General features: G+C 38.4%; 2 protein-coding genes across 2 annotated transcripts; both read left to right on the top strand.

Moving 5' to 3' along the window:
- The first annotated feature begins 22,736 nt into the window (after positions 1-22,736).
- Positions 22,737-24,896, top strand: LOC132639554 (uncharacterized). The gene is made up of 2 exons (XM_060355993.1): positions 22,737-23,661; positions 23,902-24,896. The coding sequence occupies exons 1-2, from the start codon at positions 22,737-22,739 to the stop codon at positions 24,894-24,896; spliced, it is 1,920 nt and encodes a 639-aa protein (XP_060211976.1).
- An 81-nt stretch (positions 24,897-24,977) lies between these two features.
- LOC132639553 (uncharacterized) lies at positions 24,978-31,634 on the top strand. The gene is made up of 3 exons (XM_060355992.1): positions 24,978-25,118; positions 30,596-30,736; positions 30,810-31,634. The coding sequence occupies exons 1-3, from the start codon at positions 24,978-24,980 to the stop codon at positions 31,632-31,634; spliced, it is 1,107 nt and encodes a 368-aa protein (XP_060211975.1).
- Positions 31,635-72,089: the final 40,455 nt, after the last annotated feature.

Below are 72,089 nucleotides of genomic sequence, written 5' to 3'. Positions count from 1 at the left end.
ACTATTTATGGATATTTGAGACTTATATTGCCTAGACATTATGTAGTGGCTCTTGTACTATTCAGACCAGATTTTTGGATTTGATGTATCTTCCGTACTTATTGTATTTATCTATTTATCTTAGACGTATTATGTAATTCTTGTGATTGGATTTATATTTATTATTTTTTGGTCGTGAATAAGGAACGGGTTCTCCTACCGAGGTAGGAAATGGTTGGTGCCCGCACATTTTCCCTAGTTGGGGCATGACATCTATAGAGATTAGTGAGATAGGGATTAGAGGTTAGTTCCTAGGTTACTGGGATTGTAACTATAATTTGCAGAGGCTCATTGTTGTAGTGGAGTTCTGGGGAAAATCCTACAGAGGAATAGGTCGTGGTTTTTATCACCTTTATGAGCCGAGTAGTTTCCACGTAAAAATCATTATTCTTTACTTACCTGCAATTTAAATTCTACAAGACGCTAGCATAGAACAGGTAGAGTAACATGTTACATCCTATAGACGTAAATTGGATATTGCATAGGATAGGAAGTAGGTCACGCAACCCAACAGAAGAAGTTTCTGGTATGAAAAAATGGATGGTCTTTTTAGCTAAGTTAAAGGAAGTTTTGACTGATAAAGTGAACATGTTGTGCTATAGACATAATTCTTTCTTTGGAGGCTTGCATGAGGTTTATAATGGAGATTCTTTTGTTTCTCTTTAGCTTTCATACTTTTCTTTATCATTCGAGGACGAACATATGTTTAACCAGTTGGTCATTTTGAGCTTTTAGACTTGTTTTTATCCAAAATAGCCTTCCTATAATTATATCCTGGTATTTATGACTTGCGGGGATGGTGGCGCCCTATCCGAGGCAATCGGGTGAGTTTTGAATCAGTTTTAGCAAAATTGGAAGTACTTAAGTTAAGGAAATGAGAAAGTTTGACCAAAGTCAATAGCAGGGGATAAATGTGTCTTTTTTTAATGTTACGTCGATTCCATTAGGTTCGGAACATGATTTATGACTTAGTCTAGTTGGTTCGGGCCCCAAGGGGGCTCGGGTGTGTTTGGGTCATTGGTTAAGACACTACTAATCTGAAGATTTGGAATCGACCTTGGTCAACATCACGTCAAAACAATCCTATTTTGATGTATTGAGAGTTTGATCAAGTTCGTATGATGATTTTAACTTGTCTGCAAGTTTTAGTGAGATTCCGATGAATTTTTTATGGTTTCGGGTAGTGTAGCGCTCGTGTTTGATATTTCGACGTCGTTTCTTTGGGCATAGAGAGTGTCATTCAGAAAATTAGCTCTTAATCGTTTTTCAATTGAACCATTAGACCGGTATTCTGATTACGGAACCATAGCAAAAAGAATCATCGAATTTGGATGTCGTATGAGGTTGTTATTGTCATTCTAGTGTCGGAGAAAATGTATATAATGAGTGTTGATGAGTGTTGATGTATATAATGGTTAGGTGTGAATGTATATAATGAGTGTTGATGTGACATATTAGCTATAGGAATCCTTTCCGAATGAATTTGGGTTAAAGATAGTCATTTTGAAGTCCAACCAAATAGTGAAGTTCATAAGAGTTCTTAAAATCATTTAAGTCTGTGGTAGTCCTGACTTATACCCAGTTTTCAGGTAGTTACACTACAAATTTCAGCAGACTCAAAATATGAAAGTTGTATATCTTTGAAATACCTTTCCATCCATATAAGTTGGCGCTCAAACGGAGCTCTGTGCTGAGAGTTATGGCCATCTTACTGAACGCTATCAACAAAGATGAAAAAATGTGAAATTTTGACTAAGTGTGAAAACGGACCTAGGAGCTCAGCGAGCTATGCTCAAAGCGAGATAGGTTCATGCTATAGACCTTGCTCACGTTATGTAGGGTCCCAAAATGAAAAATTTCAGAAAAAATTTGCTAAGTATAAAATGGACCTAGGAGCTCGTTATGCTAAGCTCAAAGGGAGATAAGGTCATGCTATCGACCTCGCTTAGCGAGGTGTAGGGTCCAAAATGCCCCATCTTATAAATTCAACACTTAACTCGAAATTTCATTTATTAATTATTCCAAATTCATAGAAAACCCTTGAAGGACGACTGTTTGAGAGCAAACAACCCTAAGGCTTCCCCAACACATCTAAGGTATGTTCTTGATCAAATCTTATCAATTTTTACCTTAATCTAACAATGATTAACTGTCATGACCCAAACCACCAGTCGTGCGGGCACCTACCCTTTCCCACATTGGTAGGCGAACCCGTCCCTCAACTATTAACTCAACCCATAATAAAGTAAATAAAGATAGAAGAAGTAGGAGTCTAAAACATAAATAAACATAAGTGCAGAATACTCGTGCAAGAGGAACTACGTAAATGTCTAAATATACAAGTCTGTAAGTCAAAAACAACTGTCTGAATGGAAGAATATAAAGGCAGGATAGATGTGTCTCCGGGCAGCAGCTCATCAGATGCTCACCCTAGATGCTCGAAAGCAGGGCCTCGAGAATCAGTCATAAGGAGTAGAAGTAGAGCCTGTCACGTACTCTGCACACAGAAAAAAATACAGCAAGGTTCTATCAATACAAACACTATATACTGGTACATATCATAGGCCAACAATAGTTAGTTAACATATATAACGAAAGAAAATGAAGAATAGACATGCTCTCAATCAAGTACAAACACAACACAGCCCAAGAACAATAAATCAAGTATAGTAGTATCAAGTCAGAATCCAAGAAATATGTGAATATAGTAATCAATTCATATGCAATGCAATGAAATGCACTGTCCAAATGTAATTTTCGTATACAAATGCTACAGAAGGAATACCTCCACGCCTCGATAGTTATGACCCATGGGGACCTGCGAAGTCCATGTACCACTCTCACGATCCCGGAAAAGACCTCAGGCATTGGACACTCATCTCTCTCATCATCACCAATACCAAGTCACAACTCATGCCAATATATCATGTAAAATGAGGATGAGTTCCATGCACAATATCAATGCCAAGTGAAGTCATATCAACACCAATCGTGCCATACATGGACACATATCACAATATCCAGATTAAGTCAAGTTCTTTCCTCTATTCGTGATAATGCCAAGACAAGTAAGAGACAACAGTATCATAATCACAATATGGCAACTAAGTACAAATCCAGTATCACACACTTGGAAACAAGCTAATAAATCACAAGGAGGCACCAAGCCCACAATTCAGTCAACACTACCAAACTGAAGTAATCAATCCCAACTTCATACCCGAAGGCGTGATATGCTTTCTTCAACAGTAGATAACTCTACATATGCTTCACTAACCGAAGTTTAACCAGAAGGTAAGCCGTAACCTACCTGACTACCGAGCTGGAGCCACGAATAATCAAATTTGCGCCTTGCCTTTCCGGAGAGCCTCCAAGTACTCAAATTCTATCCATTATAAAATTCTAAGTTAGAAATAAGAAACAACAATACCCATATTGCTATACTATCGTTCGAATCGAAAACATCAAAGAAAAAAGGGGAAAATGGGCCCACAAGGGTAAAACTGGTATTTCAAAGATGGAATAGGTAATCCAACATTCTAGAAGTTCAATTCTACTCTCCGATTGCTAAATAAACTCAATAATTGATCAATTTCACCATTCAAGTCAAAACCCCCAATTTGGGTATAAACCCTAACTTTCAATGTTTCAATTCATCAACTATAATGGATGATTCAAGCCTATTGGTCACCAATTCATCAAATTCCATGCTTATATTAGTCAAATCTATCAACAAATCTCATATTAGAAGACTAAATATCAAAGGATAGAGTAAACATCAAAACCCATCTTCTTCCTTAAGTTCTATAGATTTTCTACCATGGATTCATGCTTAAGAAAGGTAAATAAATTAAATCAAGGTTAGAGGACTTACCCCCAAGAAGAATCTACTTAGAACCTCTTCAATTCTCCTTAAAGACACTTAGGAATAATAAATGTAGGAATTGGAAATGAAGGGTTTTACTTAGCATTAAAAAGGATTCGCATTTGCGTTTCCTGTCACGGCGGTAATGGAACCACTACAGCGGGACCGCTCCCGCGAGACCCTGACATCCACAGTGTGTCCGCTCCAGCGGAGCTCCATCCACTAGATCCGATTCCCACGAATCCCCTCAGCTCACGCCAGCGGCCAGGCCGCGCCGCAGTGAGGTAACAGACACCAGCGGATTGCTAGTTCTTCACTATCTCATTCCCAAAACCCGACAATCACCCAAGATCTCCCAAATGTTAACTAGATATAAAAACATACATAATCACATGCTGCGGACTCACTCGTGGTCTCGAAATTCCCAATGGAGGTCTATTTTACCGGCTCAACACCCAATGGCCTGTTACACCCCGTACTTTCAAAGAAGCACTTAGTAAATTTGAAACATAAGTACGTTGAGTTATGGCTAAGTAAAACCACTTTGGAATATAAGGAGCAAGAAGTATTAAGTATATTTAAGGAGTGAAGGATGTATATAAATTATATCGAAAGGTTTTATAAGGAAATGAGTGGAAGAAATGGAGTATTACGACTTTGGAGAAAGGATGGGTAATGTTTTGGGTGAACATTTTGGTCCAACTTGAGGGACAAATATCTCTTAGCATATGAAGTATTTTGAAGTGAAACAAAATCCTAAAAGGAACCTCTTCGAGTCTAGTTTCCGACGCAACAAACTGCTTATCGATAGGACATCGGAGTAGAGAATTATGGACGTTACAAGTTCAGCTGACAGAGCATTCAGCTGACAGAGCAGAAACGCATGCTACAGTACTGCTACTGTCACACCCCAATCCCGATAGGGCGTGACGGGCACCCGACCCTTACTTAGAGCCGAGCGAACCCGCTGGATCTCACTGTACTCATAATCCTTAAGTCATGAACTGAAATGCATAGGGACAACTTTTAACAAAAACATTCTTTTTATCTTTCTCGAATCAAATAAAATTTGTAATCATACAAATCTGTAAAGTGATGCATAATGAATACATCGGCTTATATAGCCACATACAAGACTGTCAGGCTAAATACGTGACTCTGTCTGCAAAGTCTCTAACATAAATCATTATACCATGACATGGATACTCTGACTCGGCAACACTCCGGAAAGAAATGGAGCTCGCCAATCCCGCTGGAACATCTTCTAGCAATGTCTTCTACTCATCTGTATGCACCTGCGCGGCATGAAACTCAGCGCCCACAAGAAGGGGCGTCAGTACGAATAATGTACTGAGTATGTAAGGCATGAGTAACAATACAACATAGATATGAAAAGTAACAAGGAATAAGAGATAACCTGTACATTTGAGTGCCTCGTAGGGCGGATGTCATGCATTCTTAGCCTTTAAAAAAAACATTTTTATACATATACATAGTAACATGCCCGGCCATTAAGGCTCGGTGTTATCATCATTAGCCTGCGTCCAGGCCTCCCGCGTCAGGGGCAATATCATAACATGCCCACTGCAGTGGTGTGCACATCTACGTGCCTGCCCGGCCGACTATAGCGCGGCGCGGTGTGAGAAAATACATACATGTATATAAAGCATGCATAAGATCCCAATCAAAAGCCACAACTATATCGGAGTGACGTAAGGTCGGTAGCCTCCGATTGTATTATGGAATAATCATCGTCGCTTTGTCTCACCTTGAAGGAACAATTATTTTAAGGTGAGACTATCGATGAAGAATAGAATTAAGAGAAAACATAGAATAGGATCGTAAATCTCATAAGGCATCAATTCATATACTTTGGAAGATTTAGAAATAAAGTCACCATTCATGAATAGATTGAGAAATCAATAAATAGCTCGACATTCTCATATCGTCATTGAAATCATAAACTTGAAACCTTTAAACATAAGATCATTCTCATCATAGTCATCAAAATGATATTCTCACTTTTGACATCATCGTTGTCATTGAAAAACATAGCCTTTGCCGTTATCATAAGATCTCACATAATCACAAACTTTGGTTTGGAAAATACGAATATTTTGGAAAACACTTCTGGAATATCAAGAAGGAAATTATGCCTTGGAATCTGGGACATTTAACTATTGATGTCGAGGAAAATACGGAAACATTTATGAAACCATAAACTAAAGATCATGCCTTCTAACTTACTTCCCATCTTGCACCTCTCTTAAGAATTATTCGTAACCTCGTAATCTACATATATAACCATTCATAATATCATTAGAATCATCATCATACGCTCGACTCGAAACTTTAATTAAAATCCTTTTAAGGTTTTGTCGAAATTCGGGCAGCATTTCCCCTGTTTATATGTCTCGCCCGAAATTCCAATTCAATAACCAACAACATCAACAACAATACCAATAGTCATAATATCATTTCCAACACCAACATAAGCCATAAAACAACCCACACGCTATTTTCCAAATTTCTCAACCAACCCACTTGTGATACGATTATTTAATAACCTTTACTTTCGTAAGGAAATTGAAATTAATACTAACACATCAATAACAACATCCTCAACATCCTACAAGATGATTATATACATATTTTATCCAAAATTTTCTTCAAACCTTAATCCATAATTCAACAACATCAAAACACCAACCTACAACGCTATTCTTGCAATTATTCCTTAATCAAACTTGATAAAGAGAGAGATTTGAAGATTCATACCTTATTTTTACCAAAGTAACAAGATATTCAAAAAAAAATTCACTTGCTCCCAAGCTCCTCCAACTCCAAAATGAAATCATATTTGTGACTATGCGTTGCCCGGACTTCGATTAGTACTTGTAGCTTCAAAATTCACTCAAAATCCTCACTTTTATGTGGGTTTTAAGGGCCCTTTTTCTTGCTGATTTTTCTGGAGTGTTCTGGAACATTTTGGATGAATAAAATGGGGTTTTACCCCTTTTATAGTAAGTTGGGTCGGTACTGTAGCTACAGTAATGTTGCAGTACTGTAGCGTCCTGTTTCTGCGCGACAGATCAGTTTGTAACGTCTATAATTCTCTACTCCGATGTCCTATCAACAAGAGGTTTGTTGCAGTATAATAGACTCGACGAACTTCATTTTATGATTTTAAAACACCTTAAAACTCCAAATATACATGGAGATATACCCCTCCAAAGTTGACTAAAAATCCTTCCAGCATTTCTCAAATTTTTGTCGAACTTATTTTCTTCAATTTGCTCGATCTCAAAATATTCTGAAACTCTACATACATGATATTTTTCACTTATTATACTAATAATGGCCATGTTCTCGTGTTTCAAAATACTCCTTCCCGATTACGGCTTACGAGATAGTAATCATCCTTTATTTAAACAATATACTTAATAATGTCTCGTTCCTCATACTCCAAAGTTATTTTGCCCAGTCGTAACTCGATATACTTACATTCAAATTTAACTAGTGCTTCTCCGAGGTACGGGGTGTAACAGCTACAGTAACCGATTTGCTACAGTAAAATGCTAAAGTGAACCCGACCCGAATTTGACCCCTATATAAAGGGTAATAACCCCCTTTTTTCATCAGATTTTCCTGGAAAATTCCAGAAATTGAAGAGAGAGAGAGAGAGAGAGAGAGAGAGAAACAAAAAAGTGAGCAATTTTTAAGTCGCGGAGTAGTGGTTTATGTCCGGGTAACATATGGTTGTGATTCTAGAATTGTTTTGCGGTGGATCTTAGCGTGGATATTGAAGATACTGTTGTCTTAACAGGAAAAATGTATGAATCTTTCTCTTTTGGTATTATTTAAGGCTTATTTAAGGACACAAAGTCGTTAAATAATTGTGTAGTAAGTTGGTTAGTTATGGAAGTTGGAAAACAGCGTGTGGGCTGTTTTATGGTACATATTGGTGTTGGAAATGATGTTATTGATGTTGGTACTGTTGTTGTTATTGTTGTTGTTGGTTGCTGAATTACAATTTTGGGCTAGGCATATAAACAGGGGAGATGCTGCCCGAATTTCGGCAGATTCAAAAAGGGGTTTCATTTAAATGCTTGAGACAAGTGTGTGGCAACGAGTCTAATGATAGTATAAATGATTTATATGTATACATACGAGCTTGGGAGAATAAACGTTGGGTGACTAAGAAGACTGAAAGGTATGTTAAGGCTAAACCTTTCTTTCTTAAGGCATGATTCCTTTGTTGTGAACCTATATGTGACATCTTAAATAAACTCGTTTCTGAAAGTACCAAAGTTTACAGTTCCCGATGTTCTTGTGATATCCTTGAGCTTGTTTCATGGCTATTGTTGTTATTCATTCATGTTGATCTCATCTTATGACTTTGTTCCTTCAAGATGAGACGTGTTCATGATGACGGTTCCATAATAATAATCCAATGAATTTAGGAACAGGTTCTTAAGGGATGTTTTATAGGACATGAATAGAGTGCTAGTAGAGGATCCCTAATGAGTTATTTAGTGTTCGAAGAGAGATTTATGTTGTATCTTAGGACTTAATTAATGTTTACTCAAGCGGGAAGAAATACTAATGGCTTGAGCTGTGCTTATAAGGCTTATGTGATTATGTAGACCCTACGGGTTAAGTGATGACCACGGGAAGTGCATAGAGATTACTTGTAGAAGTTTAGTTATGATGTTGATTATAATTACCACTGGTCTACGACCAGTTAGACAGATGTATATATTTACCACTTGACTGCAGCCAGTCGGGCAGTTACCGCTGATCATTCGGGTAGTTGCGCTCTACCGTCGGGCGATAATCAGACGGACAGTTATTACCACCGGACTGCAGTCGGTCGGGCAGTTACCACTGATCAGTTGGGCAGTTAGTATAGGATGATTAGTAAGATAAAGGCACAGTGTTGTACATAGATATGGTTAAGCATGCGAGAGTATAGAGAGACATGTATCATATATGGATCGGGTTGCACGCCGCAACACATGTTCAGATAACGTTTGATGATAAGGTAACCAGGACTACGGTAGGGTATACAGACCAAGTAAAGATCGCAAGAAGATGAAGAGGTATGTCTACATATGCTAGATTTCCATCGGTAGTTCAGAAATGCCAGGTTGATTCTTATTCTTCTCATCTTTAGTATATGGCTATTTTGTTGCACTTTCCACCTTGCATACTCAGTACATTGCTTGTACTGACGTCCCTTTGTTAGGGGTGCTGCGTTTCATGCCCGCAGGTCTTGAGATACAGCTTGACGGATCTTTCAGTAAGGATACCAGCTCAGCAGGCAGAGTCGTGGCCCTCCACTTGCTTCGGAGTTTCCCTGTGAGTCAGCATGGCTGCATACATATTTGTATGGGTATGGCGAGGCCCTATTCCATCCACTTTATGTCATGTACTCTTATAGAGGCTCGTAGACAGATATGCACAGTTAGATATCTTATAATTATCTCGACTTATACTATGTTGTATCATTATTATAGATAGCCTTACCGGCACATGCACTCGAGATTAGTTTGAAGACGTAAGTATGTTATCTTTTGGGATTGTGATCCTATGTCTTATAGTACCTTGGTCCTATGTTGCCTTTCGAGATACAGAAAACGTGAGTTACAGTTTGGTTCACTCGATTCCCGTAGGGTTCCGAGTGTCAGTCACGCCTTACTAAGGTTGGGATGTGACAAATTGGTATCAGAGCTGTTCGTCCTAGGGTTGGTCTACGAGTCATGTCCAGTAGATTCTTGTTTATGGGTGTGAAGCACGCCACACTTATAAACAGGAGGCTGCAGGGCATTCAGGATGGTTACCCTTCTTTGTATCTTAAATCGTGCTATAGAGCTGAGTCATAGGGTGTAAATCCTCAATCCCAACATCTGTTATTTTATAGGTTGACGATGACTCCTTCAAAAGGGATATGATTTGTTAGATAAGGTAAAAGAGCGATGCACATCACTCAATAAGCTAGATATTGACGAGGTCTTCCTTATTGTATAGACTATATTGGCAAGGATAGTATACAGAGATATGAGGTTCATATAGCTGCATTTGTTTCTATTACCAAATGAGGTTCAAATAGAGACGCCATGGCCTTCAGGTATGCATATATATTTCCAGTTACTATTATTGGGGTCGTGTTATTACTGATTGTTGTAGCCCTGTGTGGCATTGTGCTGTTGGTTTACCGCAAGACAGGTTGAAAGTATTGCAGTTACAGAGAAAGCTCTGCCAAAATTTTCATAAGATCCCTGAGAGTTTAACATTCGAGGACGAATGTTTATAAAGGGTGGAGAATGTCACACCCCGTACTTTCAAAGAAACACTTAGTAAATTTGAAACATAAGTACGTTGAGTTATGGTTAAGTAAAACCACTTTGGAATATAAGGAGCAAGCAGTATTAAGTATATTAATGAGTGAAGGATGTATATAAGGTATACCATAAGGTTTTATAAGGAAATGGGTGGAAGAAATGGAGTAGTACGACTTTGGAAAAAAGGATGGGTAATGTTTTGTGTGAAAATTTTGTTCCAACTTGAGGGACGAATATCTCTTAGCATATGAAGTGTTTTTGTTATGTCCCGTATTTTATGCATTGGGACAATCCGGATTAACTATGATAAGTTAGGGCCAAGACCATTCCGGGACTTGAAGCCGGGACTTTTGACCTTTGATTTCATTTTGAGACATAGGTTGTACATGAAATTGTTGGCATGGAACACTTAGGAAAAGTTGGGACCAAAAGTCATATATTTGGAAGTTAAAAATCTTGCAAAAGTAGGCTCTTTGGCCGTGTGGCTTGAAATTGGTCCCACACATTTTGTGGCCAATTTTAAGTGGTCCAACACATGTGTGGGTCATGGACACACGGAGAGTTCATTTAGGAGCTTAAAAGATGACCTCTAAGTCATCTTCTAGCATTATACACTTAGAAAAAAAATCAAGAATTTGAAGAACAACAACTCCAACCTCTCGGCCAAACCAAGAAAAAACCAAGTCCAATTTTAGCCGTTCCAAAAATATTTCTTTGGAGTAAATCCACTAATTGGAGGTCCCTAAGTAGCGTGGAAGTGTTGTTGGAGCGATCAAGCCATCCGTCTAGTAGATCGCAAACCCTAGCCTATTTGTGGAGTTGAAGAAGAAAGGTAAGATTTGATCTTGTTTTATGCGTTGTGAATGTTTTATGCATGTTGTAGTATGTTAATATGGATGAAATTTGTGAAATATAGTAAGTTTGAGGTGAGCCGTGTATGGTGTGTATGGTTGTGATTGGGTTGATGAATTGATTCTATGTAGCATATTTAGTTGGGTAGTGTGGAGAAAAGAATAAAAATCATCAATATATGTATATGTGTAGTGTGACCGAATGTAGGTCATATTTCATGACAAGAATAGGTTATGGTTGTGTTCTCGAGTTTGGGATTGTTTTTCAGGAAAATTGAAGCAATTGTTGGATTGTTGGAAATATTGTGTAAATTGTTTAAAATGTCCTTAAATATTGTTGGTATGGGTTCGGGTTGGTAATTGAATGTATGAGCGGTAATGTGGCTTGAATGTAAGCCGTCGAATTAAATATTATGAATGTTGTTGAATGATGTAAAAGAGAGTTATCAACGTTATATTGCCTTTTGGATTGGTTATTGGGGTTGTTAGGTTGGTTATTGTTGTTATGATTGTTGATTTGGCCGTGTTAAATTCTCGGGGTTGGCCTATTTACTGGGGAAATGCTGCCCAAATTTCTGTAGAATTGAGTGTTAGTTTGGAATAAATCGCCTAAGTGCCTATGTCTAATGTTTGATATTCGTTGACGTATTTGTAGAACTTGGGTAGCCCGAGGCGTAGGTTGGGATTAGCTTGAGTTGGGCTAACTTGGAGTGCGTACGAGGTATGTAAAGCTCAAACCTTCCTTCTTTTGGCATGCCTTAGTTATAAATAGATTATGTCATGAGCCTCGAGGAAATTCTAAATTCGCAATCCGAGCACGTTATGACTCTTATATATATTTCTTGGCATTCGTATGTTTGATGTGATGAAATATGAACCCTTATGTCTTCAAAATAATTGATTTCCAAATGTTGCACAAAAAGTTTTGTTTTAAAGAATTCTGTAACTATGGGCGCCGTATCTTTCACATAAAGGCTCGGATTGCACCGATATTTTCGTAAGAGTTTGCATGGCGTATGATGAGTATGTTCTCCATAGGCGGGCCCGGCTCGGGTCGACACCCGTCCGTGGGTCTCGCGACTTTCCTTTATGTAATTCGGATGACGTTTGAAAGAATTTGGTATGACTATTATTTCGATTCTCAAGTATGGTCATTTTACTTATATTTGAGTCCATGATAATGATTTTATGCATATGGTTACTCACGACTCTTCTCGTGCGTTCTGTTATATCTTTCGCCGAGTCCCGAGCCGGTTCTGTTGTCGTGCGCACTTTGATATACTCCGGTGTTATGCTGTGTTATGGTTCACCGAGCCACTCGCTAGAGGGTCAGGTTCCACTTATATTTGGCGTTATGCTGTGTATGGCGTCATGCTGTGCTATGATGTGTGACGGGGATACGGAGATTTGAAACCTTCTGGTGTTATGCTGTGTTGTGGCGCCATCGACGGGCGGGCGACCATATTTCCTGTGCCCTATGCATGACTTATATTTTGCAAGTAAACATTTTGATATTTTGGGCTTGCACTTATTTTCTGTACTTCTATTTCGTTTATGCCTCAAATTTGTTTTCTGTATCTTCTGTTTTGCATACTCAGTACATATTTCGTACTGACCCCCCCTTTCTTCGGGGGGCTGCGTTTCATGCCCGCAGGTACAGACGCACAGTTTGGCGATCCACCAGTTTAGGACACCCTCTTCTGCTGTTTGGAGTGCTCCTCTTATTCCGGAGCCTACATTTTGGTATATATACTTGTTCGTTGCATATGTATATATTTGTTCAGGGGTACGGCGGGGCCCTGTCCCGCCATATGATTCAGTTGGTCTGTTTAGAGGTCTGTAGACGTATATGTGGGTTGTGCCTACTTCTGTACAGGTGTGTTTGTATGATCCCACTCGTCATGGCAGCCTTGTCGGCGTGCACTTGTATATGTTTTGGGCCGTTGCGCCATTTGATATCCTTGTCGGCTTCTGATATATATATATATATATATATGGTTGTGTTGAAATGTGTCTGAGACAGTTGATATAATTTGAGGCAGTGTGTGATATTTGTGCCTGTATACGCTATCTGTATGTTAGTCGGATTGGATGAGTGTGTTCGGGTGCCCAGTTCGGGCACTAGTCACGGCCTACGGGGTTGGGTCGTGACAGAAGTGGTATCAGAGTGGTTTGTCCTCGGAATGTCTACAGGCCGTGTCTCGTAGAGTCTTGTTTATCGGTGTGTTGTGCACCACATCTATAAATAGGAGGCTACAGGACATTTAGGGTGTTACTTTTCTTTGAATCTTAGATCGTGCGATAGAGCTGTGCTATTAGGATGACTCTTTTCCTGACCGGTTGTTGTGTTTTTCAGTGATGCCTCCAAAGAAGGCAACGGCTGCCCAGAAGGGCAAGGCGGTGGTAGGAGAGACTAGTCAGGTGCAGAGAGTTACCCGGGCTCGTGCTAAGGATTTGCCCGATGTTGTGCCCCAGTCGGAGGGTTCTGCTACACCACCGGAGGAGCCTGGAGCAGATCCATCATTAGCTCCAGACGCTCCAGCGCCCGAGCCTCCAGCACCTCAGCTAGGGGCGGAGGATAGGACGTTGAGAGAGGTCGTACAGTTACTGACGACTTTGGTAGCGGGACAGACTCGCAGATACGGGCTGAGAGGTGATGATGATGATGACAGGCGTGATAGCCTGAGGGTTCGTGATTTTCTGACATGTTGTCCCCCAGAGTTTTTCTGGTCGAAGCCCGAGGATGACCCCCACGACTTCATTCAGGGGATGAGGCGCTCATTGGGACTGGTCAGGGCTTCAGAGACCGAGTCCGTTGAGTTAGCCTCGCACAGATTACGAGATGTTGCGGCTAATTGGTATGAGTCCTGGGAGCTGTCCAGAGGTGAGGGTGCTCCCCCAGCTACTTGGGATGAGTTTGTGGCCGCTTTTCTCCGCCACTTTTTGCCCCCGGAGTTACGACGGGCGCGGGTTGATAGATTTTTCAGCTGCAGCAGAGAGGTCGGAGTGTTCGTGAGTATAATTTGGAGTTTGATTCTTTGGCTCGATATGCACCTGCTATAGTGGCTGACATGGCTGACCGGATGCACCGGTACGTGATAGGGCTGGATCGTTACTTAGTTGACAGCTGCATGGCGATGGCATCGCAGACTGATATGGACATCGCCCGGTTACAGGCCTACGTGCAGGGTATGGAGGACAGGCACAAAGAGGACCGGTCGGGCAGAGATCGTGACAGGAGGCCGCCCAAGAGGGCCAGATCCGCGGGATATTCTGGAGACTTTCGAGGCGGGCAGCCTCAGTCGCAGCAGTCAGGTAGATATCCTCCTCCATCAGGCCGGGGTACACAGTCCGCCGGTAGACGATTTGACAGTACAGGACCATCTGGGGCCGGTCAGAGTTCCAGGGCATCAGGTTCGCAGACAGCCAGGGGTCCCAGCCAGTCCAGACCACCCAGGCCCCGTTGTTCTTGTTGCGGGAGATCGCACCCAGGGGAGTGCTATCGAGCTACCGGAGCCTGCTTTTCTTGCGGCCGTCAAGGGCATGTTATGCGTAATTGTCCAATGGCGAGTGGTTCTAGTAGTACAGTTCAGCCGACGGGATCAGCCGCGGGTTCATCTTCTACTCCCTCAGCTATACGCCCTGTGGGGCGAGGTTTACCGGCACCAGCGCGCCACGGTCGAGTCCGTGGCAGTGTTTCAGGTTCTAGCGGTCCATCGAACCGCATATATGCATTGGCTACCCGTCAGGATCAGGAGGCTTCACCAAATGTTGTTACAGGTACCTTACTGGTTTTCTCCCGATCTGTATACGCACTGATTGATCGTGGTTCTACTTTATCGTATATCGCTCCACTTGTTGCTAATAAAATTGGGATAGAATCTGAGCCGATAGAGCCTTTTGAGGTAGCTACACCAGTAGGGGATTCTGTTATAGCCAGACAGATTTATCGAGGTTGTTCGGTGGTTATTTGTGGCCGCTGCACTAAGGCAGGTTTGGTAGAGCTTGATATAATTGAGTTCGACGTTATTATGGGTATGGATTGGCTAGCTTCTTGTTATGCTAATGTTGACTGTCAAAAGAAGGTAGTCCGTTTCTAGTTTCCAGGTGAACCAGTTGTAGAGTGGGCAGGTAATACAGCATCGCCGAGGGGTAAGTTTATTTCATACCTCAAGGCAAGAAAAATGATCAGAAAGGGCTATATTTATCATCTGGTCCGCGTACATGATTTAGAGGCAGAGGCACCGACTCTTCAGTCAGTCCCAGTGGTTAATGAATTCCTAGATGTATTCCCAGACGAGCTTCCAGGTCTTCCCCCCGAGCGGGAGATAGAGTTTGCTATTGATCTGTTGCCAGATACTCAGCCTATATCTATTCCTCCGTACAGAATGGCACCTGCTGAATTAAATGAAATAAAGGAGCAGCTGAGAGATTTATTAGAGAAGGGCTTTATTCGGCCCAGTACATCTCCCTGGGGAGCTCCGGTATTATTTGTGAGAAAGAAAGACGGCTCGCTGCGGATGTGTATTGATTACAGACAGCTGAATAAGGTAACCATCAAGAATAAATACCCCCTCCCCAGGATTGATGATTTGTTTGATCAGTTGCAGGGTGCCAGGTGTTTTTCGAAGATAGACCTGCAATCAGGCTATCATCAGGTGCGGGTACGAGAGGCTGATATTCCTAAGACAGCATTCAGGACCCGTTACGGGCATTATGAATTCAGAGTGATGTCTTTTGGGCTGACTAATGCTCCAGCGGTATTCTTGGATTTGATGAATCGGGTATTCCGGCCGTTTCTTGATATGTTCGTGATTGTATTTATTGATGACATTTTGGTCTATTCACGATCAGAAGCAGAGCATGCAGATCATTTGAGGATGGTACTTGGCACACTCCGGCACCAGAATTTATATGCTAAATTTTCTAAATGTGAATTCTGGTTGTCTTCAGTGGCATTCCTGGGGCATATTATTGGAGCGGATGGCATCCGGGTGGATACCCAGAAGATCGAGGCCGTAAAGAGTTGGCCTAGACCTACGACGCCTACGGAGGTGCGTAGCTTCCTGGGGTTGGCCGGTTATTACCGGAGATTTGTAGAGGGATTTGCTTCAATTTCAGCGCCTTTGACAAGGCTGACTCAGAAGGGAGCTAAGTTTCAGTGGTCTGATGCTTGCGACAGAGGCGGTGGTTAGAGTTGCTGAAAGATGATGATGTTGATATTCTATACCATCCAGGGAAAGCTAATGTCGTGGAAAATGCACTCAGCCGTAAGTCCATGGGCAGTTTAGCGGACACGCCTTCAAAAAAGAAAGAAATGGTTCGCGATAACCATCAGCTGGCTAGTCTTGGAGTCCGCTTGGCCGCTTTTGGAGATGCTGGGATTTCTGTTCGAGGAATGGCCGAATCCTCTATTCTGGGTGAGATAAAGCGGCGTCAGTATGAGGATCCTGTTCTGATACAGTACAGAGACGCAGCCCGTGAAAAGGAGAAGACCCCGTTTGAGATTTCATCCGATGGAGTATTGTTATACAGGGGCAGATTATGTGTACCTGACGTTGCGGGGCTGCGGCGACAGATTATGGGCGAGGCACATTATGCCAGATATTCTGTTCATCCAGGGTCGACGAAGATGTATCATGATCTTAGATGCCTGTATTGGTGGGACGGTATGAAAAAGGATATAGCAGAGTTCGTTGCCCAGTGCCCAAATTGTCAGCAGGTAAAGATTGAGCATCAGAAGCCCAATGGATTATTGCAGGAGATGGAGATTCCGACGTGGAAGTGGGAGATAATTAACATGGATTTTATTGTAGGCTTGCCTCGCACTCCACGGAGGTACGACTCCATATGGGTTATCGTTGATCGGCTGACAAAATCAGCCCATTTTCTTCCAGTTCGGACTACATACTCAGCTGAAGATTATGCCAGGCTATATATTAAGGAGATTGTGAGACTTCACGGAGTTCCAGTGTCTGTTATCTTCGACAGAGGTGCCCAGTTTACAGCTAATTTCTGGAGATCATTTCAGGAGGGATTGGGGACCCAGGTGAGTCTGAGTACAACATTTCATCCTCAGTCCGACGGACAGGCCGAGCGCACTATTCAGACGCTGGAAGATATGTTGCGTGCCTGTGTTATTGATTTCAGGGGTAGCTGGGATGATCATTTGCCGCTTGTTGAATTTGCTTATAACAACAGTTACCACTCCAGTATTCAGATGGCACCATATGAGGCTTTGTATGGCAGGAAATGCAGATCTCCGATCGGTTGGTTTGACGTGGGTGAAATTCAATTAATCGGTCCAGATGTGGTCCAGCAGGCAGTCGATAAAGTGAAACTGATTCGAGAGCGACTATTAGCGGCCTAGAGTCGACAGAAATCTTACGCTGATAAACGACGTCGACCGTTAGAGTTCCAGATTGGCGATTGGGTGTTCCTGAAAGTGTCACCTATGAAAGGTGTTATGAGATTTGGCAAGAAAGGAAAGCTCAGTCCGAGATATATTGGGCCTTATCAGATTATTCGTAAAATAGGCAAGGTGGCCTATGAATTGGATCTGCCAGCTGATTTGGGAGCGGTGCACCCGGTATTCCATGTTTCTATGCTTCGTAAATGTATTGGTGACCCTTCGAGAACCTTTCCTACAGGTGATATACAGGTCACAGAGGAGCTATCTTATGAAGAGCAGCCTATAGCCATATTGGATCGTCAGGTAAGAAAATTGCGGAATAAAGATGTGGCTTCTGTTAAAGTGCTGTGGCGGAATAATAACCGAGAAGAAATGACTTGGGAAGCTGAGGAGCAGATGAAGAAAAAGTATCCTCACCTATTTCCAGTACCTACAGGTAATCCAAATCCTTTATCTAACTATGTTGATTTGTGAATGACTTGTATGTGATGGCTATAAAAGAAACTCCCCCGAATTTTTAGTAAGACCCGTACATTAGTCCAACATTCGAGGGCGAATGTTCAAAAGGGGGGGAGGATGTTATGTCCCGTATTTTATGCATTGGGACAATCCGGATTAACTATGATAAGTTAGGGCCAAGACCATTCCGGGACTTGAAGCCGGGACTTTTGACCTTTGATTTCATTTTGAGACATAGGTTGTACATGAAATTGTTGGCATGAAACACTTAGGAAAAGTTGGGACCAAAAGTCATATATTTGGAAGTTAAAAATCTTGCAAAAGTAGGCCCTTTGGCCGTGTGGCTTGAAATTGGTCCCACACATTTTGTGGCCAATTTTAAGTGGTCCAACACATGTGTGGGCCATGGACACATGGAGAGTTCATTTAGGAGCTTAAAAGATGACCTCTAAGTCATCTTCTAGCATTATACACTTAGAAAAAAAAATCAAGAAGTTGAAGAACAACAAATCCAACCTCTCGGCCAAACCAAGAAAAAACCATGTCCAATTTTAGCCATTCCAAAAATATTTCTTTGGAGTAAATCCACTAATTGGAGGTCCCTAAGTAGCGTGGAAGTGTTGTTGGAGCGATCAAGCCATCCGTCTAGTAGATCGCAAACCCAAGCCTATTTGTGGAGTTGAAGAAGAAAGGTAAGATTTGATCTTGTTTTATGCGTTGTGAATGTTTTATGCATGTTGTAGTATGCTAATATAGATGAAATTTGTGAAATATAGTAAGTTGGAGGTGAGTCGTGTAGGGTGTGTATGGTCGTGTAGATGTGTGTGTTGTGATTGGGTTGATGAATTGATTCTATGTAGCATATTTAGTTGGGTAATGTGGAGAAAAGAATACAAATCATCAATATATGTATATGTGTAGTGTGGCCGAATGTAGGTCATATTTCATGACAAGAATGGGTTATGGTTGTGTTCTCGGGTTTGGGATTGTTTTTCGGGAAAATTGGAGCGATTGTTGGATTGTTGGAAATATTGTGTAAATTGTTTAAAATGTCCTTGAATATTGTTGGTATGGGTTCGGGTTGGTAATTGAATGTATGAGCGGTAATGTGGCTTGAATGTAAGCCGTCGAATTAAATATTATGAATGTTGTTGAATGATGTAAACGAGAGTTATTAACGTTATATTGCCTTTTGGATTGGTCATTGGGGTTGTTAGGCTGGTTATTGTTGTTGTGATTGTTGATTTGGCCGAGTTAAATTCTCGGGGTTGGCCTATTTACTGGGGAAATGCTGCCCAAATTTCTGTAGAATTGAGTGTTAGTTTGGAATAAATCGCCTAAGTGCCTATGTCTAATGTTTGATATTCGTTGACGTATTTGTAGACCTTGGGGAGCCCGAGGCGTAGGTTGGGATTAGCTTGAGTTGGGCTAGCTTGGAGTGCGTACGAGGTATGTAAAGCTCAAACCTTCCTTCTTTTGGCATGCCTTAGTTATAAATAGATTATGTCACGAGCCTCGAGGAAATTCTAAATTCGAAATCCGAGCACGTTATGACTCTTATATATATTTCTTGGCATTCGTATGTTTGATGTGATGAAATATGAACCCTTATGTCTTCGAAATAATTGATTTCCAAATGTTGCACAAAAAGTTTTGTTTTAAAGAATTTCGTAACTATGGGCGCCGTATCTTTCACATAAAGGCTCGGATTGCGCCGATATTTTCGTAAGAGTTTGCATGGCGTATGATGAGTATGTTCTCCATAGGCGGGCCCGGCTCGGGTCAACACCCGTCCGTGGGTCCCGCGACTTTCCTTTATGTAATTCGGAAGACGTTTGAACGAATTTGGTATGACTATTATTTCGATTCTCAAGTATGGTCATTTTACTTATATTTGAGTCCATGATAATGATTTTATGCATATGGTTACTCACGACTCTGCTCGTGCATTCTGTTATATCTTTCGCCGAGTCCCGGGCCGGTTTTGTTGTCGTGCGCACTTTGATATACTCCGGTGTTATGCTGTGTTATGGTTCACCGAGCCACTCGCTAGAGGGTCGGGTTCCACTTATATTTGGCGTTATGCTGTGTATGGCGTCATGCTGTGCTATGATGTGTGACGGGGATACGGAGATTTGAAACCTTCTGGTGTTATGCAGTGTTATGGCGCCATCGACGGGCGGGCGACCATATTTCCTGTGCCCTACGCATGACTTATATTTCGCAAGTAAACATTTTGATATTTTGGGCTTGCACTTATTTTCTGTACTTCTATTTCGTTTATGCCTCAGATTTGTTTTCTGTATCTTCTGCTTTGCATACTCAGTACATATTTCGTACTGACCCCCCTTTCTTCGGGGGGTTGTGTTTTATGCCCGCAGGTACAGACGCACAGTTTGGCGATCCACTAGTTTAGGACACCCTCTTCTGCTGTTTGGAGTGCTCCTCTTATTCCGGAGCCTACATTTTGGTATATATACTCGTTCGTTGCATATTTATATATTTGTTCAGGGGTACGGCGGGGCCCTGTCCCGCCATATGGTTCGGTTGGTCTTTTTAGAGGTCTGTAGACGTATATGTGGGTTGTGCCTACTTCTGTACAGGTGTGTTTGTAAGATCCCACTCGCCATGGCAGCCTTGTCGGCGTGCACTTGTATATGTTTTGGTCCGTTGCGCCATTTGATATCCCTGTCGGCTTCTGATATATATATATATATATATATATATATATATATATATATATATATATATATATATATATATATATATATATATATATATATATATGGTTGTGTTGAAATGTGTCTGAGACAGTTGATATAATTTGAGGCAGTGTGTGATATTTGTGCCTGTATACGCTATCTGTATGTGAGTCGGATTGGATGAGTGTGTTCGGGTGCCCAGTTCGGGCAGTAGTCACGGCCTACGGGGTTAGGTCGTGACAGTTTTTTAGTGAAACAAAAGCATAAAAGGAAGATCGTCGATTCTAGTTTCCGACGCAACAAACCGCTCTTCGATAGGACATCGGAGTAGAGAATTATGGACGTTATAAGTTCAGCTGACAAAGTAGAAACGCGTGCTACAACGCTGCTACAGTAGCTACAGTAAATTGCTACAGTGAACCCGACCCGAATTTGACCCCTATATAAAGGGTAATAACACCCTTTTTTCATCAGATTTTCCTGGAAAATTCAAAAAATTAAAGAGAGAGAGAGAGAGAGAAACAAAAAGTGAGCAATTTTTAAGTCACGGAGTAGTGGTTTATGTCCGGGTAATGCATGGTTGTGATTCTAGTATTGTTTTGCGGTGATCATAGCGTGGATATTGCTGTCTTAACAATAAAAATGTATGAATATTTCTCTTTTGGTATTATTTAAGGCTTATTTACGGAGACAAAGTCATTAAATAATTGTGTGGTAAGTTGGTTAGTTATGGAAGTTGGAAAACAGCGTGTGGGCTGTTTTATGGTACATATTGGTGTTGGAAATGATGTTATTGATGTTGGTATTGTTGTTGTTGTTGTTGGTTGCTGAATTACGATTTTGGGCTAGGCATATAAACAGGGGAGATGCTGCCCGAATTTCGGCAGATTCAAAAAGGGGTTTCATTTAAATGCTTGAGACAAGTGTGTGGCAACGAGTCTAATGATAGTATAAATGATTTATATGTAGACATACGAGCTTGGGAGAATAAACGTTGGGTGACTAAGAAGATCGAAAGGTATATTAAGGCTAAACCTTTCTTTCTTAAGGCATGATTCCTTTGTTGTGAACCTATATGTGACATCTTCAATAAACCCGTTTTCTGAAAGTACCAAATCTTACAGTTCCCGATGTTCTTGTGATATCCTTGAGCTTGTTTCATGGCTATTGTTGTTATTCATTGATGTTGACTTCGTCTTATGACTTTGTTCCTTCAAGGTGAGATGTGTCCATGATGACGGTTCAATAATAATAATCCAATGAATTTAGGAACAGGTTCTTAAGGGATAAAAATTCCCTCTCTAAGACGAAACCCTAAACCTAGCCGAAACCCTAATTACTTCCAACCTTTTAACGGCGACAATGGCCTCTCCGGCAACTGGACAACCGCCTATTATGGCTGTCCAGACTAACACAATAGTACCTACACAACCTACTCACCTCTTACCGAACCAAACTTATGCAACAGCCCTTAACCCTAATAATTCTACTACTACGTACCGCCCTACTTTACCCATGAAGACTATTACATATTTGCATGGAGAGCCCATGGTAGTATGGGATGAAGAGGAGATTGAGAAGATGATTATTAAGGAAAAACTACAATATGCTGTCGTGGGGAAATTCTCATATAGCTGGCCTGACGTGAAATATTTGAGAACATTAATTCCAAAGCAATGTGGTTTGAAAGGAGAGTCTATTATCGGCTTGTTGAGCAATAGATATGTACTAATACGTGCTTCTTCTTTAGAAGATTACGTGACCTTATTGTCCAAACCTGCATATTACATTATGCATAAGAACTGGTCCTATCCCATGCTTACTTTCAAATGGGATCCATGGTTTGATCCATAGGAGGAAACGAAGATTGCAATTACATGGATATCATTCCCGTCACTACCTCCTAACTATTTTGTGAAAGAAGCAGTTTTTTCACTTGCCTCTGCTGGTGGAAAGCCCCTACAAGTTGATATGGCCACAACTAATAAAACCAGGCCAAGTTGTCCGAGAGTGAAGGTAGAAGTAGACTTGCTTGGATAATTCCCAAAGAGAATCAATATAGGAATGAAGAAGAAGAGTACTGGGGAGATTGTGGATAAATGGATAAAGATCAATTATGATTATGTTCCTAAGTACTACAAAAACTGCAAACTTCAAGGACATAATGAGCAAGATTGTTATGTCATTCATCCAGAATTGTATCCCAAGGATGAAGAACAAAGCTTAGACAAAGAACAGGAGGAAAATAGTAAGGCAGATCAAAGGAAGAATAAGGAGCAAAAGAATGCAAAAAATAGCAGATCTGATATTAAGGAGTACAAAGGGACAAATGGTAACATAATGAAAGGGAAGGAAATAGCAGACAAGGTACAGCCTGCAGAGGGCAATAATGATGATGGATTCAAGGAGAAGAAAGGAAAACAACGGAATAACAAGCACTTTCATAGAGGTAAATATGATGAAAATGCTTGGAAACCAAAGGAGAATCAAACTCTGCAAAATAATCAATATGCAGCATTGCAGAATACAGATGAGGATATAGTAGATGTGACTGATGTGCAGAAATCCTCAGGTGTTGTAGTAAAGATGTCTGATGCTCTAAATCAGATTGTTACAGTACAGCAAAACAGGTTAGGTGATGTATTGCAGGAGGATGATGATCATGATAGGACTCCAATATCAGAGGAGGAAGTGGAGGATAATCAAGGAAAAGAAGGACAAGAAGGTACAAGGCCACCAGAGAGTAATATTTCTGGCATCTTTCCTGTGGAACAAGTAGAGATTTCACAACATGGAAAGCAAGAGGAGATACAGGCCCAAGCTGATTTCAATAGCCAAGATGAGGAAGATTTAGCTCAGAACATTGAGAATATAGCAAAAGAGGCAGATTTATCCCCTAGAAGTGTGCAGAAATTGAAACAGGCAACAAATAAACAAAAACCTGTCAGAAGTACCAGTATTCTAGTGGCAGGAGTTTCAACAAGGAGGAGTAAAAACAAAACTAACAATTCTCAATGATAGACAAAGCTTTATTTTGGAATATTAGGTCAGTTAACACTCAAAAATCTTTTGAGAGGTTAATTGAACTAAAGAGGAGATTTCATTATTCTATCATAGGCCTAATGGAACCTTTTTAAGATCCTATTGATATTGAAGAGTATAGAAGGAAGTTAGTCTTTCAAAATTGCAAGGTGAATTGTTCAGGAAAAAATCTGGATTTTTTGGATAGATGAATGGCTTGGTGTAGTTATATCTGAATCAGAACAGCAGGTTACTTTGCAACTAATTCACTCATCCTTAAATCAATCAGTGTTGGTGTTAGTAGTCTATGCTAAATGTGATAGATTGGAGAGGGAGGAGTTGTGGGATGATATGGTAGACTTGGTAAATCAACAAGACCTTCCTTGGATAATAGGAGGGGATTTTAATGTCATAGTGTCTGATGAGGAGAAGCAAGGTGGCCTTCTAGTCTCATCCAATGAGACTTTGGATTTTTCTACCTGTATACAAAGTTATGGTTTGATTGATGTAGGATTCAGTGGAAGTAAATTCACATGGTGGAATGGGAGGACTGAAGAAGATTACATATTCAAATGGTTAGATAGAATACTAGTGAATCAGCAAGTGTTAGATATCATGCCATCCACAGCAGTGACTCATATGATTAGACATGGTTCTGATCAGGCACCACTACATCTTGAGTGTAACAGCAATGCACATCCTATTGTCAAATCTTTTAAGTTTCTTAACTTCTGGACAAAGCATCATACATTTATGGAGGTGGTAAGGGAGAATTGGACTGCTGATTTCTGTGGAAATCCATTCAATGTATTTCATCACAAGTTGAAGAAACTTAAAAGAGAACTGATTCAGTGGAGCAGGAGCACATATGGGAATATATTTCAGCAGATTGCCACTATTAAAGATACTATAAAGGTGAAGGAGTTGCAATTTGAAAATAATGCTTCAAGGGAGAATAGAATGTTGTTACATCAAGCACAGGCTGAACTAACCAGATTTTTACACTTGGAGGAAGAGTATTGGAAGCAGAAAGCTGGTATGAAATGGTTCAATGATGGAGACAAAAATACAAAATTCTTCCATTCATATGTGAAGGGCAGGAGGAATAAACTAACTCTGAAAAGAATACAATATCCTTCTGTTACATGGTTGGAAAATGAAGTAGATATTGCTTCTGAGGAAATCAGGTTCTTTGAGTCATAGTTTAGTGAAGAAAATTTAGGAGCGGATTATGCATTGTTGAAAAATATTCCTAAATTGATAACTGAAGAAAAGCAAAAGAATATGGAAGAGTTGCCATCTGAAAGTGAAGTAAAGGAGGCTGTGTTTTCACTCAATGGGGACAGTGCTAGTGGGCCTGATGGATTCACAGGACAGTTTTATCAGAAGTGTTGGGAGGTTATCAAGCTGGATGTGATTCAAATGGTTAGAGCCTTCTTTTGTGGATATGAGATACCACAATTCATCACACATACTTGTTACACCTCAGAAATTTCTCCGTACTTGTATGATGAGTGGAATGGTGAAAAGTTGAGTGAATGATGTTTTATTAAGTCGACAATGGCTAATTAAGAATTTTTGGAAATAAGAAAGTCGCGAAAATTTTTTCAGCCCAGTGGTCGTATATGGCACTATACGGCCCGTAAAGTAGTTTACGGACCGTATAGTGCAATCTTCCCCTAGCTTGTCAAAAATTCCAACTTTCTGTAAATGTTGAATATGGTTAAATACGACCCAGTCTACGGCCCGTAAACTGGTTTACGGACCGTAAACCAGGTCGTAAACTACCATGTCCATCAGCCAAAACTTTCTGTCCTTGAAATGGTTAATTACGACCACAGTGGACGGATCGTAAATCAAAATACGGTCCGTATATGGTGGTTTACGACCACTGTTCATCCTGACAAGAATTCATTAAAGACCAGATTTTGTGATTTTAAAAAGGGACTTAGACTTCATATTATTTCATTATTCATCCAACAACTCAAGAGACCTCTAGAACATTCCAAATAATTCCTCCACAAGAATTCAAGAGAATTAAAGGGAATATCAAGAACAACAACACTAATTTCATGGAATCAAGTGTAAGAACGCATCAAAGGATCTTCTAAGTCAAGAAATTCCCAAGAAGGTGGAACTAGGGTTTGGCTAAGTGAAGTATTTCAACTTAAGGATTGTTCAACCATCCTCCAAGGTACGTTTCATGATTATTCCATATTTTTTGAAGTATTGGAAAGCTTAGACACTTGAAATGTAGAAGAACATAGAAATGGGTCATTATTGAGTGAATAGTGACATAAATGAATGATAGTGGAATTGAACTATGAATATTGAAGTGTTGTGACTACAAATACGTTATAAATGATGTTTATATCATGAAACAAGAATTAAATGCATGAAAACGCAAGGATGAGCTAGAAGTAGAAATATGAGGGAAAATTGTAGGAAAATGGTGGATTTTGCCAAATGTACGTAAATGACAATTGTCGATTATGATATTGCGAATAATATTATGAATATTGGGAGTTGATATAGAACGTGAGAAAAGTAGTATGAGCCAAGGAGACGTTGTCTGACTTCTCCTAGAATTAGCGACGCGTTCTTATAGTCAGTTACTAATGTTGATACGGATTCTCTTATGAAGGTAACGACGTGATATCGACGGAGAACAAGTGAGAGATATCTTAGCTAAACGACCAAGGTATGTGAGGCTAGTCCTTCTTTCTAATGGCATGAATCTTTTAACTTGAATCCCTATTCCTTTTAGGAGTTCTTACATTCTAAGAAGTTAAAAGCTCATACTTATGAATGTCTATATGAGATAAGTTATACGAGATGATGACACTAGAATGATGATAATGTTATTCCTTGCCTACACTCACCTTATGTACTAGTCCTTTCAAGGTGAGGCAGAATGTCCATGATGGTTCCATAATGTAATCGGGGGATCACGACATTACGTCACCCCGATAGAGTAAAGTTGATCATGAGCCTTATATACGCATTATGATAAGATAAGTATTTTATGATAAGCATATTACTATGAGTATTTACGTTAAGCATGTCATGATTGCATTCACACCGGGCCTATTTGGCCGGGCAGACACCGCTTCGGCGGGCGGCGATACGGATACACCACGACCTACGGGCGTGGGCAGACACCACTAGTGGGCGGCATGAGATGGTACCCCGGACGCGGGAGGCCTGGACGCGGGCTAATATTATTGATTATCACACCGTTCCGACATGGACGGGCAGCTTGCATATGATGCATACATGTTATGATGATGAGTAAGATAGCATGCATTACTTCATTTATGATTATCAGTCAGATCCAGATGTCTCATGTTGATATTATCCTCATATTATTGATGTTTCCTTTCATTATGTATGCCTCTCATACTCGGTACAATATTCGTATTGACGTCCTTTCTTCGGACGCTGTGTTAATGCCCACAGGTAGACACGGAGGAGAGCTTGGCCCAGGTCCTCAGTAGCTGTCAGCTGATAGATAACACTCCATCGTTCGGAGGTGCTTATGGCTATTCTTTTGATGTACATTCATATATGCATATTTTGGGCATGACGGAGTCTTGTTCCGTCTATGTATTCATTATGTTAGTAGAGGCTCGTAGATACGTAGTGGGTTAGATGGTCTCACAAGATGTTTTCATATGTAGGTATATTATTTTGATGGCCAAGGGGAAAATGTATATAAAGTATTTATATTTTGATTAAATATGATTTTCCTACAATTGGTATGTAAAAGTGGATAAAAGAGTATTAAATGAGCGAGACAAGCAGTAGAGTAAGCGGTGCTCGGTAATTTCTCTGGGTACCCGTCGCGGCCCCTAGCTGGGTCGTGACAATACTAATTTGGTTTTGTTACCAAAGAAGGAGGTGATCACTACTTTTATGTCACGACCCAGCCCCGTGGGCTGCGACTGGCACCCTACCTGGGTACCCAGACCGAATCACACATTCATTATCAATTCCAAACTTATTTTCGAATTTTTCGAAATCATATTAAACGTAATTTATATCAAAATATGTCTTAAGCGGTCGCACCAAATCAAAATGCCATATCAAATACAAACTGAGCGGCAGAATAGACATCGCCGGTCAAAAGTGCAAACATAAGCATAAGGGCCATTTGGGGCCATCATAACCAACAGACCGCTTTAACACCAGAAAACGAAATCAAACCAACATATACAGGACCCTCACCCCACATATATGACTACAGGCCTCTACGAATTCAAAACAAAGACATATGGCGAGACAGGGCCCCGCCGTACCCAAATAGTCAAATATACCGAATATATACAAAGCAAAAGGAGTCTGTACCAGAAGTGGACTCCGGATCAAAGAGGAGTACTCCGGAATAGCAAGGAGTGAAGCCTACTGTGGAGGATCACCGATCTCTGCACCTGCGGGCATAAAACGCAGCCCCCGAAGAAAGGGGGTCAGTACGAAATATGTGCTGAGTATGTAAAGCACGGAGTACAGAAATATGGATCAAAACCGAAAGCAAACCAGAGGACAAAGTGGAATACGAATCGGTATGTCAAAATCCGTATCAAAATCATATACGTATATATAATGCAAACGAAATCATGCAAACGCTTAGGAACATGGTCGCCACTCCGACGCTGGCGCCACACACAGCATAACACCAGAAGGTTTCAAATCTCCGTACATCCCCGAACACAAACATAATCATAGGTGAGCGTATCGCATCACGAGCCATATCACAGCATAACTCCAAACGGAACCCGGCCCTATGGCGAAGCCTCGGGAACCGTAACACAGCATACGGCCGAATTATTATAAGGCCTACGAATCAAAACCGGCCCGGGAACCGGTGAGCGAAGTCATAATGAGGCACGAGCGGAGTCGTGAGCAAACAAATGCAAATCATACTTTAAAATAGTCTTTCAAAACAGAGTAATCCGATAAGTCATTTCATAATACGAAATAATCGAATACTTAGTCGATACAAGGTTTCATTTCACAAAACGTTTCCAAAATAGTATGTATAGCTCAAAACGTAACTTAGCGTATCGTAATATTCAAAACACATCCCGTAGGAGGAAGTTCCAAAATCGAAGGTATCATTTCAAACTTTATTCAAAAGGACCGCCCAATAAGACAAATAGGGCGTCTCGGGGTTAACGGGCCACCTCGAGTCAAATTGAGGTGGCGAACATAATTTACGAACATTTAGGGGCCAAAAGGTCATACATAATCATTTCTAAGTTACCTGACCACATTTCGATAGGTTTCGGACGATTGGTGGCATCCTAGCCAAAATAGAGCCCTTAGGCTTCAATTGAATTGAATGAATAGTAACTTTTCTGTGGATCGGGTTTCGAGGAGCAGAAATGCTCCGGAAATTCCAATATTCGCCTATCACACTAAGACATGCCAAATGAAGAAGTGGGAAGCTTTACATACCTTACAGACGTCGTATGCTCTCCCAAAAGTCAAGTCCCGTTTCGTCCGAAATCTGCAAATGGTCAAAGTTACCAATTGAGATTCTTAGGCTTAAAAATGCCATTAACTTCATTTTTGTCTACCGAAATTTCGGCAGCATTTCCCCTATAAATCTAACACCCCCGAGACTCAGCTCGGCTCAAAATACATCAACAACAACAACCCAAACATCATCAAACAATATAAACCATATTCAAACTTCAAAAGTCTACCTTACTACGCAAGTTGGAAATCTTTCATTCAAACTTCAAAATTCCAAATCTATATCCATATTATTGTATTCATTTACTCACTCAAGATTATGCCATCACATTCCAAATACATTCCAAGCCATACACGAAATTGCCCAAAATCCATTACTTTCCATAATTCTTTCAAAACACCAAAAGTCACGACGAACATTCTAACTTGCGTCGTTTCATTCCGAATTCATTAACATCAACCATAAATCATATTTAAAGTCTTTAGCACCTTAGACATACAATGATATACACAACTATACCAAAGGTATACACTTTCCGATAACGTTCCGAAATCATTTTCCAACGCCAATCCAATTCATCAATCAATCATTTACGACATAAAGGTCACAACGACACATTATACAAACTAAACAAGATCAATTCATATCACTTTACACTACATAAGTGCCACGGCTCCAACACCAAACACACACACACCCACGACTTTTTATATACATCAAGGTTACGGGATTCTCGTCTATTCTCAATCCTTAACAAATTCATATCAATTCTATAACATTAAAGGGGCAAAATTCTTACCTTTTCTTGAAAACCCAACTTGTCGTAAAGGGAGTTCTTGTGTCAAACTAATTATACCCCGTTGAAGAGGGTCTTGAGTACTTCACAATTATGTAGAAACTAATATTTTTGGATTAACAACAAAGCTTGGGAATTTCTTTCTTTCTCCTTTTCTCTCCTTCGGCCGAACCCCTTTTTTTGTGGTGTTCTTGAATTTTTTGCTTTGTTTCTTGATAATTACTAAGTGTAGATGATATATATCCATTTAAGAATCATGTGCATAGCACATGACATTAAAAGGATGGGCTTGGGCCATGGCTAAGGCCGGCCACCCTCACAAATTTTGGGCCTCAATTGTGTTGTATTTTTCTTGGCCCAATTCATGAAAAGTCCCGTTTTGTAATTCCCGAAACTAATTTCTGAAATTCCAAATTTACCCTCGGCCTTCCCCGGTGTCCTAACATTAATGATTCCATAACCAACATAGTCATACTTACTAAAATCAAAATATTTCCTTATAACACACAAATCGTAATTATTTCTCGATTTCCTGTTATACGAAAACACGGGACATAACATTTTAGTGATATGAGGCCTATCAGTCTCAGCTCTTTCTCCAATAAGATACTATCAAAAATACTGCAGAATAGATTGGCAAAGGTTCTTCCTAATATTATTTCTCACAATCAGACAGGATTTGTGAAAGGAAGGAGCATTGCAGAAAACATATTACTGTCACATGAGATCATCAGAGATATTAACTTGAGAGCTAAACATAATAATGTGGTGATCAAATTAGACATGGCAAAGGCATATGATAGACTCTCCTGGATTTGTTTTGACTAAAGTATTGAGACAGTTTGGGTTTGGAGAGGTTCTCATTGATTTAGTATGGAGATTGCTTTCAAACAACTGGTATTCAGTATTAATCAATAGTCCAAGTCATGGTTTTTTCAGATCAAGTAGGGGGGTAAAGCAAGGTGATCCACTTTCTCCTACATTGTTCATTATAGCAACAGAGGTCTTAACAAGTCGTCTGAATAAGTTACATGAGAAGCCAAGTTTCATAGGCTATGGAATGCCAAAATGGAGTCCTCAAATCAATCACCTATCATATGCTGATGACACAATATTATTCTGTTCTGGGGATGGATATTCTTTAAAGATAATGATGAGGAGATTGAGGAATTATGAGAAGGCTTCAGGACAGCTGGTCAATACTGATAAAAGTTGTTACTATGTTCATCACAAGGTCTCAGCCAGAGTTAATAGCAGGATTAAAATACATACTAAGATGAGACATGGATCCTTTCCTTTCACATATTTAGGTTGTCCAGTGTTTTATGGAAGAAGGAGATTGATATATTATGAGGATTTGATCAAAAAAGTGATGAAAAAGATTCTGTCTTGGCAAAACAAACTGTTATCTTTTGGAGGTAGATATGTGTTGGTCAATCATGTGTTGCAAACCATGCCAGTATATTTACTATCAGCTATGAATCCTCCTTCTGGGGTGATAAAGCAACTGCACAAGATTTTTGCCAAATTCTTTTGGAGCAATACAGTAGGGGTGAAAAGCAAACATTGGGTGGCATGGGACAAATTATGTCTACCAAAAGATGAAGGAGGAATTGGTCTTAGATCACTAACTGATATATCTAATGCTTTATTTGCTAAGTTGTGATGGAATTTCAGATGTGGAAGAAGCTTATGGGGTAGCTACATGCTGAACAAATACTGCAAGAAATGGCATCCTACTATGGCATTGGAGAGAGGAGGATCTCACACATGGAAGAAAATTGTAAATATAAGAAATGCAGTTGAGCCACAGATATTTTGGTATTTAAGAAATGGAACTTCAAGTTTCTGGTATGAGAATTGGACAAGGCTGGGGGCACTATATTATATCATTCCTGATGCTGCTAGAGAAGAAGAAATAGAGGTTAGACAGTTTGTGCAGAATGGGAAATGGAGCATGGAACTGTTAACAGTCACTCTAGATCAGGAATTGGCTTATGAAGGAAAATATCAAAGTACCAGTTGAAGAAGAAGATGATGAACCATATTGGATGCTGGAAACAAATGGCAGATTTTCAGTTAAATCTGCATGGGAGTTTCTCAGACACAGAGAGAGCAAACAAACCAGTTATAAGTTCATGTGGGAGAAAGGGCTACCAATAAAAATAAGTTTTTTCATGTGGAGAGTGTGGAAAGGGAGAATCTCTACAGATGGCATATTAAAAAAGATGATGATCAATATACCATCAAGATGCTGGTGCTGTGAGGAGCATCAGGAGGAAACTGTGGGCCATTTATTTCTAAAATCTTCCATAGCTGTCAAGTTATGGAAGTTTTTTGCTTCTTGTGCAGGTAACCCACAGATGGAATTGGTCTACATAAAATGATCATGGCATGGTGGTCTGCTGAGATAAAGCCAAAATTGCATCCTATGTATAGAACAATGCCTGCAGTGATCATGTGGACATTATGGAAGAGAAGAAACTCCATTAAACATGGAGGATCAGTGTCCTTCTACAGACTAAAACAACAAGTACAGCACATACTACATCAACTGACAAGGAAGAGATTCCCATGGCTGCAGAATGTATCTGGTGATTGGGAAACTATGAATCACCACCTTAGTAGATATAAACCAAAAGTTTATTATGCTAAGGTTGTTTGGAGAATGCCACTTCCAGGGAGATTAAAATGCAATACAGACGAGGCAAGTAGAGGCAATCCTGGGCTCAGTTCATATGGATTCTGCATCAGAGATAGCAATGGGGATTTGGTCTATGCTGAAGCACAACAAATTGGAATAGCAACAAACATGGAAGCTGAAACTGAGGCTATAAAACAGGCATTGAAGTTCTGTAAAGAACACAACTTTCAACAGGTTCAATTGGAGACTGATTCACTTGTACTCCTAAAAATCTTACAAGATACATGGATCACTCCATGGGTACTGAGGAATCAGATTGAACAGATCAAACAGGATATGAGAGCAATGCAGGTACAGATTAGTCATATTTTCAGAGAAGGCAACAGTTTGGCAGACTTTCTAGCAAATCAGGCTTTGGATCATGCAGGGATTAAAGTACATGACTTTATACTCATGCCATCAGAAGGAAAAAGAATTCTCAATATGGAAAAATTACAATTGCCTCAGCTGAGGATTAGAACAAGGAGGATTCAGCAGCTTGATCATCAACAATGATGCTACATATATGGATAATCATATGGTGTGTGCACAGACATGGGCTATCATCAAAGCTGACTCAACATGATCACAGAGGACATACTAGTTTAGGCATACAGGATAGAACTAGAGAACAGTCTCTTAGTTTTTAAATTTTAGCTAGTTCATATTATAGACATGCTGTAATAGACTGCTTTTTTACATTATTCATTTATCAATAAAAAGTTCTAACAGGCTTGGCCTGGTAGAACACAATTTATATTAAAAAAAAGGTTCTTAAGGGATGTTTTATAGGACATGAATAGAGTGTTAGTAGAGGATCCCTAATGAGGTATTTAGTGTTCGAAGAGAGGTTTATGTTGTATCTTAGGACTTAGTTAATGTTTACTCAAGCGGGAAGAAGTACTAATGGCCTGAGCTGTGCTTATAAGTCTTATGTGATTATATAGACCCTACCGGTTAAGTGATGACCACGGGAAGTGCATAGAGATTACTTGTGGAAGTTTAGTCATGATGTTGATTATAATTACCACTGGTTTACGACCAGTTGGGCAAATGTATATATTTACCACTTGACTGCAGCCAGTCGAGCAGTTACCGCTGATCAGTCGGACAGTTGCGCTCTACCGTTGGGCGATAATCGGATGGACAGTTATTACCTCTGGACTGCAGCCGGTCGGGCAGTTACCACTGATCAGTTCGGCAGTTAGTATAAGATGATTAGTAAGATAAAGGCACAGTATTGTACATAGATATGGTTAAGCATGTGAGAATATAGAGAGACATGTATCATATATGGATCGGGTTGCACGCCGCAACACATGTTCAGATAACGTTTGATGATAAGGTAACCAGGACTATGGTAGGGTATAAAGACCTAGTAAAGATCGCAAAAAGATGAAGAGGTAGGTATATATATGCTAGATTTCCATCGGTAGTTCAGAAATGCCAGGTTGATTCTTATTCTTCTCATCTTTAGTATATGGCTATTTTGTTGCACTTATCGCCTTGCATACTCTGTACATTGCTCGTACTGACGTCCCTTGGTTGGGGGCACTGCATTTCATGCCCGCAGGTCTTGAGATACAGCTTGACGGATCTTTCAGTAAGGATACTAGCTCAGCAGGCAGAGTCGTGGCACTCCACTTGCTTCGGAGTTGCCCTGTGAGTCATCATGGCTGCATACACATTTGCATGGGTATGGCGAGGCCCTATTCCATCCACTTTATGTCATGTACTCTTGTAGCGACTCATAGAAAGATATGCACAGTTAGATATCTTATAATTATCTCGACTTATACTATGATGTATCATTATTATGGATAGCATTACCGGCACATACACTCGAGATTAGTTTGAAGACGTAAGTATGTTATATTTTGAGTTTGTGCTCCTATGGCTTATAGTACCTTGGTCCTATGTTGCCTTTCGAGATAGAGAAAACGTGAGTTACAGTTTGGTTAACTCGGTTCCCGTAGGGTGCCGAGTGCCAGTCACGCCTTACCAAGGTTGGGGTGTGACATGGACAAAGATCAACCTTCCAACTAATATCCCAAAATGTGCCTGAGTGCCGAGAATCGAACTGAATATCCTACCAAGTCATAATCGACCATCCGGACCTTTCGGAATAGACGGATTTTTAAAAAAGGTCCTTTACCCAAAAGTCAACTATCAGCCAACCGTTTTTCACTTTGAGACTATATCTCTCATAAGTCATCATAACACTCGCCCAACTACCTCGAGAACCCTGTATCCTATCCTCGATGGTCAAAATCATACTAATAAGGATCGATAAAGGGTCAATAGGGGTAAATGGGTCAAAAGCACTATAACGACCAAACGAGTCGTTAAATTAACACTAGAAACCGCAACTATTCCAAAGATTATGAAAATTTGATTCGAGAATGGTTGAAAGGAAAGTTTTTGGGAATTCATTGTGAGGTATGTTTTTGAAATTTAAGTATCGTTATGGGGATTGTTTTGGGTTTATATATCATCTATATACCATTAGAATCCATGGGTGAATCGCATGAAGGCAAGAACAGAAATTGGCTTAAAACCCCTTGTTTCCAAAAAGGGCGGGGATTCAAAAGAAAAGTGTAAAGTTCTAATCTTTCTCAGCTAAATCGATTACAGTGATTGTTGAATCTCGAAAAAACGTGTTTGCTAACTTTTAGCTGGGATTGAGGTATGTCTACTATTTTTAAAAATGTTTTGGATGTATGTCTATTTTTCAGAAATCTTCTTTGAAGTACGTTTATATTGTGAAATCATGATTGATGTATGAGAATCCTACTTATATTGTTTGTACTAGTTAAGACCCTCGTTTGGTGGTTGTTCTTTGTTAAACTTGTTTTTGAAATAAAAGATGACATTTGAATAAGGTCATGCGCGTGTAGGGTCAAGCCCGCATCGAACCTTATACGAATTATACTATCGTGATGAACATGTTTTTCCCTAATATGGATGATTAAAATTAATTCTCTAAACGTTAGACCTTTAAACATGTTTTCCTTGAATGGGTTTCTTGAACTTGAATGAATAATTTGGACATCAATTTCGAAATTTATTGCAACTTGAAATACCTCTATTGTGAGAAGATGACTTGATAAATGAATTCGTCTATAAGCCATGATTGATGATTCAATTGATATGTCATGATATGTATTTGATTGTGTTTGGGCCTGTATGGGCAAGCTATGCTAGTCCAGAGGATGATTAGCTGTTATGGATCCTAATGTATCACTTTTGAGTATTGTTGAGTCGGTCCAGAGGATGATTGACATCCATGGGAAAATAGCCCTGGTGTATCTATTATTGTGTCAGTCCAGAGGATGATTGACCTCTGAGGCATGTTGTCTGGTTCTTCTATTGCTGTGTTAGCCCAGAGAACGATTAGCCTCCGTGGGATACTAGCCCCGGTGTCACGACCCGGCTAGGAGCCGTGACGAGTACCCGGGGCTAACCACCGAGCACCACTCATACTACTACTTATCATGCTCATTAATCATTCTTTTATCCAATTCATACTCAAATCATAAGAAAAACATTTTTCTTTTGAGAACATAAATTCTTTTATATATACATAAGCCTTTCGGCCATCAAAATAATACATACATACATACATAATAGCAACCTCGTGAGACCATATAACTCACACTGCGTATCTACGAGCCTCTACTGGAGTGCTAGACATAAGGACGGGAGAGGATCCCGTCGTGCCCAAAATATACACAAAAGAATAGTCACGACACCTCCAGAACAATAGAGTGCTCTCAAATAAGCTACTAGCTCCTATGAGTCTGGATCAAGATCCCCTCCCTGTCTATCTGTGGGCATGAACACAGCGTCCAAAGAAAACGGACGTCAGTACGAACATTGTACTGAGTATGAGAGGCATAAACAACAACAATACGTCAATGAGATAAAGAAAGCATCAATAAGGAGCAACTGTATATATAACTATCACTTATAAAGAAATACCACATGTTGTCTTACTCATAATGATCATCATATCATGTATGCATAAATGTATAAGCTGCCCGTCCATATCGGATCAGTGTGATAATCATTAGCCTGCGACCAGGCCTCCCGCGTCCGGGGTACCATCTCATGCCGCCCACTACTGGTGTCTGCCCATGTCATCTGGACATGGTGTATACATATAGCTGTCTGCCTTAGCGGTGTCTGCCTGGCCATATAGGCGCGGTGTGATAGACTCATCATATTCTCATCAGGCTATTATCATAATGCATGACTGGAAACTTAAAACAATTATACTCTATCGGGGTGACATAAGGTCGTGAACCCCCGACTCCATTATGGAACGTTTATAAGTGTTTTGCCTTACCTTGAAGGAAATAGTATATAAGGTGAGTGTATGCAATAAATGACATCGTTAACTTTATAGGAACATCATATCATAAACTCTAGAATCTTTAGACTCAAGCTCATCATCATCATTTTTAGGCTCATAATATATCTCTTACCTCATATAGCTATTTATGAACATAGACTCATCGTTTTTCGGAATGTAGGAGATTCATGGAGAGGAAGGAGAAGTTATGCTATAGGATTCATGCCATAGAAATAAAAGACTAGCCTTACATACCTTTTACGTTTAACTAATCTATCGCTTGCTTGATCTCCTCCGATGCCCACGTTTTTACCTTCAAGAGGATTCGCATTTACATTAGTTAATCGGCTATAAGAACGTGTTACTATTTCTAGGGAAAATTGGGCAGCATTTCCTTTGTTTCTACTACTTTTACCATATTCTATATCAACTCCTAAACGTTTATAACAACATTCACAATATCGCAAACAACAATCGTCATTCATCTACATTTCCCACAATTTACCATTTCCCTTCAATTTCTCTACAATTATGGTTATAGCTCACTATCGCGTTTTCTCATATATAATACTTATTCCATGGTCTAAATGTCATTAATAACATATTTACAATCACAACATATCGATAATCATGACTCAATCCAAACCTTTACCCAACAATGTCACTATTCCCATATTTATGACCCATTTTCTATGTCTTTCTACAATCTATGTGCTTTTAACTTTCAACACCTTAAACAATAAAGAATGATCATAAAAATCACCTTATATGATGGATGAACAACACTTGAGTGAAGCTTCTCTTCTTGCACCAAAACCCTAACTCACTTCCCTTGAGTTTCCTCGGTCTTGATGAACTTTTATTAGGTTTCATACACTTGATTTCGTGGGTTTGATGTAATTGATCATGGTTTTACCTTTGGTTTCTTATGGATGAGTGATGGAGAATATTCTAGAGGTTTCTTGAAGAGAGGAGAGTGGAAATGAAATGAAGGAATGGTCCTTATATGATTTTAATTTTTGTCCCGACCAAGATATATGGACCAACATACGGTCCATACATTTTATACGGGTCGTATGTATGGCCGTATGTTTGGTCCAGAGAATGATGTCCCTCTTGGCTAATTATACGGCCTAACATACGGCTAGTATAATTTATACGGCCAGTATGTTGGGCCGTATAATGCCCAGTTGTTCCGATTTCGTTTTCGTCAACTCGTTTGATATCCAATCCTTATGGAACCTTCTTGACACTTGTTTAACATCCCAATACCAATCTAAGGGACGTTATCACTCTTCTCTAAGACGTCATTACACCATCATTTACTCATCGCCCATAATTCTTACCCGACACGCAACATATCCGTTGCTTTCTTTGACAAACTTCTTTCTTTACGTCAAATGTCTTTGAATCTCGATTAAGATCATCAAATTCTATTTCTCACTTATCGAAACATCGTATACATCATGCTCTTCGCTAACCTATTCGTTTTACGTTAACGGGAAATTTTTCAAGGTGTAACACCCGGGGTATCGAATGATTGTTCACCCGTGAGTCGGCATATATTGATATTTTGGTTGCCTGTGAGTAGCTTGTAATGCTCGTGGGTTCTTGATTAAAAGTATTAACGTGATAAAAGGTTTGACGGTTTGAAATTGGTACATTTCTTGTCTATTTGGTTGTTCACAGAGAGTTTTACTAAAGTTGATGACATTTGCTCCATCTCTTACTTTCAAACTGTTTTACTACTATTAATTCTGAAGTTTTGTTGTAACTATCTTATATTTGATTTATTAACTATTGCCCCTTAGACACTCACTGATTACCCAGTACTCAGGAATACCATTATTATTTTTGATGGTATGTTAGGTAACGAAGAAGATCCGGTTCATGATATGCGTTCAGAGTAGGAGAATATGATGCTTTTCAGACTTATTTGTGAGCCCGCACGCTCGTTCACGGGACACACCTCTATCTTAGTTTGTTTCTTTTAGTTTCCAGGTTGCATCCCGAAGATAATCTATTCATTTATTTATCTTAGGACTTGTCGAAGTCTCGTAAGACTTGTTGGGGGCATTTTCCACATTTATGACTAGTTATTTATATTAGACTACCGCTGATTTTTTTATTAGTGTGAATATCTTTCTATTTAACCTTAATGACTTGTTTAGGTAAATGCTGAAAGAATGTTAAAAGAGATTAGACGTTTATTGATTTTATAAAGTGCTTCCGGTGTTGTTCATAGCATCGGATGCCTGTTGCGCCCAGGGTGGATTTTGAGGCGTGACAAGCTTGGTATCAGAGCTCTAGGTTTATAAGTGTCCTAGGATTGTCTATGGAGCTCTCCCTAGTGGATCCTTCTTCAAGCAGACTGGACACCTATATGGATATATGACTACTAAGACATGATAGGTGTTTATTACTCTTCTTGATTCTAGATTGTGCTATAGAGCTTGAACTTCTCTTTAGGATCGTTCAGGCGCATTTGATATCGTGCCTCGTGGAAATGGCCTAAACTTGTGCTGCAACTGCTAACTATGTGAACAATGGTGTTATGCGGTCTACATTGGTCGTAATATACAGTGTGATACACGGTACGAAGTCACTTAGGATTCAATAGTAGGTGCATATATATAGTGATTATAGGGTGTAGTTGTTGATAAATTGAGACATGTATAGAAACAATTGTAGTTCGAATTACAGGGAAAACTCCATCGATATCTTGGTAGAGCTACGAGAATTGTTAAGATGGAGAAAATTTTCAGTGCGACAGACATAACCTCTGCTACGAAAAGGAGATATAGTAGCCAAAGTATCATCTAGTGATAGATGGAAGTATGTAGCTGAGTGTCATTGATTTATTAGGTGAAGAATCTAATAGCTATATCCTTAGGCATATTTCTGAACAGTGTTATGATGGCATATATTTGAACTGTGTTATGATGCTATTGTGCTCTCTACTGGCTTGAATAGAAGGTTCTATATATTTTATGCCATTGAGACATATTAAGATGTGACAGGTTTAGTGTACTTTTTTTTTTTGAATCAAAACTACCAAGCAGATGGCCCTGATAGTGCTTTATTAAAAATCAAGTTCTGTACAAAAGCTAAAAATGTAGAAAATAAAGGAATATAATACATGAATCCAAACTAAAGAAAGTCTAAAAGCTTGTCTATTGCAAATCCTTTGGCCTTGACTTGATACCATGTTGACACCTCAAGCTCTCTGTTATACCCCGTATTTTTATACGTTGGATTATTCGTAAGGTAATCGACACGAATTCAAGGACGAGATTACTTTTGGGATATGAGACAAGGACTTTTAATCCCGATTTTTAATATGGCACGACTTGCTTGTAAATTCCAATTAGTATGGAAATATTAGTGGAAATTAGGGACTAATTAACCATGATTAGATTATTAAGTGGGGATTAATGATTAATTAAGTTAATTACACCATGAATGGGCCCCACCCGATTTAATAATTAGAAAATAGCATGAATGAGGACATGCCAAGTGGAGGGGGTATGTGTCAATATGTTAGGCAGCCTATATAATCCAATTTGATGACTAATTCATCAACAATACTTCATTTCATCTTCACAAAGTTAAGTAGGAGAGAGAGGCTCTAAGCTAGAGAGAGGGAGAGAGAGCCATGGCCATGGCAGCAGCCCCTTGAGCTCACGGCCAGCTGCTGTTTTACACCATTAAAATTGCTATCTTATCTTGAATCGAAGAGGGGAATATGACCAGCCATGGCTGCCAAGCTCGCGGCCATGGAAGCCCTTGATCAACCTCAAGTGTTGCAAGAAAAATTAAGGTCCTAAGGTAAGGTTTAATTCCCTCTTACATGTTTTAGTGATGATTTGGTCTTTGTATGAATTGGTGGATGTCGAATTGGATGCAAGAATTGTGTATATTGATGTTGAGACTTTGTTTGGGTCGTACAGGGGCTGCCTTAATCTAGAAATAGTGAATTAATTTTAATTAGTGTTGTTGTTATTGTTGTCATTGATTATATAATGAAAACGGAAGAATTTGATAGTTCAAGTTGAAGTTGTAATTGTTGGACTATTATAAAGTCATTTCGATGAAGTATGGTGGCTGTAGATTATTAGGAGCAACTTGAATATGTCGTAGCCGTTATGCTAACGATTATTGAATGTTGTAATATGTGGGCTGATTGGAATGTTATGTGGGCTGTTTTGGAGTATCCTCGGATCTTCTTTCGACTAGTTCTTAATGCGATAACTTAGACGTGCTTTGGTTGTTGCTATGTTGGTTGTTGTATAGTTGGCGTAAATGTGAGGAAATTGAGCGATATAGGGGAAGTGCTGCCCAATTATCTTGAAATAAGCTACTAACGTTGAAGTACGTTTTATGCCTTTTCGCAGCTTAACCATAGTCTTGACGTCTTAATATAGGTTTAAATATTTTAGGCAACGTATACATATCGAGTCACGAATTAAGCGCCAAAGGTATGTAAAGCTAACCCTTCTTTATTTTGGCATGATCTTTATAAACGAATAGACGACGAGCATGTGACTTTAAAGAAACTCCTATTCTTAGAGCCACTAGGATGGCTAATGTTCTTGATTTCCAGAAGCTATTTCATTGTGTCTTGATACGTGTCTATGATTCCAGAAGTTCTATTTTGATATAATCCATAGTGACATTCGAAGGGTACTTGATATGACTGTTGTCTTGATTATCAAATGACGGTTCATCTTGATTATTCTATCGAGCCTCAGATGTGACTTAGTTTGCATATGGTTGCTCACTACTCTGCTCGTGCATGCCTCAATATATCTTTCACCGAGTCCCAGGCCGGGTATGTTTTCGTGCACAGTATCACTGCATTGTTCACCGAGTCCCTCACTAGAGGGCCGGGTACGGTATATATATATGATGATATGATGATGTGATGATATCATGATGTGATTATGGCGCCAAGGATGGCATGTGATGACTTTATTCACCGAGTCCCACAATGGGCCAGGTATGATATATGATATTGATATGCATGATTTACATTTCATAAGGCAAGTGTATTGGTATTTCGAATGTCATACTTGTCTCTGGTGATCTCTATTTCAGTCATGATCCTCTTTATTGTATTTCATGCTTTATATACTCAGTACATATCTCGTAGTGACCCCCTTTCTTCGGGGGGCTAGGTTTCATGCCCGCAGGTACAGATACTCGATTTGGTGATCCTCCAGCTTAGGGTTTCTACTCAGCTGTCTTGGAGAGCTCCATTGTTCCGGAGCCTAGACTCTTGGTACAGATCTTTTGATGTATATATATGTTTATCCAGGGGTACGGCGGGGCCCTATCCCGTCATATTTTACTATCGATACTCTTAGAGGTCTATAGACATATGTGTGGGTTGTGTAAAAGTTTTGTTCAACTGTGTCTATACGATGTGCTATGGATATGTTCGTCTGTAGTGGCAGCCTTGTCGGCCTGCGTATGGTATTGATATGTAGTGGCAGCCTTGTCGGCTTGCGTATCATATTGACATGTAGTGGCAGCCTTGTCGGCTTGCGTATCATATTATGTTTTGATTAGTTGTGACTCCTCAGGAGACAGGTTATCGAGATATATATATATATATATATATATATATATATATATATATATATATATATATATATATGATGACGTTATGAACCTTTGGAGTTATTTTGCATGTTTCCATATTGTCCTTAGGTCTAGTTTGACTATATCTAACAGGTGCGTATACGAGTGTCCAGCTCGGGCACTAGTCATGGCCCACGGAGTTGGGTCGTGACAAAAGTGGTATCAGAGCAGTTCATCCTCGGAGTGTCTACAGACCGTGTCTAGTAGAGTCTTGTTTATCGGTGTGTTGTGCACCACATCTATAAACAGGAAGCTACAGGACATTTAGGATGTTATCTTTTCTTCTGTCTTAGATCGTGCGATAGAGCCAGAACCTAGGAAGGATTGTTTCTGACCTCTTTTCCTGTAGGTAGGTGCAGATTGGCGAGAGATGAAGAGGTCAGCTTTAGATAGTGGGGGTGCTAAGAATGCCCCTAGAGTAAGTACAGGACCCCAGGCTCAATTATTCTATCGAGACTGACCCCTCGGAGGACCCAGCGACAATTCCTCCAGAGTTTCTAATATCCAGGGAGGCAGTCCCCGAGGCCGTACCAGTTGCTCCTATGGCAGAGCACCACGTTAGACCGGCTACCCCGGTAAGTGTTACAGAGTGCTCCAGCCCCCTATCCTGGCCATCGGTAAACCAGGAGTTGCCCGGTTATCTACATTCCTCGGACTCAGATGAGGAAGACGATGAAGGCCAGACGAGTAGATGGCGGGCAGATGATGACGAGGAGCACACTCCACCTTATAGATAACCAGATCAGACTAGAGACCGATCGATATAGGTATATGAGGCCTTATTGAAATTTCCTGTGTATGTACATTTGCTATAGATTATTAACTAATAGCGGCAAGCGGAAATCAAAGGGGCCGACAACTAAGTATTTATAAGTAACAGCGACCAAGGTGTTCCCATTACCATGGGAATTTTGAAATCTAGGATTGAATGTAGCTATACATGCAGGTGAAAGTGGATATCAAGGTTACATTATGAGAATTTGTATGTACAGAATGGAAAACTGGCCATCATCAAGGTAAGTTATTGAAGTATAGTAAGAAAACGGGTTGAATGAATATATATTGTTGATAAGTTCAGTTATAAAGTGTGAACAGAAGAAGCTGAAGGAATCAATAAAAAAAAGATAGGTAAGCAGGGTATATGCCAGATACGGTATGAATGTTGCAGGTATGATTGAAACCTGCAGTTAAAGATTGAAAGGGAAGTGAACAGGAAAGTGTAACAGGTACAGTTCGAGTTGGACATACGAGGTACGTTCATCATTTTCATACTGTTATTGATATGGGGAGCCCTGTGCGGCTATGATACGATATAATATATACATACATATGTTGGCCCTGTGAGGCATTGTTGGTATTTCCTGCGGGCAGGTTTTGAGATAGTAAGAAATACAGAGGAAACTCTGCCAAACTTTTCCTAGAAATAAAAAGCGAATGAGCTATAAGTTCGTAATATGTCTTGAAAGGTTGTGTCAACAGTAATGGCAGGATTTTGACCAAGTTGCAAGTCTGGCTTCGAAAAATAAAGTTAACTGTTGAATCGATAGTAATAGTAATTATGAGGTCGACATCGATATGGTAAATTTATCATGTTGGATTAAAGCTTTAAGAGATATCCTCCATGTCATCCGTAAGAGGCATCATTCTTATTTGGGAAATTTGATTTTGAAGAAGCAAATATGAGCAGCAAAGTTTGGAATTCATTTGAACGGACCAGAATACTTTCCAGCCACATATTACCTTAGAAAAAGCTCAGGTTGAAGAGCAAAAACGTCCAGCAATTAAGTTTCATTTTTATTTGAAGAGTACAAAGCTTACAGCGAGTAGTTTATGAACTAAATAGTTCGTTCACGACCCAAGAACAAATCTGGAGGTAAACTATGTGAATCAAGCATTAGGAGCCCCGTAGTGCTTGTTGGATTCTAGTTCCTCTTCTTGTGGTGGTTTGGAGGATTGTTGTGAGAATAAGTAAAGCCCAGTGAGGAAGTGACTAAAAGATATGACGTGATCTGTGTGACTAAAGTATAAAGGAAAATGTGAAATGGAAAGGCAGGGTATAGAACGAATGAGAAAGATTTATAAAGTTCTATAGGGAAAGTTCAGAATAAAGATTATGCGATAACGGAAATGAAAGCGAGCACAAGAAAAGAAGAAGGTAATTAAAAGAAGGAAATAAGAAGGAAGCGAGCGAGATAACCCTGCAGTAATAGGTTATGACATGTATAGCTGAGGACACGAGTAATATAAGTGACAGAACTGTGAAAGACTAAAACTATAAAGAGATGAGCAACGAAGCAAAATGAGTGCCAGAAAATGACTGGGATGATAAGAACAAATAGGGATGAACAGAATACACTTTGAAAAAAAGAAAGGGATTATGTAGGAGTAGTGTTTTCCGAAGGACACAGGAGTATCAAGAGATTCCTCGTGCACAGAATAAAAGATGGACGTAGAATGGAGAAATGGGAAGGAATACTAAAGAAAGCACCCAAGATAGACGTAATTAATTGAGTACGAGTGAAAAATAAAAGGGAAATACATAGCTACGAACTTAAATGTGTAATACGACGAAAAGGTGATAAGATAAGACCATTATTAAGACGAATTTGATATGATTTTGAGTAAGTTAGAAGTCAGTGTTAGGTACACAACAAGGGTGAAAGAGCATAAGGCATAAAGGAGTACTACGTATATATGACTTCACCTCGGAAATAGTGAAATCCTTAAAGGACAAGGATTGTGGATTTAAGAAACAACTGAGGTATTGTAAATTTAGTAGAGAAAACAAATTATATCCGCTGGGATAAAGATACCGTTATAAGAGAGCTTTGGACACTTATCATCAGAATATAAGTGCTACCTAATTGAGAATTTGGAATGACTACAGGTACTATATATCGAAAGGTTCCCGTCACTTCCTGATTTTGATTAGGGTTTCGTACATGGATAAAAAATTTATAAATTACAAAGAAAGACATGAGTGTGGTACAGTATACCAAGTGAATTGGAAAAAGGATCGGGTGAAATTGAGATTTGAAATAGGGACATAGAGCAGAATATAAACGGATAATGGTATAAGTACACCCTGAAAGGGGGAAGCGGGTGAGAGCAATGCGAGTGTAAGATGGAAACAATTGACACTACAACACATTGGATATGAATGCTTAAGCTTTAAGTGAGATCCCTCGCTGGGACAAGTTAGTAAGATCTGAAAGCCAGCAATGAATGGATAGAAGACAGGATGGTATTTGAGATGGTACGGAGAAGAATTTGTAAAGATCCGGAATGATATGGCATTACAAGTGGGTGCTTATAAAAAGAAAGAGTACGACAGAAGAATGGTAACGAGTAACTTAAGAGATATTATAAAAGATAGCAATGCTATATTAGATTAAAGGCTAAGATGTTGGTAATAGAGTTGTGCGCTAATGATGTTGCGACTTATAAGTAGCAAAAGGAAGGGACAGAAAATCTCCTATAATAGGATATGAGAAAAATCAAAGGATGAATCAAGGGAAAGGAGTATGACAAGATAGGCTATGAGCGAATTTTAGTACGGATGAGATATGTAAAGCAGAATGAACCAAGAGAAGGAAAGGCTACGACTAAGATTGGATGTATTTTATACAAGTTGTACAGGAATAATTATACAACTTACGGATGTTTGTATGCTAAGAATGAGACCAAGTGAGTACTTGATAAGAAGAGTAAGGATTCAGTAATATCAATGCGGTTGTGATATTTGGATGCATTAAGGCAAGATGTAAAGATGGTTTAAGCCAAATTACTGAGATAGAAGTAGTGCTGAGGGAAAATAGGCCTGGCCATGATTGAGCCAAAGATTATCTCGATACCGATTGTAAGATACGAGAGGAAAATACAAAGGTAAAGTATGAAGGCTAGTGAAACGATGCTAAGGTATTTCTCAGGCTAATTTGAGTACCTTTGCATATTCTGAAAAGATTGCAACATAATGTGAGATAGAAAAAGAGAACTAAGAACAAGACCTGGGTAAAGAGGCAATAGAAGAGTTTGAATTAAAGATAAAGAAACGACACGAGATGATATGCCTAAAGCGTTACAAGTTGGATCAAGGGAAATTGCGAAGTGGTTGAAGCGAGACAAATAGAACGAGCTGGTTACTAGAAGACAGTGAATTTATATGTCAAATCAAGAACTCTTTTACAATGATACCAATTAATAATAGACAGATCATAGAGCAGCTATGTAAAGTTATAATATGAGGAAACCCCCGCGCTACTTGATATCCAACTCTAAGGATTGAGATTAAGAGCTAAAAAGTAGAGCGACAGTTAAAATCTTTTAAAAAACAAAGTCGAGAAGTGATACATGATGCTGAAGATTTCAGAATATGGACTGTAACAGCAGAGCGATGTAAGGTTATTGAAGTAAAATAATATTACATCTTGGGAAATTTCGTCTTATTCGTAGAATCTGCGAAAGGTCTACAGGTTACCAGAGGCATGAAATACTCCAGGGATTCTAATAAATCAACGAGGGACGTCTACGCGCAAGAGGTAAGATGAAGTGAACGATACATCTTAAGGAAGTAATTTATAGAAGAAGAAAGAGTCGAGTTATGACTAAGTGCACCAGAGATAAGAGTAAGATTTCAGTAGAAGAGCGCGCAATACAACTGTCAACCAACTGCGAGATGACGAGGAGAGTGAAGACAACGACGTGGAATTATCACCTCGTGAGGCAAGTGCAAGAGGAAACATTACGGGAATGGCTACGTAGAGATCTGGAATGCGTTATAGTAAATTAAAGGGAATCGACCAATGAAAGAGGCATGTGAAGGGTATAATTCAGTACAAGAACGTTTAAGGAAGTATTGGGAGTGCAGGATTAGTTTAAAATTCGAGGACGAATGTTCCAAAGGGGGGAAGGATGTTATACCCCGTATTTTAGTACGTTGGATTATTCGTAAGCTAATCGACACGAATTCAAGGACGAGATTACTTTTGGGATATGTGACAAGGACTTTTAATCCCGATTTATAATATGGCACGACTTTCTTGTAAATTCCAATTAGTATGGAAATATTAGTGGAAATTAGGGACTAATTAACCATGATTAGATTATTAAGTGGGGATTAATGATAAATTAAGTTAATTACACCATGAATGGGCCCCACCCGATTTAATAATTAGAAAATAGCATGAATGAGGACATGCCAAGTGGAGGGGGTATGTGTCAATATGTTAGGCAGCCTATATAATCCAATTTGATGACTAATTCATCAACAATACTTCATTTCATCTTCACAAAGTTAAGTAGGAGAGAGAGGCTCTAAGCGAGAGAGAGGGAGAGAGAGCCACGGCCATGGCAGTAGCCCCTTGAGCTCACGGCCAGCTGCTGTTTTACACCATTAAAATTTCTATCTTATCTTGAATCGAAGAGGGGAATATGACCAGCCATGGCTGCCAAGCTCACGGCCATGGAAGCCCTTGATCAACCTCTAGTGTTGCAAGAAAAATCAAGGTCCTAAGGTAAGGTTTAATTCCCTCTTACATGTTTTAGTGATGATTTGGTCTTTGTATGAATTGGTGGATGTGGAATTGGATGCAAGAACTGTGTATATTGATGTTGAGACTTTGTTTGGGTCGTACAGGGGCTGCCTTAATCTAGAAATAGTGAATTAATTTTAATTAGTGTTGTTGTTATTGTTGTCATTGATTATATAATGAAAACGGAAGAATTTGATAGTTCAAGTTGAAGTTGTAATTGTTGGACTATTATAAAGTCATTTCGATGAAGTATGGTGGCTGTAGATTATTAGGAGCAACTTGAATATGTCGTAGCCGTTATGCTAACGATTATTGAATGTTGTAATATGTGGGCTGATTGGAATGTTATGTGGGCTGTTTGGGAGTATCCTCGGATCTTCTTTCGACTAGTTCTTAATGCGATAACTTAGACGTGCTTTGGTTGTTGCTATGTTGGTTGTTGTATAGTTGGCGTAAATGTGAAGAAATTGAGCAATATAGGGGAAGTGCTGCCCAACTATCTTGAAATAAGCTACTAACGTTGAAGTACGTTTTATGCCTTTTCGCAGCTTAACCATAGTCTTGACGTCTTAATATAGGTTGAAATATTTTGGGCAACGTATACATATCGAGTCACGGATTAAGTGCCAAAGGCATGAAAAGCTAACCCTTCTTTCTTTTGGCATGATCTTTATAAACAAATAGACGACGAGCATGTGACTTTAAAGAAAATCCTATTCTTAGAGCCACTAGGATGGCTAATGTTCTTGATTTCCAGAATCTATTTCATTGTGTCTTGATACGTGTCTATGATTCCAGAAATTCTATTTTGATATATTCCATAGTGACATTCGAAGGGTACTTGATATGACTGTTATCTTGATTATCAAATGATGGTTCATCTTGATTATTCTATCGAGTCTCAGATGTGACTTAGTTTGCATATGGTTGCTCACTACTCTGCTCGTGCATGCCTCAATATATCTTTCACCGAGTCCCGGGTCGGGTATGTTTTCGTGCACAGTATCACTGCATTGGTCGCCGAGGGTACGTGTCTATGATTCCAGAAGTTCTATTTTGATATAATTCATAGTGACATTCGAAGGGTACTTGATATGACTGTTGTCTTGATTATCAAATGATGGTTCATCGTGATTATTCTATTGAGTCTCAGATATGACTTAGTTTGCATATGGTTGCCCACTACTCTGCTCGTGCATGCCTCAATATATCTTTCACCGAGTCCCGGGCCAGGTATGTTTTCGTGCACAGTATCACTGCATTGTTCACCGAGTCCCTCACTAGAGGGCCGGGTTCGGCATATATATATGATGATATGATGATGTGATGATATGATGATATGGTGATATGATGATGTTATTATGGCACCAAGGATGGCATGTGATGACTTTATTCACCGAGTCCCATAATGGGCCGGGTATGATATATGATATTGATATGCATGATTTACATTTCATAAGGCAAGTGTATTGGTATTTCGAATGTCATACTTGTCTCTTGTGATCTCTATTTCAGTCATGATCCTCTTTATTGTATTTCATGCTTTATATACTCAGTACATATCTCGTACTGACCCCTTTTCTTCGGGGGGCTGCGTTTCATGCCCGCAGGTACAGATACTTGATTTGGTGATCCTCCAGCTTAGGGTTTCTACTCAGCTGTCTTGGAGAGCTCCATTGTTCCGGAGCCTAGACTTTTGGTACAGATCTTTTGATGTATATATATGTTTATCTAGGGGTACGGCGGGGCCCTGTCCCGTCATATTTTACTATCGATACTCTTAGTAGTGTTGACCATCTCCTTCAAGAATGATTGTATAAAAAGGATCATTTGGACATGTGACAACAGAATGAGCATGTAATCACACTAATACCACAGTTGTAACCTGTCTAAAAGTCTTTATATTCAATCTGCTAAATCTGTTCTAGGCCTGATTACTGCAGTTTTGACATCCTGCAGAACCTCATTGCATGTGTTACTCTCCTGGAATCTGATGATCTTTGGCTTGCCTGATGCTGATGTATGGCATCTGTGCTTTTTCAGTATTCAAAATCTGTCTTGCTTTCCTTGGAAGTGATTGGTAACTATTGAAATGATTTTCACCTGTAAAATCAAAAACAAAGTTAGTCAAAAAATTTGCCAATCCATTTCCTTCCCTCAGTACATGCTCCACTCTCACTTCCTTATCCCTCCTCAGCCTTGTAATATCCTTTATGATCAAAGAGATACTCCATGGTACTTCCCATTGTCCTGACAAGATCATTTTAAGAGTCATTGAATCAGTCTCCAAGATTACAAGCAATAGATCATTTGTCACACAGTATTTAATCCCCTCCTGTAATGCCATTGTTTCAGCAACTAAATTTGATCCATCTGATATTCTTCTGGCTGCAGCATGCACCAAGTCTCCCTCAGAGTTCCTAATACAAAATGCCACTGACCTTGGCCCTGGATTGCCTCTAAAAGCACCATCTGGGTTACACTTAAACCACCCTGGCATAGGGAAATTCCATCTCACTATCTTGGTCACTATATGTGGTCTGTATGTTTCAATCATCTGCATAAATACCCTGACAGGTTTAGTGTACTGGAGATTAGGATGAAGAGAAATTTTAGGACATCTCGTAGTGGATTAAAAATTATTGTACATTAAGGTTATGTTCTCATTTGGTTAAAGGATCTGTGCTATTTTGATGTTTGGCGGAAGAACTATATTTTAGCTTTGAAACTCAAAAATAATCACATTGGTGGAAGAATGACAGTATGAGAGTGGTAAAGACTAAATTTGATCTAGTATATTTCCTATAGAGAATACAAGAACCCAAGTTAATAATCTATTTCATGTGTGAAGGTGTGAGTAAGATATATGTGGGTTTTAGATAAATAAGTGAATGAAGGTTAATGCATTAGATAAAGAGGAAACCTTAAGAGTTACAAGAATGAGATGGTATGCCCACGGAGGAATGTTGTTGCAAAATCACATGTTAAGCTTATTCACTATGTGAGTCTAAATTAGTATTCTGGAGTTGCAAAAAGTGGCAAGACACTAAATATATATTATGGATTCCTTAAGAGTCGAGTTGAGATTTTATAGAACTAAGATTAAATAAATTCTTGCATCTTAAGGGTGACGATAATGTTGCAGGTAAGTCATGAACTCGCGAAATATGTTATATCATATTATGAATACTAAGTTATTTGGTTTAAGACCGATCTGTTATGCAACAAAGATAGTATATGTTGAAGGTAGTCATAAATTTCTCAAAGAAACCATATGAGGAATCACATACGCGCGAACAATAGTTATGCCATATACATATATTTATTATGTTTGGAAAGTAATGTTGTTTTTTTTTATTACTAATGAGATTATGGTTGTGCTAAAGATATTAGAATACAAGGCCAAAAGGGTAAGGTGTCATAATGTATCTAGCCTTAGAGACCAGGTCACTAGAGTTATAAAAGTTTACAAAGAGGCCAATGGACAACATCTAAGGGATATACTCCGGGTAATTTCAAAATTTGTATGATTTAAAAGGTCTATGATATGTGGAATATAGTAGTACGACACCTACATAGAGCGGTGATAAGATTTGGAATGATGTGAGAGGGTGCATTTTGATAAGGGCGGAATTAAGATCTGAATGAGCCACTTTAGATAAAGAAAGGAGAATATATGAATATTTGATGCTCCCTCTTATTGGCAACTATAGGTATGCTTGTGCTTTCCAAATTGAAAGAGAACTGGAAGTAACGTAAGTTAGGCTTGAATCATGTGTTGTTGAATTAGCCTCCACGCCGGAGAATATTATTTAGATTGATATATTGCGTGTCCCCTTGTGAAGCATGTATGCGTTGAACCATATGGTTATTGAATTCTTGCGAAGGTGTAGACTAGAGGTATCAATTCCTTCTTTTTTGGTAGGCTTGAATGATCTAGTTGTGGGAATCCTTGTGAGGGTCAGGTCATTTTCTTTGGGTGGTTGGTTATTATGTTGTCTTTCCAGATAGATCGTCTTGCAAAAGAACTCTAGAAATTCTGAAAAATTTGAGGTTTAGTGAAAAAATTTAGGCCATGACTTTCATTCGAGGACGAATGATCCTGAGAGGGGGATAATGTAACACTCTGTAAATCAGGGTTAGGTGTGACTGTGTATAACGAGTGTTGATGTGAAATATTAGCTCTGTGAATCCTTTTGGGATGAATTTGGGTGAAAAATAGTCGTTTTGAACTCAAACCAAAGAGTGAAGTTCGTAAAACCTCTTAAGATCATCTAAGTCTGCGGTATTCCACACTTATGCCTAATTTTCGAGTAGTTCCACTAGGAAATGGAGAAAACTCAACGAATGAAAGTTTTAGATATTTGCAATACCTTTCCATCCACATAAAGTAGAGCTCAAATGGTGCTCTGTACTAAGAGTTATGCCCATTTTACTGGACACTGTCGATAAAGTAGAAAAAATGTGAAATTTTGACTAAATGTTAAAATGGATGTAGGACCTCGCAGAGCTAAGCTCAAAGCAAGATGGGGCGATGCTATAGACCTCGCTCAGAAAGGTGTAGGGTCCAAAATGAAAATTTTGAGAAAAATTAGCCAAGTAAAAAATGAACCTAAGAGCTTGCTGAGCTAAGCTCAAAGTGATATAGGGTCATGCTATAGACCTCGCTCAGCAAGGTGTAGGGTCCAAAATGTCCATCCTATAAATTCAACACTTAACTCAAAATTTCATTTATCAGACATTCCAACTTCGCAGAAAACCCTTAAAGGATGACTTTTTTATAGCAAATAATCCTAAGGCTTCCCCAACACATCTAAGGCAAGTTTTTGATCAATTCCTATGAATTTTTACCTTAATCTAATGAAGATTAACACTAGAAACATCACATATTTCATAGATTGTGAAAATTCTATTCAAGAACGATAGAAGAGGAAAGTTGTTGGGAATTCGTTGTGAGGTAATTTTCTGAAATTTAAGTATTGTTATGGGGATTGTTTTGGGTTTATATATCGTCTATATACCGCTAGAATCCATGGGTGAATCACAAGGCAAGATCAGAAATTGGCTTAAAACCCCTAGTTTTCAAAAAAGATGGAAATTGAAAAGAAAATTGTAAAGCTCTAATCTTTCTCACCTAAATCCATTGTAGAGTGATTGTTGAACCTCGAAAAAACCCATTTGCAAGATTTTAGCGGGAATTTTTAGGTATGTCTACTTTTTTAAAAAACGTTTTGGATGTCTGTCTATTTCTCAAAAATCTTCTTTGAAGTACGTTTACGTTGTGAAAGCATGATTGATGTTTGAGAATTCTACTTTGATTGTTTGTACTAATTAAAACCCTAGTTTGGAGGTTATTCTTTGTTGAACTTGTTTTCAAAATAAAATATGACATTTGAACAAGGTCATGCGCGTGCGTAGGGTCAAGCCCGTATCGAACCTTATACGAATTATACTATTGTGATGAGCATGTTTTTCCTTAATATGGATGATTAAACATAATTATCTAAAGGTTGGAACTTTAAACATGTTTTCCTTGAATGGGTTTCTTGAACTTGAATGGATGATTTGGACATCAATTTCTAAATTTATTATGACTTGCAATACCTCTTTGTGAGAAGATGACATGAGAAATGAATTTGTCTGTAAGCCATGATTGATGATTCGGTTGATATGTCATGATATGTATTTCGTTGTATTTGGGCCTGTATGGCCAGTTGTGCTAGTCCAGAGGACGATTAGCCGTTATGGATCCTAACATATCACTTTTGAGTATTGATGTGTCAGTCCCGAGGACGATTGACCTCCGTGAGAAAATTGCCCCGGTGTATCTACATCTTTGCTAGTACAAAGGACAATTAGCCTTTATGGGATGATATCCCCGGTGTATCGAATGATTGTTCACCCGGGAGTCGGCATGTGTTTATATTTTGATTGCCTGTGAGTAGCTTGTGATGCTCGTGAGTCCCTGATTAAAAGACTTAATGTGATAAAAGGTTTGACGGTTTGATATTGGTATATTTCTTGTCTATTTGGTTATTCACATAAAGTTCTACCAAGGTTGATCACGTTTGCTCTATCTCTTACTTAAACTATTTTACTACTATTGATTCATAAGTTTTGTTGTAGCTATCTTATTTTTTATTTATAAACTATTTCCCCTTAGACACTCGGAGGCTGTTGACGTACAAGGAGCCCCTTAAAAGGGGGGGGGGGGGGAACATATTATATTAGACCTAAGAGGAATCACAACATTTTCAGGCTCCAGAAAAGGAAAAAAAATTTAGCTTGGAACCAGAGTTCAAAGCATATCGACACATCAGAAGGATACCCGAAAGAAATAGAAGTGAAATGACTATAATTGTACCATGAGGCAGACATGAGGGTATACGCTATGGAATTATATGAACTGTTAACGTGAAGCTATGCCCAATTATAATTGTAAGAAGTCCACACCGGAGAGCTAACACGGAATGATGACTGACGAAGTGGTTGCTAATATGAAGAAATCAAAAACAAGTATACTTGTGTCGAGGAATATGAGGGCAAGGAACAGCCTGTGACCATATTGGATCGACAAGTGAAGATTACGTACCAAAGACGTGGCTTCTGTTAAGGTGTTGTGACGAAACAATAACAGAGAAGAGATGACCTGGGAAGGACAAGGATAATAAGTTGGCGCAGTGGATTAGGAAAACCCATGACACGGAATGAGGATTCATGTAAAGACCAAGGAGTTTGATTATAAAGGAAATAGGGTGAAAGATAAGGAACGAGCATGAAGAAAAGGACAAATTATAAGAGGGACCCTCCCGAGATATTATAAGACCCCATAAGATCAGTTGAACATTCGAGGACGAATGTTCTAAAGGGGTGGAGGATGTTATAGCCCGTATTTTGTACGTTCGGATAATTCAAGATAATTGCCAGAAGTTAAGGGCAAGGCCACATCTTGATCTTGTTTAATATACAAGTTGTTTATGAAAATCTTTGAAGTGGAAATAGTAAGAAAGGCTAGGGGAAAAAAGGGAAATTTACAAGACGGTTCATGGTAATGTTGAGGAAGGCTAAGGGCAAATTTGGAAATTGGAAAAATAATTTTTCATGAATTCCAAAACAAAAAAACATGGACTTGAATTAAAAGGCCCAAGTGGCCGGCCAAGGTAGGTGTGGGCCTTGGCCCACATGGAGGCATATTACATATGTATAAAAGATGACTAATTAGTCATATGTCTCATATTCACCACTTGGAAAAATCAAGAAGCTTGGAGAAGAAAACTTGGAGAAAACAAGTAGGGGCTATTCGGCCATGGCTCAAAAAATTTTGTCCATGGAATTGATCAAGAAAAAATATCTTCTTCTAGTATTCCAACTAATTTGAAGGCCCTAATTAACATGGAGTGGTTGTTGGAACAAGCAAAGTATTCATGGTGCAAGATGGAAGCTCTAGCCGAATAGAGGAGTCAAAGAATAAAGGTAAGGTTTAACCCCTTCTTTCATATGTTATAGATGATTGGTGCATGTTATAGTATGTAGAAATGGATGAAATTCATGAAATATGTGTGTGTGGAGATGTGGCCGAGTAGGGGTTGAATTGGTGAGATGTGATGAATTGATTTTACTTAGTATTTTAAGTGTTGTTGTGGTAGATTCTATGATGTAAAATGAGGATTTAGTGGTTTGAAATGAAGTGGAAATCGTTTGTGGATTGTTGAAGAAGTTAATGTGATATTAGTATGGTTTCTTATATTGTATGAATGATATTGTTAATGTGTAGGTTGTAAATATAATTCATGAATTTGGAAGGGAGACATGTGTTTGGAAGATTGTAAGTTGGGTTGTTGTGATTGAATTTGAAAGAAGGAAATGTGTTGTTATCGTTCTTGTTGAATTTGGAAGGCTTCGAGTGAAATGGCATGTTGGTTGGGTTGTTTGAACATTATGTGAATTGTTTGAAAGTTCTTGAACCATGTTAGAGTATATTTTGGATTGATTGTTGAAGTTGTTAGTATAATTGTTGGTATTGTTGTTGATAATTTGGCCGAGTTGAATTCTCGGATTGTTGTTGATAAATTGGCCGAGTTAGATTCTCGGGGATGGTGTATTTACAGGGGAGATGTTGCCGAAATTTCGGCAGATTATGAATGAATTCATTTGAAGAACTAAAGCAAGTGTATGACGACGAATCTAATGATTATGTGAATCTTCTTGAATGTAGACTAGCAAGCTTGGACGAATAAGCGTAGCTAATAGAACGTGGAGCAGGTATGTAAGGCTTACTCTTTCCTTCTTTTGGCATGATCTTTGTGAAACCAACATGACAAAGTATATGTATGATTTCAAAGAAACTCCTATTCTTAGAGCCACTAGGATGGCTAACGTTCTTGATTTCCATAAGCTGTTTCATATAGTTTTGATGCCTATCCATGATGTCCAAAGTTCGGTTGATATGTTTCTGAATGGCATTCGAGAGATAATTGATATGACTAATGTCTTGGTTTTCAAATGATAGCACGTTTGATGATCCCATCGAGTCTTGATACATTTTGATATGTACATATGGTTCCAAAATTTCTATGTTGATTTGATCCATAGCAATATTCGAAAGGTACTTGGCATGATTATTGCTTTGATTTTCCAAAAATAGCTTCTGAAACGTTCATAAAAGGTTCTGTACTTCAAACGCTCATAACTTTCTTATACTAAATCGGATTGACTCGAAACTTGTTTCTGAGCCTTCAGGTGTCGGTAAGTATACTTGTCCATCGAGTCTTCCATAATATATTCGGAGGTTACCGACCTTACGTCACTCCGATAAAGACATAACATTCTTTGGGCTCTCCTGCATGCTGCTTATATGATATATGTATATGTATATGTATATGTATATGTATATGTATATGGGGCAAGGGGAAAGGTGAGGCGCTATAGACGCATAGCCACCTGATCAGTTGGTATTATATGATATCGTCCCGGACGCGGGATGCCCGGACGAGGGATATATGGATAAATGGATCGGGTTGCACGTTCCGCAGCAATATAATATATGTATATGGATCGGGTTGCACGTTCCGCAGCAATATAATGTATAAATGGATCGGGCTGCACGTTCCGCGACAATATAGTATATATATATATATATATATATATGGATCGGGCTGCACGTTCCGCAGCACTAAGCATGCATGGTCTGAGTTTGGAAAGCAAGCATTGTGGCACTCTGGATGATCTACTTACTTTCTGTACTTTTCTGACATATGAGATCGGTATACATGATTTGCGTTCGCAAGATAAGCACTCTGGTGTTTTGGCTAATGTACTTACCTTTTGTACAGCTTGTTTCAATTATGGTTGTGTTTTCTGTATTCCATGCCTTACATACTCAGTACATATTCCGTACTGACCCCTTTTCTTCGAGGGCTGCGTTTCATGCCACGCAGGTACACCCAGATGAGTAGAGGACATTGCTAGAAGATGCTTCAGCTGGATTGGCGAGCTCCACTTCCTTTCGGAGTGTTGCCGAGTCAGAGTTTATATGTTATGATTTCTGATTGATGACAAAGACTTTGCAGACAGAGTCGTGGGTATAGAACGTCAGTTTTGTAACCGGCTCCATCAGCTGATGTGTCATTCTGTGTTATGTGCTAAATTCCATATGATTTCAGATTTTGTTTGGTTGAGAGCAACGAAAAAGAATATTTCTGAAAGCTCCCATTATGTATTTCATTTTATTTGATTTAAGAGTTCAAAGAGACTATGTGTGTAATAAGAGTCAGCGGGTTCGCTCGGCTCCGAATATGGGGTCGGGTGCCCATCACACCCTAGTAAGATCGGGGTGTGACAACGATTGACTTCAGAGTCATGTAGCCCGGTGCATCTACTATTGTGCTAGTACTGTCACGACCCAACTAGGGGCCGCGACGGGTACCCGATATTACTATACCGAGCACCTCTTACTTCGCATCTTATTCTTACTACTGAGTGGGCCGTATGAACAATATCGTCATTTCTTTACTCGACACCATCATTAATAGCATACTCGTAAACAAGTGGTAATAAACTTTACTAATATATTATACAGCGACAAGGACAAACAAGGTTGCGAAACATCTGACTGTACATATCTGTCTACGAGCCTCTAAACAAGATGCATATAATCACAAGGAGGGCCGGGTTCTGCCGTGCCCGAGTATGTACACAAAAGTAGTACCAATAAACTGAAGCGCTGGAACAACTGGAGCGCTCTCAATGTACCGCTGGTGGAGCTCCTAGGAATCGAACCCGTCTACCTGCTTACCTGCGTGGCATGAAACGCAGCGTCTGCGAGAAGGGACGTCAGTACGAGTAATGTACCGAGTATGTAAGGCATGAAAAGCAGCATAGTAAGGAACATAAAGTATGAATAACAATATCATAGGGTCATAGAGCATATAGTGAGATAAGAGAGTAACCTGTACATATGAGTGCCTTTTAGGACGGATGCCATGCATGCTTATCTTTCCTTTGAAAAAAAACATTTCTTGTCCATATATAGAAAATAGAATATATCATCATGTCATAGCGCCGAATAACGTCGGCTCCCCCACATATGTCCCGCGTCCGGGCATCCCGCGTCCGGGATGAGTTACGCCAGCTGACCAGGTGGCAATGCGTCTATAGCGCAACATATGTCCCTTTCCCCATATCCCCCATATACATATACATATACATATATCATGTCCATGTGTCATATGCATATATCATATAAGCAGCATGCATGAGAGCCCAAAGAAAGTCGTGTATCTATCGGAGTGACGTAAGGTCGGTAACCTCCGAATATATTATGGAACAATCATCATGACTTTGTCTCACCTTGAAGGAACGATTACCATAAGATGAGACTAGCAACGAATAACAGCGTTAAGAGGACATAGAATAAGATCATAACCATGTTTTGAGTTAATCCGAGTTAGTATGAAAAAGTTATGGACGTTTGAAGTACAGAACTTTCTACGAACTTTTCAGAAGCCATTTTTGGAAAATCAAGCAATGATCACATCAAGTACCTTTCAAACATGAAACCATTCTTATCATAGCCATCATAGAAATATTCTTATCCTCGACATCATCAATGTCGTTGTAAAACATATCCATCGTTATTGTCATAAAAGCTTACAATACCATAAACCTTTGTTTTGGAAAAATACGGACATTTTTGAAAAACATTTACGGTTTATCAGGAAGAGAATCATGCCTTAGAGTCATAAACATCTAACTTTTGAAAACAAGGAAAATATGGGAACACTTATGAAATCATAACATCGGGATCATGCCTTTGAAAGAAAGGGACGAGCCTTAACATACCTTGTCCACTTCCTTAGTCAATCCAACTTAACTCTTGGCCTTCCCAAAATCTATAACAATGTTAATGAATACAAACATTAGCTATAGATATTCCAAGAATCTCATCCTAACTAACACTTTATCTACCGAAATTTCGGCAGCATTTCCCCTGTAAATACACCATCCCCGAGAATCTAACTTTGCCAATTCTTATCAACAACAATCTGAGAATTTAACTCGGCCAAACTATCAACAACAATACCAACAATCATACTAACAACTTCAACAATCAATCCAAAATATATTGTAACATTAGCAACCTTCGTCACACAATTCATCGGCAATTCATTTATATTCAATTCAATCACATATAATCCAACTAACACCAATGATCCCACATTCAAGTATTAATCCGAAATCTTTCTAACATGATTCAAAAATACTTCAACAATTCACACAACATTCCAAACAACCCAATCAACATACTATTTTCCCCGAGACCTTTCAACTCCAATAAGAACAATAACAACCTAATTCCTTCTTTCAAATTCAATCACAACAACCCAACAATTTACACACTAACAACATTATCTTCCATAAATACAAGAAGACTATTTTCAAATCACACTAATTTCTAAAACAACTCTCCAACCATCACAACCTCACTAGAATCATCCAACTTTCATTATCAACATAGCATCCACAACAACAACAACCAAACACTAGATAAAATAATTAAATCATTATTCCTACACACAGACATACATGCACGGCCACAACAAGTGTCCATATTTCCATGAATTTCATCCACTTTCACATACTACAACATACATAATCATCCATAACATATAAGAAAAGGATTAAACCTTACCTTTTTCCTTGATTCTTCACTTGGCTAGAATTTGCAACTTGTATGAATATATGTTTTTCTTGCTCCAATAACCACTTCACTTTGCTAAGGACCCTCAATGGATTGTTTAGCTAGAAGGAAATAATTTTTGATAAAACATTTCCAAGGTTCTTGTTGGAGTTGGACATGGCCGAATGGCCTTTGGCTTTTTTCTCCTTCTCTTTTGTTCTTTAAGCTTCTTGAAATTTCTAGGAATGAAATGAATAAGATGACTAATAAGTCATCTTTTGGACTTATTAATTTTGTCCCCATATGGGCTTTGGCCCATCTATTATGGACGGCCCAAATGGCCCCCTTTAATTTCCAAGCCCATTTTTTTTTGTTTTGCACTTCATGAAAATTTAATTTTTTTCCAAATTCCAAATTTGCCCTTAGTCTTCCTCCATATTTCCATGAGTCATATTGCGAATTTTCCTTTTTACCCTTAACCTTTCTTAATATTTCCACTTCAAAAATTTTCATAAGCAACTTGTGTGCTAAACAAAATAAAAATATGGCCTTGCTTCTAACTTCCCGCGATTACCTTGAATCATCCGAATGTACAAAATGCGGGATATAACAAGTACAAAGGACGATTAGCCTTCGTGGATGATAGCCCCGGTATATCGAATGATTGTTCACTTTTGAGTCGTCATGTGTTGATCTTTTGGTTGCATGTGAGTAGCTTGTGATGCTCGTGAGTTCTTGATTAAAAGACTTAATGTGATAAAAGGTTTGACGCAAATTGGTATACCTCTTTTCTATTTTGTTTTTCGCAGAAAGTTCTACTAAGGTTGATGACGTTTGCTCTATCTCTGACTTTCAAACTGTTTTACTACTATTGATTCACAAGTTTTGCTGCAACTACCTTATTTTTTATTTATTAAATATTGCCCCTTAGACACTCACTGAGTACCCAGTACTCAGGCATATTGTTGTTGTTTTTGACGGTATGTTAGATAACGAAGAAGTGCAAGTTCATGATATGTGTGCAGAGTAAGAGAACTTACTGCTTTCCAGACATATTAGTGAGCCCACACGCTCGTTCGTAGGGCACGCCTCGATCTTAGTTTGTTGCTTTTAGTTTTCGGGTTGCATCCCGAAGTTAGTCTATTCATTTATTTATCTTATAAGCTCCATAGATAGTTGTCAGAGTTGTCGAAATCTCGTATGACTTGTTGGGGCGTTTGCCACGTTTATGACTAGTTATTTATATTAGACTTCTGCTGATTTTTTTATTAATGTGAGTATGTTTTCATTTAACCTTAATGACTTGTTTAAGTAAATGATGAAAGTGTGTTAAAAGATATTATTCATTTATTATATAAGTTGCTTCCGTTGTTGTTCAGAGCATCGGATGCCTGTTGCGTCTAGGGTGGATTTTGGGGCGTGACAGGTATGCAATTCGGAAACTAAAACAATAAAACTAGATAGATGGGGAGTCCCACGAACAAGGGTGTGGGCTCACCAAAAAGTCTAGAAAGTAGCCAGTTCTCCTACTCCGTACGCGTACCACGAACCTGCTCTTCTTCGTTACCTAACATACCATCAAAAACAACAATGGTATGCCTAGGTATTGGGTACTCGGTGAGTGTCTCCCGGACAATAGTTAATAGCAAAATATATAAGTAATAAGTGAAATAAAAAAAACAGTATTGAGAAACAGTTCAAACAAATGATAACATATCATGAATATCCAATATAAGTCAATGATGAAAAATAATCACTTTGAAATCTTAAGTTGTTCTCATTACCTTAATTTCTTTCAAAAACACTATGAAATTCAGAGATAGAGTAAGCCAGTAACCTTTGTAAAATTACTAGTAAAATCCAATAACGAGGAAATACATCAAGTTCAACTCATTTATCATTGACCATATTAAGTCTTTCACTTACGAACCCGAGATCATCAACAAGCCACTCACAGGAAACCAACGTATAACACATGCCAATACAAGCCCAAATCAATATAACGAAGAGATGACCACTTAAGGTTCCCTAAACTACATAGAAGCACCATATCGGAGCTATCAACCCTCGATGGCTACCATTCCACCCCGAATAGCTAGGCAAAGACCACTGGGAATACCAACCCTCGATGATTACTCTTCCTCCCGAGTGGCTTGGAATGAACCACACCGGGGCTATCAACCCTCGATGACCACTCTTCCTCCCGAATGGCTATGCATGAACCACACCGGTACTATCAACCCTCGATGGCCACTCCTCCTCCTGAAAGGAAAGGCTAACCCTACTAGGATCCATAGTGACTACCCTTCCTCCCGACTAACTAGGCCAAACACAACAAATGGAAATCATGACATATTAGACGAATCTCAAATCATGGCATGGAAGCCGAACCACAATTCATATCGTGATAGAAAAATTATTCATTATGGATTATGTTCATCATCCCATTAATAGGGTATATTAAGTCGTTATTCGGTTTAGAAACCATGTTCAATTATTAAGCAACTTTCAACTCACCAAAACTCATTCATAGGGAAAAACACATTACAGACCCATGCTTTGAAACTAAGTTAAATCATCCCATAGTAGGGGAAATCACATTTAAAGATTATCGCTTTAGAAATAAATTCGATCATCCCAGAGTAGGGTCAAAATGGTTCGAAAATCATCTCTTTCAAAATCAAGTTAAGTCATCCCTTATAGGGGTAAAGCATGTTCAAAGTTCGAGGCTTTATAATTAATTTCAGTCATCCCTTGATAGGTAAAATGATGAATACATATAGATAATATAATACACATAAGGTCCAATGCGGGCTTGTCCCTCACACACACAAACATTGCCAAACAAACCATTTTTTAAGGTTGAAAAGTATGTTTGAAAAGAGACATACCTGTACTCCCACTATATCGCTACCAAACGGATTTTTCGAGGTTCAACAATCACACTACAATTGATTTAGATGATAAAGATTAGAGCTTTACACTTTTCTCTTGAATTTCCACCCTTTTTTAAAACTAGGGTTTTAAGCCAATTTCATGTTCTTGCTTTCATACGCTTCATCCATGGATTCTAAAGTATTTAGAATGATATATGAACCAACACAATCCCCATTACTATACTATAATTACATAAACTTACCTCACGATGACTTCTCAACGATTCTTTTTTTCAACTGTTCTGGAATCGAATTCTCACAATCTATGGAATAGATGAGGTTTCTAGTATTAATCTTTCTTATATTGAGATAATAATCATGGGTTTTGATTAATAACTTGCCTTATAGGTTTAGGGGAAGCCTTAGGGTTACTTTATCTCCAAAAGTCGGTATAGAACGAAGTCTGGAATGTGAAAAATGACATAAAATTGTCTAAGGGTCGTATTTATAGGCTTGGGGCGAAGTACCCCTTGGCTCGCTGAGCAAGCTCCAAAGATATATTACCCCTCGCTATCGGTCTCACTGACCGAGCTCCAGGGTGAGCTCACCCCTCACTCTGGGCCTCGCTCAGCGAGCTCCCATCTAGCTTTGGGGCCTGCCGAGCGAGTTTCAGTAAAATGGGCATAACTCCTAGCACAGAGCTCCGTTTGAGCTCGGCTCTACAAGGTTGGAAAGGTATTTCAAAGATCTACAACTTTTATGTTTTAAATTTTCTTAAATCTCCAACGAATTGTCACGTAAACTGACTGGAATTCAAACCTACCATCAACTTAGTCGATTCTATCGAATCTTATACACCTCACTATTCGTCTTGATCTTAAAAGAACTATTTCCACGCAAACTCATCCCCATAGAACTTCATATAGCTAAAATGTCACACTAAACTCATTTAACACATTAATACCTAACCTAGATTTACGGAGTTTTACATTCGTGATAAAATATATATAACATTTGAAATGAATTCCATGAGGAAGTAATGTTAAAAAAATATTTTCGCTCATAGTACCTCATGATATAAGTATCTCAAACAATGTTAAAGGATTATTTCACTCATGGTACATCGTCGAAGTACATGGCATTGTCCTAGATAACTTATATAAGAAAACTTTTGATTGTGTCCTAAAGTTCGACTTACAGAATTGAATCTCGAGAATAGCGTCCCAGAGGTTCCAGTAAAAATCCTGAAGTTGAAATAAGACTTGCTATATAAAAATTGATATTATAAAAATGAAATTCCAGTACTGTTTCCTGTAGTTCAAACTTATTATCAAGAAAAAAATTCTCTACAATAATTACGGGATGAGCTGCCAATAGCGAATCACAAAATATAAAGAACAATATTAAACTGTCAAAAGTCTAAGTAGAGAGAAAAGAGAGCATATTTGCATTGTTGTCGTCCAACTCCATGTAGTGTAATACTATCTTTGTGAAATAAGCCTAGGCTGAATTACAAATGTAATGACGAAGGAATACAAATGATGAGCTTGTAAGAAGCTAAGAATAAAGTATACGTACAACTAGAATGCAATATTTTGACAGAAGGGGTTGTTATTAAAATGAAGTAATGATGGAAAGTATCTGAAGCTAACCACAAGGGAAATATTAATTTCCTGATTTTGTGTAATGAAATGATTTACCAAAATCATTATCCATTAACAACATCTTACTCAGAAAGTTTGGACTGGGGCGTTTTACTAGAAGACCATGTTAAGGGATGGCAAAGTGATTGCGAAGTGGCATTTTGGGGATTAAAGTGGGCTTAATCAATAGATGATTAGATTACAAGTTATCTAAAGTGTACTTGGATTTTGATGAGTTGTGTCAAGATGAGTTAAACAATGATAAAAATTAGCACAAATAATTAGTTTTTGAACCTATTGTTAATATTTGGACAAGTTATACATTTGGCGGGTTGGCCAAAAATGATTACATTCGCTACTAAATATACCAAAAATATATACTATTATGTATCAAAAATGTATATTTTATGTATGTTATATATTAATATATTAAAAATATATATTTGCTGACTACTATTTTTGTGGGCGGTTATTTATATCAATTTCTCTTACTATTTAGCCATTGTTTGAAATGTGTCAAGAGGGGGTTGTGACCAAAAGGGGGAGCTCCCAGGGGAAGGGGTAAGAAAAAAAAAATTGTTTGAAATTGTAATTAAGAAGTAGACACATTTTAAGGTGGAAGTAAAATTGAGAAAAAATATCCCTAACTAAAGCATGAAAAAATTTCTAGCACAGGGTAATAAAGTTCAAAGTTTTAACAAGTGAAATTCGAAAAATTCCTAGAGCTTGAAATGTGTAGTAAATTTTCGTGGAGTTTTGAACCATATCAATTTTATAAATCTTGTGCAGATCAACCGACCGATATTTTAACCAAGGGACTTAGTATAGTGTAGCATTCTCATTTCTTGTCAAAGCTATGGATATAGACATTTTTGTATCTCCTAGTTTGAGGAGGGGTGTAAATGAGATCGTCGAGTGCACCAGATTTCACTGAATATCTTAGCTGTATATGAAGAAGACTCAATCACAGTTAAAATAGCTTAACTCACAGCAACTGTGATAATATAACCACAATTAGAAAGTTCGCTCAGTTAGCTTACCCCCTGTTTGGATGGTGGTTTTCCGTGGTTCATTAATGTATGGTTTTCTAGGAAACCATGTTTGTTTCCATTGTTCTTAAAATTATGTGGTATGGTGTTGTAAACCCGTGGTTCATTCCATGGTTATATAACCACGAAAAGCCCCAATTTTTGAAACCACGGATTTGGTGGTTTTTCCGTGGTTACGTATTTCATTTCTCCATTATACCCTCCACCCTCCACCAACCACCCCACCCCACCCCACCCCACACTACCACTCACCCCCACCCCACCCCTGCCCCACCCCACACTACCACTCACCCCCACCTACCCCCCACCACTCACCCCAACCCCACCCCACCCCCCAACTACCCCACTCCTCTGCCACCCACCCCCACCACCCAAACCACTACCCACTACCCCTCAGCACCGCCCAACCCCACCCCACAACAACTCACCCCCACCCTCATCCCACACTACCCACCCTTCCACCACCCCTACCCACTACCCCTCACCACCACCCAACCCCACCCTCACCCTACTACCCACTACCCCCACTCTCATCTCACAATCAACCACCTCACACCACCCACCCCTCCCCCACCCACTACCTACTTATTTTTTAAAGTTCCTATTTTATTCTTTACCTGAGTTTTATTAATATATATAAATTATTTCTAATTAAGAGTTAAGGGTATTTTAGTAAACTTACAAGTTATTATACAGTACCATACAGTCAAACTAAACAATACAAATGTTATTAAACCACAACAAACGATACAGTCTATCCAAACATTGTATTCATTAATACAGTACAATACAATACAACACCATACTGTACCATACCATACTGTACATTAATGAACCACAGGAAACAACCATCCAAACAGAGGGTTAGTTTTTTAGATAACAATTATCATTAGATATAAATCTCGATTATAGTTCATTTTAGGAGTTAAGCTCCATTTTAGAAATACTACTCCATCTGTCATAATTTATGTGGTACTTTTCGCTTTTCGATATTCAAACTATGTAAACTTTGACAAATATTTTAAAGTATATTGTTCGTAATATTGACATGATAAGATAAGAACCGCAACCTATAGCACTTTTTGTATAGTTTTTGAATATCTAAATTTTAACTTTAAAATATTGAGCTGGTCTAATTTCATTTAGTCAAGTTGGCTCTCGGAAAGCGAAAAATGCAACATAAGTTGGGACGGTGGGAGTATACAAAGCTTCTTTCTCTCTCATAGTGTTCCAATTGAGTCTACTTCTCTTCTTCAGTTACATATGAAATTCATAAATGTTAACATGAACTAATTTATGAATCAACTTCATCATCATTAACATGTACCTCTTGAGCATTTTTATCAAGTTCCTACGATTTGTACTTTTCAAGCTCCCAAAAAATAAAAATAAAACCCAACACTAAATAACCTGTTTTAGGAGGTGTCTAATTTGAAATAGGATGGGTTTATATGTTTTTGAATTGAAGATGGAGCAGTTTTAATTTTAAACCAAAAGGCCTAATATCTGGGGAAAGTTATATACCTTCTGCCAAACTTAATTACCGGTAGTATCCCAAATATACCAAACCTATACACTAATACGTAAATTATAGAACAACAACAACATACCCAGTGAAATCCCACAATGTGGGGTCTGGGGAAGGTAAAGTGTACGCAGACCATACCCCTATCTCGGAAGACAGGGAGGCTGTTTCCGAAAGACCCTCGGCTCAAGAGAAATCACAATCAGAAAGGTTAGATAAGCACAAGCAGTTCAAAGCAAAATACAAATGAAACTAAAGAAAGCGAATAAGTCAAAATAGAGCAGTCTGAAAGAAGGGAGCAGCAGCTACCACAGATAAATAAGGTAATCGAAGTACAAGAAACCACATATAGTAGCAAGAAACAAAGGACAATAGACTATAGATTGATATGTATATTATATGTATAGTAAATGTATATTCTATGTATAGTATATATATACCCCAATATATTTGCTGGCTATTTTGTAAGCTAGATCATTCAAAGTTATTGGGCTATAATTTCCTTTTTTTTGCACGAATTGTCCTTCATTTAGGGTGGTCTTTAATTTTTGCCCTTCAAATTAGTGGTCTTTAATTTTTGCCCTTCGCCTAATACCCCAAGGTTGTGGGTTCCAACCCCAGCTCAGTTAAAAAAAAATCGCAAGGCAGAATTTTGCAAATTCTGTCCATGTGTAAATTCTGACTTTAAGGCCCAAATTCTGCCCATGGGTCAAATTCTGTCTTAAGGCAGAATTTCTACCTGAAAGGCAAAAGTTAAAGACCACCATTTTGAGGGGTAAAAATTAAAGACCACCCCCAACGAAGGACAATCCTGCAAATTGCCCCTATAATGTATAGGTTTCTATGAACCTATGCCTATTCAAGAGAAGTTACATAGAACTTATGTCGGAGACGGTAGACTTGGCCTTGTAAGACAGACTTTTAGTTATGCTTTAGACGGCAGACTTTGCCTTATAAGACAGACTTTTAGTTATGCCTTAAGGCAAAGTCTGCCGCATAAGGCAGACTTTTTGCAAAAGTCTTGCCTTGCGAATTTATTTATTTATTTATTTTACTAAGCGGGGGTTCGAACCTTGAACCTCGGGATATTTTCAGCCACCTTTTTAAGCAAAGGGTAAAAATTAAAGACCAGTAATTTGAGGGACAAAAATTAAAGACCACCCCAAAAGAAGGCCAATCCGCGCAAAAAAATGATGAGGAAGCTTTCAAATCCACATATTTTTTCCTATCAATCATTCATCAGTAGAGCAAAGAATCGCCCTTTAAAATCTCATTGTTTAAAGTGAAGTGAGGGCTGAAGAAAATAGTCTAAATTTTTATAGCCATCTCATTAATTAAAATATGTGGAATTTGGGTGGGGTTTGCGAAGAACTCAATAGCATCAACAACTAATCAAATCCTCCATTATCAGATGCTATCTCTAGTACGCAAGTATATATATTAACTAGATGTTGATGTCCGTGCGAATAGGTCTAATATGGGCTAACGACAAACATAATATTAGTATGACTACATTTTCGTTCGAAGAAGTATGTACAGGAAATTATTTGGTTTCATTTCATCTCAAAGTTTTTGTTCCGTTGAAATTTTTACATTCTACTGGTCCTAACCAAAACTTTAGTAGTATAATTTAATAAAGTAACATAACTTATTATTTTATAATTATGAGCACATTCATTTCTTAAGTTGTAAAGCACAAAAAATCTAACATTCTATCTGCTTTTTACTATCGCTTAATGCTATAAATTTATTAGGTTTGCAAAGATATATATTTGCTTCTTAGATTGAATTGTATTTTATACACCAACCGTGAGTCATTATACATTATTATCTTGAAGATCAATCATTTCTTATTTACCATTCACAAATAAAAATTAGAAAGTTCAGCATATAATTCAAATGTGTACTTTATCTCAACAGATAGCAGAAAAGTTGTTAGCATGATACAATATTTGCTTCTGTTCTTCTTTCATAATTGCAATGATATATTGTTACTAAGTACTTTTATCATTTATATCAATTTACTGAAAATATTATCGTGTAGTCTCACATAATAAATGTATTTTCTTTAAAATTTAATTTAATTTCTATTAAAGTTTATGTTATATAGTTACACATCGAATTAATTTTTTGACCCATATATTTTTCTTTTATTTCAAAATTTGTTCTTATTAATGTTAATTGGTTATATAATTTCTCAAATTGCAATTATTTTATTCATTATTTTGTCAGCTTTTTAAATAAAAATTCACTTGAATCTTTGTACTTATATTACTAATAAGTTGTATGTTCAAAACACGATTAATATAATGATGTAGTTTGTGCTCCGTATTCAAAACTTTATTATATTAATGTTTGCTACGAATACAAAGTTTGCAAAAATTTATTAATACTTTTTAAAAGAGAAGACTTGTTTAAAAGGAAACTATTTTCCCCTCTTTGAGAAAAAATAATAGCAATAATTAAGCATCAATTGATAACTTGAATTTTAATTCGATTAATTTAAAGGTGTAAAATATTCTATTGTTAATGTATGTGGATTGGGCCTAAACAATACTTATTATTTTTTATCAAATTTTGATTTGGATAATTCTAAAATTAAGTCAAATTTACATTAGTTCAAATTATTAAATTAATTTTACATGTTTAAAATGAAACAATGTAGAAATTTGATTTTCTATTTAAATGAAGAACTACTATTTTTTAATTTTTGGTGAATATTCCTGGTTTAGCTCATTTTACTTGTCGTGTTGTCTTTTGCACGGTTTTTAAGCAAACGTCAATTAGAATTATAATTTGACTAATTTACTTTATTTATTATTTGATCTCCATTTAATATTATTATTTTTTATTACAAAAATTCTTTTCCTCATTTATTAGAGTAAGAATAAAAATGAAAAAGTAATTAAATTCTATCTTATTTTAAAATATAAATATTTTAAGTATATTTATATTAGTAAACATAACAAATAAATGACATGGCGGAATAGCAAATACAACAGTTAAATATCTAGATTAGATCTCAGGATAATATAAGAAAAGAAAGGAAATTGTATGGTTTGGCTACTTAACCTTTTGAAGAAAAGCAATAATATGGGGTCCACATTTTTTGTGTACAATAATTTCATTTGCTCCCACTAATGGATTGATACGCATGTGGCGATGACCCCACCATTATTGACTTAATGGGGATACTTTGGGAATTACATGCACTACAAGAAATATGATATTTAGCTACGAAAATACTAGCTACGGTGCAAAACTCGTCACTAAATGTTCACTTTTCGTGACAAAAGTTCCATTTCGTCCTTAAATACATGAGGCACATATTTTTAGTGACGAAACACAAAGATTCGTAGTAAAGTTTTGTCCCCTAAAGTTTCCCTCCAAAAAAAGCGTTGGCGCCATTTATTGAGTACTATTAGTCACGAATTTAAAGTTATTAGTGACACATTATTTTGTCATTAATGATGTACCTAATTTGTGACAAACTAATCTTCGTCCTAAAATAAGTTAAATTTTTTAGACAAAAAACTTTTGTCGCAAAAACTATGTTGATACATTAGTGACAAATTAAAATATGTAGCTAACCATTGTAAACTTTAGCCACATAATTTTATAATTAATTGTGACTTTAATTTTTTTTCACTTATAGATCAAACAATTAGTGACAATTGTATTATTTGTCTCTGTTCAACTTACAATTTAGTCACAATGCAATTTTGTCACAAAAAATATAAATTTGAAATGGCTACGACTTAAAGTTCGTAGTTGACTAGTGCAATTATTGGCTACAAAAAAATTTGTAGTTATAAAGAAAAAGATTCAGACACATCTCGATCTAAACAAAATAAACATTAGAGTTTTATCCGTCAATAGATATACCCCGCAAGCATAATTTTCTTTGAAATACTAGACCATACTACTGACAAGCAACATAGACCATATTACATAATAAAAGAGATAAAATGCCTATACACATATTTTTAACTAATATACCACTAAAATTTGGAGACGAAAACTTTTGTCGCAAAAACTATGTTGATACATTAGCGACAAATTAGAATTTGTAGTTCATCATTCCAAACTTTAGCCGCAGAATTTTATATTTAATTGTGACTTTAATTTTTATCACTAATAGTTCGAACAATGAGTGACAATTTTATTATTTGTCTCTACTCAACCTACAATTTAGTCACAACGAAATTGTCACAAAAAAAATATATAATTTTCAAATGGTGACAACTTAAATTTCATAGTTGAATAGTGCAATTATTGGCTACAAAAAATATGTAGTTATAAATTAAAAGATTAAGATACATCTCGATTTAAACAAAATTAAAATAAGAGTTTTCTCCATCAGCAATTATACACCACACAAGCATATTTTTTTTGAAATACTAGACTATACTACTGATAAGCGACATAGACCATATTATATAATAAAAGAGATAAATGCCTATACGCAGTTATTTTCTGAACTAATATACCACTGCGCAGTGAGCTTAGCAGCGAATTTTATTAATAACAAGGTTCATTACAAAAAGAAAGTAGCTGCGCTTTGCAAAAAAATAAAATTCTATAATTAACTGCAAAGATAACTTATTTTGAGAGGTAAGTATACAGATAATCCCAATCA

The sequence above is a fragment of the Lycium barbarum genome, chromosome 5 (assembly GCF_019175385.1).
Source record: "Lycium barbarum isolate Lr01 chromosome 5, ASM1917538v2, whole genome shotgun sequence".
Classification (NCBI taxonomy): Eukaryota; Viridiplantae; Streptophyta; class Magnoliopsida; order Solanales; family Solanaceae; genus Lycium; species Lycium barbarum.
Note: the sequence above shows the minus strand (reverse complement) of the source record. Positions and strands in the feature narration are given on the sequence as shown.

Coding starts and splice junctions, on each gene's coding strand:
- LOC132639554 (XM_060355993.1), top strand. CDS start 22,737: ATGAAGAAGAAGAGTACTGGGGAGATTGTGGATAAATGGATAAAGATC. Junction 23,662..23,901: donor AGGAGTTTCAACAAGGAGGA/GTAAAAACAAAA, acceptor TTTTTTGGATAG/ATGAATGGCTTGGTGTAGTT.
- LOC132639553 (XM_060355992.1), top strand. CDS start 24,978: ATGGAAGAGTTGCCATCTGAAAGTGAAGTAAAGGAGGCTGTGTTTTCA. Junction 25,119..30,595: donor AGCTGGATGTGATTCAAATG/GTTAGAGCCTTC, acceptor AAAATACTGCAG/AATAGATTGGCAAAGGTTCT. Junction 30,737..30,809: donor GAGCTAAACATAATAATGTG/GTGATCAAATTA, acceptor GTATTGAGACAG/TTTGGGTTTGGAGAGGTTCT.